The 72,089-nt window shown below is 39.6% G+C and overlaps 2 long non-coding RNA genes across 4 annotated transcripts; one reads left to right on the top strand and one right to left on the bottom strand.

Annotated features, from left to right (window-relative positions):
* Positions 1–13,345: 13,345 nt before the first annotated feature.
* On the bottom strand, positions 13,346–38,746 carry LOC105477095 (uncharacterized). Of its 2 annotated transcripts, none has more exons than XR_984472.2 (3): positions 38,647–38,746; positions 22,070–22,273; positions 13,346–14,181 (listed from the first exon to the last, which is right to left on the bottom strand). It is a non-coding gene; the product is annotated as an uncharacterized lncRNA (long non-coding RNA). The 2 variants fall into 2 exon arrangements; XR_984473.2 differs by having other exon boundaries at positions 38,579–38,656.
* Positions 38,747–39,815: 1,069 nt separating this feature from the next.
* LOC105477094 (uncharacterized) lies at positions 39,816–51,496 on the top strand. 2 transcript variants are annotated; one of them, XR_984471.2, is made up of 4 exons: positions 39,816–40,060; positions 41,131–41,436; positions 47,907–48,070; positions 50,586–51,496. It is a non-coding gene; the product is annotated as an uncharacterized lncRNA (long non-coding RNA). The 2 variants fall into 2 exon arrangements; XR_984470.2 differs by lacking the exon at positions 39,816–40,060 and having other exon boundaries at positions 40,978–41,436.
* The last annotated feature ends 20,593 nt before the right edge of the window (positions 51,497–72,089 follow it).

Below are 72,089 nucleotides of genomic sequence, written 5' to 3'. Positions count from 1 at the left end.
ACAGACATGTGAGTCTGTCTCTGACACCACTCCCCATCAGTGTGATTGCAAAGCTCAAATCCTGAGCCCCAACACTGAGGGCCACATCTGACCCCATAGTAGGTTCATTATGCAAATGCCCCCTCTCAAAAGTTTCTTTGGTTTCTCTTGATGCTACACCTCTGTCTGTTGGAAATTCAATATGCCTTCAAACCCCCATATCAATGTTATGAAGTTTTCTAGGACTCCAGTAGAAAGTTACCACAAGTGTGTTTCTCAGTCACAGCTTTACACCTTCAGTACAATGAGCTGCAGTTTTCAGTAGGGATGAGCATAGTCATGCACATTTATTCCCATGGGTGCGTCTTGGTGTTTAGATTCATGTGTGCCCCTATTTGAAAGACAAAAAGAAGTATAAAATATGAAATTGCAGCAAAATTCAGAGTGTGGAATTTGTATTTATCAGAATGTGATAAATGTCAGGCTAATAAGCCTCACAAGGGAACAAACAGTTTCCTTGAGCATTGCTGCGAGGGCTATTATGAACAGACACTGCCAGGCTGTGTGTGAAGCACAGAGCAAAATCCCCCTGCCTCTTCTTAGGCTGAGCATCTCTAGTGATTTAAAATTCAGACATCGTGACACCAGTGACAAAGGGATCGCTAGAAAGAAGTCCTCAGTGCATTTGAGATATTTCCAATTCATTGTAAAGAAGAAAATGAATAGATGGCAATTAAAACCAAACTTTATATATCCCAGCTATTGTGTGAAGTATGTACGGAATTGTGACCAGAGAAAAGACAAAAATAACCCCAGCTTGAATTATGTTATGTATTTTAAGAAAAGGATGTGTTTTGAAGTAATTGACATTTCAAAGCTTAGCAGGAATAATTAGTCTTGATGTCACCTTTATTTAAATCAATTTTAGTACAAATCAGAAATTAAAATGTTAACCAACTAGTTTGATTGTCTGTTTTGAGTTAAGCAGTAAGTATTTAAGTGAAGTCTGAAGATCGAGCACTGTGCTGGTGGGTGAGTGGGTGGTGTATAAGGCTGGTCCCTGCCTGCAAATTCTTAGTCTAGTAAAATAGATAAGGTTTACCAACAAGAAAGAGCTGGAATAAGCAACTTTTTAATCCAGTATCAGGTTACATTAGTGATTCTCAGTTAGGGGCCATCAAGACTTCCAGGGGACATTTGGCAAAATCTGGAGACATTTTCTGGTGTTTCAGCTGAGGGTATGCTGCCGGCATCTAGTGGGTAGAGACCAGGCTTGCTGCTAAACATCATACAATGCACACGACAGAATTATCCACATCCACTTAACTGGCATCAAATGGCAGTTGGGTTGGGGCCGCATGCACGTACCCTACACTACTCCAGCATTTGTTTGTACCAGAGAAACTCAGCTCAAAACATGTGTGGGCTGTAGTGGGTTGGTAAAGTCCCCAAAGAGTTGGGGCTTGAAGCTGAGAAGACCAAAACTGTCCATGCTTGTGGGGCCAGAAAGCCCCCTTTTTTGACCACCAGAAATCCCAGTTGCTGCCTGACTGACAGCACTCAGCCTTCGACTGAGCCTCCTCTTCCTGTTGTGTACTGCCAGGTACATATCAAGGCTTGATTAATATTTAATTAAGCATTTATTATGCGCCAGGCCTGTATAACCACTTTACAGGTTTTAAATCATTTAGTACTTCTAACAATTTTTAAAGCAGATTCTATTGTTATCCCCATTTTAAAGATGAGACAACTGTGGCCCAGGAGACTAAGCAGCTTTTTCTTGTGTCACACAACTGGTAGATGCAGAGTTGTTTAAATGCGGGTAGTTTAACCTCAACGACTATGCTATACCACTTCTCTGTCAGATGACTTTTTACCTTGACTAGCAGCAGTGATCCAATTTCTTTCAGATTCCTTTCATAATAAAGTGTGCACCCACAGAAACTCATACTCAGAAGTACGCAGATGAGCATCACATGCACCCGGAAAATCCTGAGAGTAGATGTGTACACCCTCCTGTCTTCTGGCTCCAGGAATCCCCCTTGTCATCTCAAGGGAAATTGTCGACTGGAGGGAAGGCTCTTCTCTCTTTATACCTGAGCTGAATTCTTGACAGGAAGAACTGAACTATTATATTCAAAATCATAGAGCTTGAAATATATAGTTGATAGAGCAAATTTCAGATTGTTAAAATAAATTACCTACTACTCTATAGTGGAGTTATTTTTAAGCAGTTATATGTGGAATGTGTCCACATCACATTGTTCATTAAAAACCAAAACCATTGTACACCAGTGCGTATAATATAATCTTATTTTTATTAGAGTAAAATTATGCTATTATATGTATAAAAATAAGTCAAAAAGAATCCATGCCAATCTGTCAACAGCAATGGTAGAATTGCAACTTTAGGAGGTGAATTAAAAGAAATTAAAGAACATAAAAAGTAAGAAACTTCTTTCCTGAGTCCCAGAGGAAAGTTGACTGAGATCCCATAATCTAAGGGTAGAGATCATTTCCTTGAGACCATGCTCAAAGTCAGTCCAGGGTAGAACTGGGGAGTGCAGAAAAATGTGTCTCCATGGAGCTCAGTTTTCACACTGCCTGTTTTGCTACTGACAATACTTCCTCCACCCAGCACCAAACCCTTCCCATCACATTGCAGCAATAAGAAAGAGGGTATAGCAATTCCATCCCCTCTTACATCTGTCTCAAAGAAACTAGTATCATTCTTTTTTACCTTGTGGTATATTTGAATTAATGAAGTTTCCTCTTCCAAGAATGTTTTCAGGTTTAAACTCTACCTCTCATTGTAGCATGAAGGAATTACAAAGATAGCAAGTAGATAAAAAATGTACTTCACAGGAACATCCAACCTCCTATAGGTAATGTTGTTCCTATATTACCCTTTTTATTCAGGTAGATTCAGTTAAAAACACACACATTTATTTTCTTTATATACCTAACACCAAACAGTATTCAGGTTACCAAAGGGAATATAGAGATATGATATTCTAGGTTCTGCCATTAAGCAGTTTTTTGTTTGTTTGTTTGTTTGTTTTTGAGATGGAGTCTCACTCTGTCACCCAGGCTGGAATGCAGTGGTGCAATCTCAGCTCACTGCAACCTCTGCCTCCCAGATTCCAGTGAATCTCCTGCCTCAGACTCCCAAATAGCTGGGATTACATGCACATGCCACAACACCCTGCTAATTTTTATATTTTTAGTAGAGATGGGGTTTCACCATGTTGGCCAGGTTGGTCTCGAACTCCTGACCTCAGGTGATCTGCCTGCCTTGGCCTCCCAAAGTGCTGGGATTACAGGCGTGAGCCTCTGTGCCTGGCCTCATTAAGCAGTTTTTAAAAGTTAGTTGGTGAATAGAGCAAATGCGTAAATAAGCTACTCTAGGTGCTATAGTCAAGGGGAGGAGAAGAAGAGATGTCAGAGGAAGGAGGGTTTATACCTGCTTCAGAGAGTCAGTGTTGGCTTCATGACGAAAGAGGCATTGGAGGTGGACTTTGATGGAGGGTAGAATTTTAACATGTGGGGACTAGCTGGTAAGGCCAACAGTGGCAGCAAGCAGGAAGCCTCTGAAGCAGGATAGCATGGGGCATATTCTAGATAAAACCCAGGGAGCAAGATGGCTGTGGCACATGGTATTGTACAAGAAGAGTAGGAGACTAGTTTGAGAAGGGTCTGTAGCATGGTTATTTACCGGGGTGTCAGAGAAATGCCTACCTAAAACTGAGTACCCTTATATAACATTTGCTTCAAGCAACAGAGGAGGATATATTGCCTGAATAGCATCCCTCTATAACAGATATTTATTTTAAGCCATAACTAACTGATAGGAGGGAAGGAAGGAAGGAAGGAAAAATATGAAGAAGGAAGCCAAGAAGGAAGGAGGAGGGAAGGAGGGGAGGGGGAGAGAAAAGAAGAAATGGAAATTGTAGATACTGAAAATGAAGAAGGAATTAAAAACTAGAGTATTTGAGGGAAGTAACTGGTGGAGGTATTGAATTTAGTAAACTTAAAGTTTGACACCCTCAATAAATTAACATAAAATTCTGACACAGCCTGGTAATACTTCCGGGGCACCAAGCAAAAGTAAATTCAAAAACTCTCCAAAAGGACACACCATCTAACCAGGTACAGACAAATCCCTGCTGACAAAGAGCTTACAACTCAAAACTGTAAAAATGAGCAAACAATCCTAGGTGAGGGTGAGTAAAAAGGCACAGGAAACTGTAGGATTAGAACCCCAAGAACAGCAGATAAAAAATATTTGATAGACAGTATAAAATAAGTACATTTAAATGATTAAAGACCAAAAAAGAAAGGAAAAGAAAATATACAAAAAAGATGCTATGGAATAAAAAAGTAAATGTTGATAAAGAACCAAATGGAAGTTTCAGAACTAAAAATGTTAATCCTTGACATTAAAAACCAAATAAATTAAACAACAGGATTAGATGCTGCTAAAGAGAAAATTAGTGAACTAGAAGATAGAACAGAATCTATTTTCTGGACTACCATAACAGAGAGATAAAGAAGTGGAAAATATGATAGAGAGGTTATGAGACTTAGAGGAAAGCATACATCTATGATGGGTTCTAGAAAGGGATAATAGGGTTATTGGAGGAATAGCAATATTTGAAGAATTAATGGCTGTGAATTCTCTTGTGTAAATGATAAAGACAAATCATCAGATTCAAATGCACATAGATGACATGTCCTAGATGCCTCTCTCTCAACTCTAGAATGAACCAGAATGAAGCATCAGGGTTTATTCTGCAAGTTTGACCATGGTATAAGAAAATGATTCAATAGTAAGTGATGGTATCTGTAGATGAACTGGCTTCTGCCCTTCAGGATTTCCACTTTGTCAGCTTTGATACAGCCTTTTCTCTTCTCCACTCCCTGTGCTTGAGCTTTGGTGTCATTTGTTTGTTTGTTTTTCCACCAGACCTGGACTTTGGAGATATGTGGATTCAAGCCTTCTCTTTATGATTAAAGTCTCATGTCTTTAATTTCAACTGAGACTATATAAGAATTGACAAAGGAAAAACAATTAAAAACACACTTATACTCCCCGTATTACCAAATCACACAATGCAAAAACAATTTTTTTAATTCAAATTTAGGTGAAGGACAGTTTCAAAGGACTTGTCTGGTACAGCTTTTGGGCACTCCATCTTCAAATAATTTTATTCTTTCCTCCACTTTTAAAGTAGGTTCTAAATATCCTTATATTACAAATTGTGGAAACCATCCTGGTTTGAAGGTCACAAAAGTTCAGGGCTTAGCTCTGTCACTGTTCTGACCTTGGGAAATCTCCTGACCTAATAACAAGTATGTTATGGTTTAATTATGTCACCCAAAAAGCATGTGTTGAAAACTTAATCCTCAGTGCAACCAGTGTTGAGAGGTGGGACCTTTAAGAGGTGACTAGGTCATGACGGGTCTTCGCTCATGAATGGATTAATGCTGTTATCAATAGAGTGTGTTCCTGATAAAAGGGTGAGTTTGACTACCTTTCCTTTTCTTGCTCTCTTGCTCTTTCACACTCTCTTGCCCTTTTATTTTCCTCCATGGAATGATGTGGCATGATAGCCCTTGCCAGATGCTGGTGCCGTGCTCTTGAACTTCCCAGCCTCTAGAGCTGTGAGCCAAATAAACATCCATTAATTGTAAATTACCCAGGCCATGGTATTCTGCTACAGATGCACAAAGTAGACTAAGACGAATGACAATCTGCTCTGAATGCATGCCGTGAATCAGGCACCATGCCAGATGCCTCATATGCATGCTCTCACTTAATCCTTACAAGAGCACCATGAGGTAGGTTCTCTTAGTAACTCCATTTATAGCTGAAGCCATTGAAGTCACCTGCCCATAGCCAAGTGGTTAGAAGAAGGAGAGGTCCTCTGACTGCAGAGCCCAGGTCCTTTAACTGCAAACTCCTTTGGAAATTTCAACCACTTTGGCCTCCAGTCTCATTGGTCACTGGTCTTCTGTTTTCTCCTATCTCAAATGAGGCCACTATTACGTTAACATTCTATAATATGCTTGTGTGTGTGTGCCTGTGAGTGTGTGCGAAATTTAAGTTCCAGTGAAGATAATAAGGAATTTGCATCTGCCTCTAGGGAAAAGAAACAAAGATAATATTCTACCATACTTGGAGATAATGGCTGATCATTTATACATAAACATGGTTATCAAAATTAAAAAATAAAAGCTGTTATTGTGCAGATTTTATTATTTCTACAAATTATCAAAATATTAGTATCTATTTAAAAAGTCAGTCAGCTTAGTAAATAACCCTTACCAATCCAATCAGTTTGAAATTCTACATTAGAAAATTAAGATGTTAGTCCACAAAGAGCTTCCAACTCAGGGATATTGGGCCTCCCTGCAAAGAAAGAATGTTAAAAACATGTACTTAGCAGCTTGCAATCTGAATCCTCTCCTTCTCACAAGTCTCACCCTCAGTTGACCAACCTAGTCTATGGGATATGTAAGCTTCCTCTTCCAAAGTCCTTGGAGTCTATGTAGCGGTTTCCTTTCACTGAACACTCGTCCTTTACTGCCTGTTTTGTTAATTGAGAGTCATATGAATGAAGAAATCAACTCTTTGTATTTGCCACTGTTTTAAACTTACTTTCTTGCATATAGCATCAATCATCTTTGAATAGGAGTGATATCTACATGTGCATAAATATAGGATAAATACAGTTGCATGCTCCACATAAATATGTGTACATTTTCTTAGCATTTGTTTGGGTTCAAGAAACAGAAATCTACTGTACTTAATTTAAGACCAGAGGGATTTGTTATAATGATACAGGGATATCACATAGAACCTCAGTGCAGGAAGTACAGCCAGTCCTCTGAAGACTGAACTGGGACCGGGAAAATCATCAGGAGCTAAGCAACTACTTTCTCAGTCTCTTTTTTCTCTCTGGGGCCACGTGATCTACCATCTGCTCCATTCTCTTGCTTTTCTCAGCAGACGGTCTCTCTCTGCACCATGTCACCATGTTTTCATGGGCCAGGGAGAACCATGACCTCTAATCTCTTGTCTCATAGTTCCTATTCTTAAGAGAAAGAATCTGAATGGCCCAGGTCATGGGTCAGGTGTGCAGCCCTGGTCCCCCATCAACTGTAGCCAAAGAGGAGTAAAATCTCATGACAAGACAAGGCAGGAGAGGCCCAGACCTTCAGCAGTGGCAAGGAGTTGGTAGGGGTGCAGTTGTGAAGACAGGAATATATCTTTTAAAATCTCTTAAAAACAGTATTGATCATATACAGAGAGAGAGAGAGAGAGAGTGTGTGTGTGTGTGTGTAAAATGAACAAGTGAGCTAGTTAATACTTGAAAATTTTGCTTGTAAGTTTTATGCTAAAGAAAAATGAGAAATGAGGTTTTTTTTCTAATGGAAAAATAAAAGTGAAATTACGTTGTTGGAGGCTTGTAAGGACAGAGAGATGAAAATAGGATATAAAATTCAATAGAAAAGCACTTTTCTGAAAATGTTATTTAAGAAAGAATATTCTGACATCTACATGCAGGGTAGGCAGGCTCTGGAAACAACAGTGGGCAGGCAGCCCATTTGGAGTTTGAATTTTATAATCTTCTCTTCATAATACAGAACCAGACCACAAAGGTTTAAAGAGCGTGGGCTAAGTGCCCCTCACTCAGCAGACAGCATCTAGTTGTAGATATTTAAAGATTAAAAGCAGAGGCAGTTAGTCAACTGTGTAATATTTACTGATTTGAGCAGCTCTACCATATAGACATCTTACACATAAATTTAACTATTATTATTGTGTTGCCCTTTTCCAAGAAAGGGTAAACTAGATTTGTAGGAGCACTTAACACATGTAAATCCCCCACTCTTTAAATCAAAGCGCCTTGTATTAAAGAGCTACATAAATTTTACAAGTATTCTGTCCTTTCGAGATCATAGCTCTATTCTTTCCTGTAGCACAATTAAAGCAATGCCTCTTTGTAAGCCAGTTCCATGAACCCTGATGGAAGATATTTCACAAAAGACACTGCTTTTGCTAAGTGCATAATTGCACCAAGGATATAAGGATGTGCAGAGGTTCCAGGCTAGGGAATTCTGAAGGCTCTATCAGCAAAGAGCTCACTGTTTCATTGACCACCGCAAACTTCTTTGAACTTTATTTACTCATTTAATGTGCTTCCCCACTTTTCTTAAGACTGGCTTTAAAAAATGATTTAAAGCATGACTTCCTTCAAACAGCTAATAGTCCATGAAACAGCTTAGTACTTACAAAATAATGCTCAAATTGATAGCGGTGGAATCTGAAGTGCTGTATTTTTCCACTGATAAGGTACAACCTAGCCAGAGATAGTGTGATTTTTATCTATCTCATCAACAGTATGTTTTCCCAAACTTTGTTCCAAAGGAAGCAAAGGTTGTGTTTTAAATTGAAAGTAGTCAGTGCCAAATGATTTGAGGGATCAGCTGGGATGATTAAAAATGTATTTTGTGCAAGAGGTTAATAACAATTATTTTGACCAAATTCTTGGAAAATCATGTAGTGATTGCATACATTTCTATCAGAAAAAGAACAAGTAAGAGATTTAACAGTCTTATCTAATCAGGCTTAGATAGTATTTATGAGAAAAGTTGGTTTGGGTTTGGCAAAGTCAGGTTTGAAATTCAACTGTTTCTAGACTCAATGATTTCAACTTGTGCTATGTGATATCTATGTCTCCCAAGAGACTAGATATTATAAAATCATGAGCTTTGAAGTATGTTTCCTAAATAATATTCCATAACAGAATTTTTGTTGAGTACACAGTGTTTCATCATATGGTTTTCTGTCTTATTATTATTATTTATTTGGCTCGTCCCTGATTGTTAGACACTTTTATATTTGCTAATCTTTCCCTTATTGTAAATAATTCTGTAGTGGACATCCTTGTAGATAAGTAATGTCCTTTAAACTTGTGCCTCTGGCTCCACTCCCTCTCAGCTCCAGTCATTCTATTCCATGCCCCTGACTTATTAATCATGAAGATAATTCTTCTGGAAACAACATTTTATTGAAAACAGGATGGTCAGATATTCTGGCTGTGCCCAGAGCCTCCACAATATAGTTTTAACCTCCTGTTTCTTCATGATCACCTGGTGATTTCCCAAGGTTCTGCTACTTAAGTTTGGCTACAACTACCAGCTGATTTTAACACTAGAATCTAAACCACTTTTTCTCAGAGGGAGAGGGATTGGTTGGGAGAAGGGAGTCCACAAGAGTCCTTCCAGGAGAGTTTTGGAAGAGAAGACCGTGGAAGAAAAATTGTTCTGTCTCAAGAGAGGGAACAGTGAGGCGGTCATATGTAAACCTTGGCAACTTAAGCAGCCATGTTTTCTGCCAGGTGAACACTGGAAGAGGAGAAAGTTTGCCTGCAGAGGGAGAAGAGTGAGCAAAGGTAGAGAAGAGTGTGTGTGTGTAGGTGGAAATACAGAGACAGAGACATTCTGATAAACATTCTAACAAAGATGAAAAGAAAGAAAAAGGAATCGAAGTGGCCCTTCCCTGAATGAATACTAGGAGAGAGCAGCAGCAGGGATATGGGAGGGGAAATTCAAGTCCTGGGAAGTAGTTGAATGAGAAAATTAGATCTCCTCACCTCTTTACTGCTGCCCTGCACACCAAGATCAGAGTTGGACTGAGGAGTGGACCACTTAAATAGCTACATAGTACACTAATGCATAAATGCATTCAAGGGCTCCTAGGAACATTTTACTGACACTGGAACATCCACAGGGAATCCAATGACACCAGAAATGTCGCAAGATGGAGCAAATTGCATTTCTAATACTCTTCTCAGGGAAACTCTGACATGCCGAGGGAAGGGATTCTTTGGCGAGCTGCTTGGAAAGCAGATGCGTTCCCCTATGAGACATGCTTGAGGTCAACAGACGGTCTTTAAATAACCTTCAAACGAGACTGGGTCATTTTAAAATCAGGGTTCTCATGGAGCTTGGGGCCAAAGCTGAATTTATTTGGGAAGGAAGATCTTTGATTGCTGCCAGCCACTGCCTTATTCTCTGCCCTTCCCTTCATGTAACGTCCTACTCTTGTTCTTCTCTGAGCAGATCTAGAGACCATCAGTTTGAAGGAGTGCAGAATTAAAAGCCTGTCTAGAGCCCCCCTCTTTTATCGTCTGGAGGGCACCCACATGTCTGGCCTTGAGTGATTGTTCCTTCTTCTGTATTTCTTCTTAGGCTCTTCTCTTATCTCCACATGATACTTTTTTCAAGGACTAGTTTACATTTTCTATATTTTAACCCAGTGGTTCCATCTAAGCCACCAGCGACACCAACCTTGAACCCTCTGCAGAAGAGCTAATGAGAACTAGAGAGGCAACAAATTGGTACTCTAGATGTGATTCCTGCAAATGCTAGTTGACACAAGGGCATCCATGCTATTAGCTGGCCATGGAAAGCAGGTATATCTTCTGTGGAGTAAGGTGTCATATGCACAGACAACATCTATGGCCACAGGACACTTTACTTCCTCTGGAAGACCCAGACCAGAAAGTTCGCACAAGACATCTACATTGTCACAATTAGGTACTATTCCTATTATTTAAATCAACTTCGAAATGGCCACTTGAGTTTTGACAAAAATCTGTTCTAGATTTTAGCAAATGCAGAGAATGAAAAGAAATTCTGTCACAGAGCCCAGTCTCTAAAGGCAGCAGGTGGGAGCCGGTTGAATGGTAGACACCCCCTAACTCTGGGCTGTGCCCATGCTGCCAACTCCTCAATATTATCATGAAGAGGGTGAAAAGAAGAAAATGCATTTGGCAGTTTAAATCAGATAATTATTTTTTTAAAGGTATGCTGAATATAATTCCCAGGTTTGATCCATCTGTTTAAACTTAAGTAAAAGAGCGTCACTCCTCAACTGACCATGCTACGTGATGAATATGCTCTTGAAATGAATGCTTTCAGATGGTTTCCTTTTATGAAACGTGCACAAAGATGTGTACTGTGGTGGCGGAGTTGGCCTTGTAAGACATCTGGCTACAACATGTGCCTCATTAAGTTACACCTGTAAGTGCGGGGTCATTTTTTATGCCAGTAATATTAATAATAAAGGGTTCATTGAATAGGATTATTAATGGTGCCAGGTGGAGGATGTAGTATTACTTACAGCCTGGTAGGGGATTGGCTAATGTCTCCTCCTGCCAACGTTTCTGGTTTCATGTTTATAGACAGAGCCCTCCAGATGATGGCTGGCAATGTAGCCATTGAGAAAATGAATTCTCCCTTTCCCATCAGCAAGAGAATGTACAGCAGTTGGTAGAGAATTTGAATGAATCTATGTTCTAATTTTGAATGTATAATCTTGTGGAAGAGCAAGATATTTACCAATTAATTCAAGAAATTAAAAAGTCACTTTCAAAGTTTCACTTTCCTCTAACTTAAATGGAAGCTTTTCAGCCCTAGCCATCTCCTATCACTTCTTATTTCAAGAGACATTCATCTCTGAATTTTTCCTTTGTGGTCACAAACTGCAAATCAAAAGGAAAAAAACTAAGAAGAAATCTAAAACCTTTCCTTCCTTCTGTGGAATGTTTGCCTTTGCTGTTTTACAATGCATGACTTGTAACAGAAGGAAATGGAGGCTCAAGGTAGGGCACTTTTTAATGTGCATTATTACAGGTGTTAGCATGTCTGGTAAATTCAAAGTATTGTTTGATTTGGCAACCAGATCCCAAGACTTGGAATACTAACTCATGTTTTAGCTTCAGATTACATGCAACTAGAATAAATTTTTAAATTTAACAAGGCAGTTGTTGAATGTTAATTAAATTGCATTTGAGTAATAAAATCCAATTGATTGCTAAGAGTATGCTAAGGCATGATAGAAAAATTGCCTTTTACATATCTTTAGCCGTTCATAAATACACACATATATCTATTTGTGCAGAAACAATAAACTAATGAAACAGTTAAAAATCTATTTGCATCGCACTTTACAGTTTAGAACTGATCTTTTTTACATACATTATATTAACAGCTCTGTGAGGTAGGTGGTGGTGTTATCTTCATTTTGCAGAGAAGAAAACTGAAGTTCAGAGACTGATATTCTCAAGATACACACTTAGCAAGTGGCCTCTGCAAAACTGAAACCCTCCCTCATTGAATCTAAACTTTTATGTTGTTCCACTCTACCATCTGTTTCCCCTTTCCCAGCCAATTAACTCCCCTCAAGAAAAATCCTAAAATCCAGGAACGACTTCCACTGCCACCTCGTTTTAGTATAAAGACATTTACGTAATCTGGATGGATCTCATCGAGTTGATGATGAGTGGAGAAAGACAGCGACGAAGAATACATACGGTACAGTTTCATTTCTGGGAAGTTGATGTCAGTCAGAACTAACCCAAGGTGTCAGAAGTCAGAACAGTGGTTACCTCTGGGGAGAGGGTATTGACTAAGAGCATGAGGGTGCCTTCTGGGGTGTGGGAATACTCTGTGTATTGATATGACTGGTGATGACTCACATGTATGCATGTAAAAGCTTAGCAGAACACAAGATTTGTAAAATTTGCTGTAACTGTATCATACATCAATAAAAAATTAATTTTAAAAAGAGCTTATTGCATCAGATATGTACTAAATGTCCCTGAAAAGTGTCCCCTCATTTCTTTTATTTTGGAAAAAAGAATCATACCCTATTCTTGATTCCCTAGGCTTTCTCATGCCTCTACTATCTATTCTCATTGTGCCTAGCTATTTCTTCTATCATTAATCACAGTATTTTATAATTGTCTGAATACATGGCTGTCTGTTTCTCAATGGGCAGAGAGCACTTGTTCCTTGTGTCTGCATTCCCAGCATCTAGCGTAGTACCCGGCATGAAATACTTAATAAATGCTTCTCGAGAAGTGAAAAAATGAATGAATGGATGGGCCAAATGACTTTTCATTTTGTTGTTTTATAACTCAGACCTAGGATATGGGTTGTATTAGGATGTACTGTAAGATCAGGAAATCATACATCAGATGGAGCTTTCCAGAAGTCCTGGGTCATTGCCTTTCAAAGCCTGCTATAGTTAAGCCACCATCATCACACCACCAATCCAGAAATATAAATTCTGAAGAGACCATTTCCACTGTTGGGATCTGATTGCCTCCTTTCTAGACCTTTCTATTACATGGCTTCCCCGCTTCTGCCAAAGAGGAGCCCTCAACTCTAATCTTTTCTGTATTTATTCCTGCTTAGCTCCCAGCCCTCTGTCCAATGCTCTCCTAAATTTCTTTGTAGTGGAAAGTTTGTTCACACCCTGCCCAAAACATAGAGAAACCAGACTCCTGCATCCAGCACTCCAGCTTCATTTTTATTAGTCTCTTTCATCAGCCTTTTTTATTTATCTGAGTTCCAAGTTTAGAAAGGGCAAATGTCACCATTATCCCAATTTTGAATGATAGCCTCTCCTGTTGAAGTTTTCCAATTTCTGCTCTGCTTTTTGTTTGCTTCTTAGGTTTATGGTTTTCCTTATGTCGAGACTGGCCTTTAACATAACTGTGAAGAAAGGAGCTTGTCCTGGGTACATTCTTTCTTTTCCTTTTCTCCGTTTTATTCTGTGAGTTGCAGATTATGTCAAAAGCACTCCAAATGAGCCTGCCCAATTCCAGGAGAATACTTGGGTTAGGTGGTGCTCTAGTAATAGAATAGTTGGACTGTGCATTTTATCTTCTCGGCTCAAGCCTGCTCAGTTGACTTGTGTGCTATCGTCATCTCTACAACTTGCTCTTCACTTGGAGTGAAAATTCTCTAGAGTATGTTTCTTTTGAGGGTCTGGTATGAAGGCTCTGTTGCTGTTTTGGAGCAAATAAACAGCCATCAACAAGTACTAGCATTCACCTGTCTAGTAAATGCTTCCGAATATGGTGATTCTCCAAGGCCATGCCTCCTAAAACACTGTGCTTTTGTTCTGCTCTGATAGTCTTCAAGAAGTTGCTTGGGTTGTATATATATTCAGCACTTTACAAGGTTTGTGCTCTTTGTGCTCTGGGCAGAAATACCAGGCAGTCAAATGCAGAAATCATCAATGCCCTGGAGGGTCAGAGAAGTGATGGGATTTGAGGACTGAGGATAAACCTCTCTGCTTTTCTTTTTCCATTTATACTCTTTAATGACTTATCTGGGCATCTACAATGGGGATAAAGAAGGAGATAAAAAAGCAAGTAGGAGGTAAATTAGCACATAAAAGAGAAGGAAGATATACTCCAAATATAAATGCCACAATTTTGTGTGGTGCTCATTCCAGAGTCTGGTTAGCCAGAGAGCATATTGGGGTTGTTCCCTCCACTCCATTTAAGCAACACCCTCAATATTGGTCCCACACACCTGAGCTAGGGCACCCTGTGAAGACTGAAGACACACAGTGTCATAATCAAGTGCGAGATTGAGAGTCGAGGGGATCGTATTCAAGTTCTGACAACTCCTTCCTGAAAAGATTGAGCGTCCTCTGTAAGCCCCAACTTTCTCATCAGTAAAATTAGAATAATAATTTACAAGTCACCACAAACCTGTTTTTAAGTGTCAGTTGAGGTGTTATTTTAAAAAAGGCCAATAAATGGAAAAACATTGCATATATCTTCAAATATTAATTGTGATTATCCTGCCTCTTGCTGGCTGCTTACAGTAACATGAAAAATTACTGAGAATTTTCCTTTCACTGGTCAGGCCTATGTGAGGATGATTCCAAGCCAGGAAATTATTCTGCATAGCTAAATGTGGTTGAATGTGTAGGCTGGTGGGGTTATCAGAGGTGGGGGCTTGGGGGTTACAGACAGTGGTATTAAATGAGGTAGTCTAGTATTTTCTCTACTCTGGGGCTAAGGGGTTTCCTTGCCAGTCATTAGGCATAGATCTATTTTCTAGACACTGGGATATTTAGTCACTCTGTGATTTTTCAAAATTGATGGCAGCTAATTCTTAAAATAACACTTTAATGGGTTAACAGCCAATGAAGGAGAGCTATGTTGATTAAACCTCCCTTACAAACATGTTTGATGGTTATGAGAGTAAGGCACTGGGTAGATTGCCTTTAGGGTATTGTTAAATCTAAAACGTGTGAAACGTTGTCTGAAAGAGAACCCAGTGTATTCTCCCTGCTCTGTGCTCCTCCAGCCCTGACTTGAAATGAGACATGGCTTGATTGTTATGGTGGCTGCACGTTGTCTTTCAGCACATCTTCTACCCTGACGATGGAGGCAGCAGGAACCCCCAGAATGTCAAACCAGGAAACCAAATCCAGCTTGAAGCCATTCTGTTATCAAAGTGATGCTTTCTTGCTCACGAGAGTGCCTCCAGGCCAGCAACACAGATCTTAAGCAGAGGTGAAACCCCATCCTCCCAACTTCTGCTCCTCCCATGGGATCAGTGCACAGCCGAATAGGGTGAGTATGAGAGGATAAAGATGGCACAAGGAAAAGAGAGTAGCGTCTGGTAGGTGCTCCCGGATAAGCACTAGAGGAGACCCTATGACTTGGGGGGGCCTGATGAGCCTGACTTGCTTCTTCCCTTTGGAAAGTACAACAAAGAGGAACAGGGAAGAGAAAGGTTAAATATATATATATTTAATATATATAATATATATATAATATATATATAATATAAATATATATATATCAGAAAATCCATTTGTGGATGGATTTTTTAAAAATATTAGGAAGTGAGTCAAAGATGATCTTAGGAACAGAGATTACTTCCTTCTTTTAGCTACATGTTCTAAAAGTCAGGGGGCGGAAGAAAAGGGAAGGAACATTTATTATGTGCCAACTCGGTGCCAGACATTCTGCTTGCACTTTTAACTTTACCTCATTTAAACTTCCTAGGAATCGTAGTAGGTTTTTTAATCCCCCTGTTTCCAAATGAAGAAACCAAAGTCCGTGGAGTTTCAGTTACCTAAAGTCACATGTGCTGCAGCCAGGTCCTACCAGATGTGCCTGCCTGCAAGGCACTCTACCACATTGCCCCTCCGTGCCTATGACTTCCCTGGTATTTCCAAAGGTCTAGAAATAGGTCTAGCAACATATGCTTTGACATGTTGTTCCTTAGGATTTTCAGGGACTAAAAAAGGGCAAACCAAACATTCATAAATGCAAATTATTTATGTAGATAAACCAAATGCATTTTTGTGAAAATCAATTAAAATTCTACAAGGCAATAATTTTCTGAACAGTAATGTGTAACTAACAACTGCAGCTTCAGTTACCTAAAAAACCTGATCATATAAATTAAAGCCTAGCCCTCAAATTTAGCTGACTTCTAACAGCTTCAAGGTGGCCCCAGAATTTACAAATCGAGTGACCAGATTTCAGAGACCTCTTCAGGTTCAAACAAGACTTACACTCAGAGTTAACATATAACTTATGCCTGGAGATGGAATCTCATTTGGGGTGGGAGATGGGAAATGTGTGTGCACAAAAATTATATTTCATTCTGGGTTTACCCTAGAGGCAATTTTTGGAGTTAGACTACCTTAATATAGTTGGAAGAAATTTAACTCTACTCCTGCACAAGTCCCAGCTTTGCCTAATACCGTCTTCAAGTGTAACCTAGCCCAAAGGTGGCAGATACCCAGATAAGAAGATGGCACTCAAAGGATGTTTGGGAAATGAATGAGGGAATGGCTACTAAATTGAGAAAAATGAAAATCTTTTTACTCCACATGCTCTGGAGATGGGAACACTTCCCACCCGTTCCTCCCTGGTAGATGTGCAATGCCTTGTAAACTATGAGCGTGCTGTGTACAGGTATCCCTAGAAAGCGATAGGGCCTGAAACCTATAAACCAGGCCCAGCAGTCTCTTCCTTGAGGTTTTTCATCCTTGCTAGATAGGACAGACTTTTCCAAAGCTGCAGAAAATATAATCTGCCTTCACAGAGGTATAGGAGTGACTAAGTGAGATGTTATAGGTGCAGGTATTTGTCTTTAACATTCAACACACACGAGCCATCAGAGTGATGATGGTGATGATGATGGTGATAATAGGAGTATGGCATTTTGCAAAGCACTCCCAAGTATGTGATTTCATTGTTTTGGGTTGCTCCCTGTGAGGTAGATGATAGGTGATAAGGGTTTATTGCAGGAGTTCTCTTTAGACGGGTAAGAACTAAAATAGAAAATGATTCTTTTGTCCAAGGCCATACAACTAATCAGAGGCTAAAGTTGCATTATTGTCTTCAAATTCTTAGTCTGGTCTTTCCCAGTGTCTCACCACCACTACCACCACCACACACAAACACACACACTACATACACACATTACACACACCACAAACCCACACATACATTACTCACACATCAGTGACAACAGAAACAACTCACAATACCTTATGACCACTGAGAAGTTTGCAATTTCTTAACATGCCCTCAGTTGAGGGAAACTAAATATACAAGCTGCCAATGGCTAGACCATACATAAAATTAGAACTGTTATCCACAACCCGGAGCAAGCTCTCCAGGAAACCAACTTTCTATCTACTGTAAACAACCTAGAAAGCCAGCCTGCTAGAAGTCAGACTTGCAGGAAGCCAGATGGCTGTCTCCAGTGACAATCTAGGAAGCTATACAATAACCTCTGTAGCAGTCAGCTCCAAGTGGCCAGAATTTGTTTAATAACTGGCAGCTTTCCTAATTTTTGTCCCTGTTTCCAACTTAGGACCAATAGGAGGAAGCCAAATATGCATCTCTAATTAATCACATAGCACACCCCACTTCTAGTTAGCCTGCTTCCAACTTTTCCATTTCAACAGGCTCTAATCAGGGAATACCTGACGCTTTCCCTGTTTTCCACTCTAAAGCTTTCCCATTCCTGCCTGCCTTTAAATCTCTGCCAAAATTCAGGTGCTTGTGGCTGACCCCCTTGCTGTAGCACGCTCTCAATAAAGAGCCTTTGCTGCTTTTCTCTTTCTGTTGCTTTTCTCTTTTTGTTGCCACTTCCACAGTTGCATCATCCCATCTTCAGGTGGAGCAGCTCCTTTGATACAGGAAAGACTGAAGACATAGATTGCACATTGCAGATGAGGAAACTGAGATCCATGGAGGTCAGTGATTCTCCTTGGGTAGAACGTGGTATAGTCAGGAGCCCACCCCAGAATCACGGGTGTCCTGACTCCTGCCCATCATTTTCCCCACTACTCTCTGCTGCCTCCCAGCTGAGCTTTTAAGGAGGTGGGAGGAGGAGTCGATGACAAATTAGAGTATGAATAGTGATTCTGCGCGAAGATAACGCTCTGGTTCCATTCACCACATTTCTAAAATGTGGTGAAAAGACCTCTTTGTTGGAGAGAACAGAACCCCAAAAGAGCAATCCCCCCCCACTTCCCCTGGCAGAGAAAACGTAGAAGTGTCTCTTGGGGTTTATACCTCTTCTAGGCCTGCAAGCCACAGCTGGTCCTCTACCCTCCAACCAATTTTCAAGAGCAAAATATTTCTTTCCTGTTTGCTTGTTTGTTTATTTGACTCTTAAAAAGACAAAAAACTAGCAAACAGGAATGAAAAAGAAATCCTAAATTCCTGCTTTTAGGTTAGCCCTGAAATGCATTAATCTCTTTCACTTGATGTAGCTCACTTTCATTCTTCCATTTTAATATCTTGGGGGAAGAGAAACCCAAATAACCAATAACAGTTTACAGCTTTGATGCAGAGCACTAAAGTTGTTTTTCTATGAATATAGATTATTACATTTTTTTGCAAATCAAGTAAACAGATGCATAAAAATGCATTATTTCAGGAGCATAAGAAAACCTGCAATAAGTATAGTGCTTTTAATTTGTTTTTATGATTACTTGTAATTAATTAGCATCAAAAGTAAATTATCAACATTTGGAATTGTACTATCAGATGTGAGCAGGGTACTCCATGAATGATTGACTGGTTCACCTTTATATCAAGGTAGGGAAAAGAATGATCTTTTCTTTGACTTTTTTTAAAACTATGCTTAAACGAAAATGCCAAAAATCAGTAGCAGCACAGAGGAAGAAATTTTAAAACAACTGATAAGGAAGGCCCAGTTTGCCAAATGAAAAATGATGTCAAGGGCTAAAAATGATACACATTTCCAGCCTCATAACAGGATTAGGATTGTCTAAGAATGAAAATTTCTTTTTTAGAAAATACGAATAAAAATGGAATAGCTCTGCTAAGTGAAGGAGTTTCATACGCTCTCTCCAAACCATCACTTTCAACCATAAAAAGGAAGACATTTTACAGGTGTTGGTATTTTTTTTTTTAACCAACTCTTATTGTTTGTCACCATCCCTTTTCCTTTTAGGATTAATGATGAAATTATTTGCTGTAGCTTTGGTCAACTTAAAACTAACCAATAGGTTCGAAGGAGTGATACACTTGACCTCTTTCTGCATCCTGTGACATTTGCTGCCCCAGCTCACCCTGCCCTGAGCTGGTTCTTCCTGAACGAGTGCCAACAAGAAAGAAAAATGGATATTTAGTAAGCAAGCTGCTTTTTTTTTTTTTTTTTTTTTATCTGAGAAGAATATGTGCAGGGATTTAGAGGACTCACCCACGTCTATTTTATTAACAAGAACGTACTTGAACTGAGAATTCAATCTCTGCAATACAAATAGAATTCACCAACAGAAGGGAAGGGAGAGGAAAAAAATAAGATTAAAAACCCACAGTCTTCCTTCTTTTTTAGCAGCCCTCCTAAGACGTAGAGGTTTTCACAATGGGATTACGGAGCTTCCAACAAAATCAAATAAAATAAATAGATTCAGTTCTAACAAGTTTCATTCCATGGCAGACCCTCAAAAGACACACATTTTTTAAATTATTATTTTGGGGAAGTTATCTGAAATGAAACTCTGGCTGTATTTTTCTAAATAATCCACTGGGAAGAATAAAAAGCATTCCACGTTTGTAGGGAGCTGGGGATAGATTTACACTTATGGATACTTCAATATTGATAAGAGAATATAAAGTAAATTGCTTCCCAATGAAGACACAGTCAAAGACTCAGAGACATCCTTGATTATCTTGTCCTCTTCCTCTAGGAATTCTAGTCCAGGTAACTATTCTACTGGTGACCTATGCTGGTTACTAAGGAACAATATCAGAGTTAACAGTCCCCAAAGGCAAAGTGTTAAATCAAACCAAGGATATCTGCATTGTAGTTATTGTACTAGAAAAGTTCTCTACTAAATCCCCCTAAAATAACAAATATTAATCAAAGTTCAAGCTACATCAACAGCATTCTTGCTTAATTGTTGAAATTAATAGTTTGTCACAAGCATTGAATTGCTCTAGTCTTTCTCATCCACCATTGCTGAAAGTCAGAATTGGAGAACACTGAAGAATACATAAAATTCCTAACCAGATTATTTTTACGCTGAGATCTTCCATTCTGTGTTACCAACAGTGAATACACTTTCCCTTTTCCCCAAGCTTGCTACCTGCCAAATCTGTCTTTGGGAGGTGACACCACCCTTTCACAAATACAATGTTCAGGGACACATACTGAGAAGATATTGGTTCTTTTTCAGTGATTGGAGGAAAGTGGAAAGGTTATTCAAGAAAAAAAAAAAGGAGAAAAAACAATGCCATGACTTGTTGAGGAAGTGTGTCCACGTCCAGGCAACATTCACTGAAGTCACCAAAAAGGGGGAAAGCCCCTGCTTTACTTCCTATCGTTATTTCTATTTTAGAATGTTGGCTCCCGCTGAGAGCACATCTAGGCATTACATTATAAAGCTCTTCTCCTACGGATCCAGTGGAGCCATTTAGCTCATTGGTCACTGGATGCACATCTCTTTTTAGCTATTAGTCCTTTACTATTACTTCTTATACAAATATGTGTGTGGGAGAGGAAGGTGATGGTGGAGTGAATAACTCAAGTCTTGACCTCCTAGGTCCATCTGAATGTCAGACTCCAATGATGGTTCAAATTTCCTAGCTACAAGGCAATGTCCAAGTATTCAGTCTACTTCAAGTCCTTTATGATACTTCAGTAGTAGGGTATGTTTGCGTGAGGACCAAGACAGACCAAATTATCCTTGTTTTATAGTGACTAAAATTAGAATAAGATTCCAGAAAGTCTAGCAGGGATATCCCTGGAGAATATTATTAAAAAGGCAAATTGTATTTATCACTCCATACTCTTCTACTGGGCTCTCCCCTTCAAATGCTCTGTGCCCTAAGGAAGCCGGATCTGAGCTCCAGGATTCTGGCTTTTCCTCTCTGAGGAATTCACTCAAGTCTGTAACTCTTAAAATATTCTTCCTCTGCAAAATGGCTCCATCCTTTTCTATACCCTCTGGATTCGGCACTAAAATTTCCAGGTTTACCTAAGATTTTTACTAGATCAACTTAAGGCAATAATAGATCATTTTTGTATTGCTGTGTTGCCCGCATGGGTAGCTGATATGCATTCTAGCAGGAGCTTTCTAACTATATTTTAATTAAAAACAGTGGTCCTCAAAGGTGTTAATTCTAATTCAGAAAGGGAGATATTTGGGGGTAGACGAAGTCTTTCAGTGCCTCCTCAACTACAGTGGGACAAGTCAGTGATTACATACTCTGAATCTACAAAGTCTTGCCCTACAGGTTGATGCTCTATTAATGTAAGTTGCATGATTTCTCAGATAATTGCTTTTATCCACAACTTGATATTTGCCATAGAGCCATGGTCTCAAGAATTGCTTTGAGGAACTGTCTTGCTTAAAACCAACATTGCTTCAAATCTACATATTTTATAAAGCATAAAAGCATACGAGTCATATTTTACCCATTTTCGATTTATGAAGTGCCTGGAGGCGCTTTTTACCATAAAGATTTTTGCAATAAAGATACACAAGTTTCCTTCTCCTGCTTTAGAATAAATGACTGGTGCCTAAGACTTTCTTCCAAATAATTTTGCATAAGCACTTTATAATCCTTTTTAAAAGTTCCTTTTTACAAAATTTCTAAGTTACACTTCTCCTTCTTAATAGTATATGAACCTCAATATGAACATTTGAATATTTTTTTCCTTGCTCTTCAATTTTCATACTTCAATTGGTAATTTCCTGTACCTTTCTGCTTTCTCCTCTTTTTTCTCCTTTACTTCCTCTGATGACTTCTGAAAGACATCGATGATAATCTTTCCCATCTCTTTAAACAGTGTTGTTTCCTTGGTGTTAAACTGTAGATAGTTGAGGTTTCACAACTTGCTTGTCATCCCATTCCTTGCTTTAAGGAATACTAGAGACAGAATGGTGATAGAGCTTAGGGTTCCACTGGGGAGAAAAACGAAGAACATTTTAGAAAGAGCGTGTGATCTGTTAAAATATATAGCACTGAAAATAAATATTTTGAGGGTTAGGAACATTAATGTCTTTCAATACTAGATACACAAACTGTCAAAGAAAATTTATGGTTCTTTCAACCCTGATCCTTATAGTTTCGTTGATCCTTATAGTTTCGATTGATTGGGGTTATAGATGGCTTCCTTGACAAAATCCTAAAATCATGTCTATCAAACAAACCACAACAAAAAAACAATCTAGTAAGGGAATATCACAAGGTACGAATGGATTCAAAGGGCTTTAGCTTCAAAATGCAACTTGATGTGATGGTAAAGGAACTTCCAAGAATTTTAAGGGTGGTTTCCTTGGAGTAATATTAACCAGTTGCTAGAGGCAAGCTGACTGGGTCAGATTTGCACCAGAAGTCATAAAATTTGTTCAGGGCTCAGCATGCTATCCGCTGAAGGGTAAGAACCTTTTTCTTCCATTATCCTCAAGAGTAACCTCTGGCATTAAAATTCAGACTAGTCATTTACTCATGGTACAATTTTTTTTAGTTATTTCTGATTTAGATAAAGACCTTAATGATATATTTCCATGTTTTTACTGGTATGTTCTTAATTTTGTTTTCCTTTGTTCTAAAGACTAAACCTTCAGTTTCTTTTGTTTTAGTCATTTCAACATTAATGAATACTCTATCATCTGGATTAATGACACTATTTAATTGTCTAAGATAGGAATCCTGGACTCATTCTTGCTTAAAATTAATTCATTAAATCTTATAATCTTTTTCTCCCACCAGTTAAACTTCTTGTTTATTCTTCATTAAGCAATATCTGAATAGGACTAATCCATTGGATGCTGTATGTCATCTACAAATTCTGCCCACTGACACCTTCATGATTTGAGAGTTCTGTCTTCTGGGGCTACAGGGTGATGCCATCAAAATCCCTCTTCTGTTGATTTAGGCACATCCAGTTCCATGCTCATTAACTGTAGAAGTCAATCCTCATTAGTCAGTTGATTATCTGCTCTTGCCCTTGCAAAGAAATTGGCGAGCCATGATCATCTAGACCAGTCCTATTCAAGTGGTGTTGGATAATTGGCGACCATAGAATCATTCAATTCTAAATTTCAAAAATAGATAACTGCATTTTGCTTTCATTCTGAGGATTCACTGGAACATAATAGACACCATAGCAATCAAAAGCTATCTTTTAGACAGGATGAAGAACTAAAGGCAAATATTCTAATTTGATAATCATCCTTATGGCCTTTAACAATATTTAGTCACAAAAGATTTGTTTTAAGAGACTAATTTTCTCATTTTTTGTGATGGTGGTGGCATTATTCAGCAACTGGACAATTTACCCTTGGTAAGTGTAAGAGCAGGCTGGTGAAAGTGATTTTAGTTAATGTCAGTAGGGCATTATAAATTAAAGGTTTATTACTCTTAATCCTAACCTGACTCCTTTAAAGGAGACACTTGGATTGTTGGTACAAATACAGAGGAAAGAGAGCTGGGCGTGGTGGCTCACACCTGTAATCCCAGCACTTTGGGAGGCCTAGGCGGGTGGATCACAAGGTCATGAGATCGAGACCATCCTGGCCAACACAGTGAAACCCCGTCTCTACTAAAAATACAAAAAATTAGCAGAGCCTGGTGGCAGGCGCCTGTAGTTCCAGTTGCTTGGGAAGCTGAGGCAGGAGAATGGCATGAACCACTGCACTCCAGCCTGGGCGACAGAACGAGACTCCATCTCAAAAAATAAAATAAAATAAAATAAAATAAAATAAAATAAAATAAAGCAAAGAACACAAGTTTTGTGTCTGTGATATATGTAGATTCAAATCAAGATTGTGCCCCTAACTCCCTGAATTAGTTTCACCTATAAAAGTGAATATTCACACCTGTGTCTCAGAGTTAAACATCACAGGTGCATGATAGGAGATCAAGGATAACTTTCATTATCATCATTGTGATTTCTCCTTCTGTATAGTTCCACCAATAAGAAGCCTAGGACTTCATCAGCAGACTAATGTGTACTTGAAATCTCTTGAACCCAGGATCCAAAAGACTCACACTGTCAAGGTGATGTAGGGGTTTGCTGATTCATAATCATCATAAGACCTGAAAGGGATAGTTTAATTTTCATAGGCTATTTTTCTAGGGGTAGCTATTGGCTCACATTATTAGATAATCATAGTTCAATACTGTTCAGTTGCTACCTATCAGAGTCATTCTTTCATATACATATGTTGTATTTCTTACTATGTGCCAGACACTGTTTTAGCCATTGAGAAACATTAAGAAGCAGTATACTTTCATGTTAAATGAACACTTTTCTATAGAAGTTACTGTTTATTCTTTTTTGGTTATTATCCCTTCTTTATTTACCATTTTCAGGAATAAAGATGTGAGGGTAACAAGTAACAATTTTTCATGAAATTTGCATTTTCTTCAAGTTTAACTGTTTTAAAAACTGTGATGGAAAGAGTTCAGGAGGATTCAACCAGAGGCAAGAGCTCTCTGAACACATAATGACCTCCATGATTCAAACACACAAGTCTATCTGTCTCCCAAGAGAAATGTTTAGACAGATTAGATTGAAATGTGCCTGGAATGTACCTTATGTAGACAAATGGTAAGACTGATTTTCCCTTTTTTCTTGATTGGTAAGGCCTAGAGAAGTTATTGATAGAACTTCCTCTCAAAGGAAGTAATACTTTTAAATAGACATACCTCGCAGCAAATCCTGAACCTTGCTACTGAGGCACACAACAACTGCAGATTTGGACACCTCTCTTGTTCAATGCTTGGCTCTGAGTGAGCAACTTCTCTGATGTTATAGGCCCATGGTTTTAAAGAAAATTAGAATAATGAGTCACAGGAAGAGGAAGAAAATTTAATCCAGTGTTCTCTAAGTCCTCCTCTAAGAACTATACCCTAATCTTGCATAAAGATTTACTTCTAATTAACTTGCCAGTTAAGAGACATTCTCTCTTTTTGGCAAAACATTGACCAAACGATCAGCTGGATATCCTGTCTAGACTTGACTCCAGCTTATACCCTCAAAAAAGGTCTGTCCAGATCCTCCTGACCTAACATGTGCCTGAGGAACAGAAAGACTTTAGCACAATTGCAGTTCTGTTGACCATTGTCGGTAAAGGAGCTAATCAAGAAAATCAGGAGACTCATTAAAACTTTCTGCTGTATATTCATAGGCTGATTCATTTAAGAGAATTTTTTGGAGCAGTAATAGGTAGATGAAAGGCTCTAGAAATATGCAGATGACTCAGGTCTCACAACCCTGGGAGTCAGACATGCATGCACAAATTCATAATGTGAAATAGCATGTCTAACGGAACAACATTCATTAGTTAAGTTCAAAGGAAAGACTCCGATTTCACTTGGAAGAATGAGGGAAGACTTTTTATTTGCTGTTTTTCATTGTGAGCCTAGGAGTTGTCCCACGAACCTGGGACTCTGAGCCCTTACCTAGGGATGTGAAGTCTGCATGGTACACACAGGTACCTGGGACTGGTAGAGCAGAAGAGGGGAACATGGGAGTTTTCTGAGGCTCATTCCATGCTCCACACCCTTAACCATGTGCCTGGCAGGAAGGGCTGTCCACCTGAGGAAAAGGCCGTGGAACCATGCAGCCCTAGGGTTTCTAAGTTGGCTCTCCCTTCTGGGCAACTTTTTAAAAATTAAGTTTTGGGGAACATGTGCAGGTTTTTTACATAAGTAAACGTGTGCCATGGTGTTCTGCTGCACCTATCAACCTGTCACTTAGGTATTAAGCCCAACATGCATCAGCTCTTTTCCCTAATGCTCTCCCACCCCTGCTCTCCCCCAATAGGCCCCAGTAAGTGTTGTTCCCTTCCTTGCGTCCATGCGTTCTCATTATTCGGCTCTCACTTGTAAGTGAGAACATGTGGTGTTTAGTTTTCTGTTCCTGCATTAGTTTGCTGAGGATAATGGCTTCTAGTTAAAGAAAATGTACATATATACCATGGGATACTATGCAGTCATAAAAAGTAATGAGATCATGTCCTTTGTAGGGACATGGACGAAGCTGGGCAACTTTTTCTAATTCACACAAAGGTACACCGATGCCCTCCTGGAGTTGTAGTATCTGTTACAAAGAGGGATGATCTGAAAGCCTACTCTTGCTTTTGGGAGAAGCCAAATCGAAAGCCAACAGACTGCTCACATGAATTTTCCATCTAGAAGTTCCAGAGAAAGAATCCAGATACCAGGCCCTGAAACTGAAGCCAGATAGGACCATACAGATTTAAAACTGAGGATAGAAGGCAGAAGGGGTAAATTCTCTGAACTGATTGCTGAGCTATGATGACTATAAGGGGTGTAGGTGCCCTAGTCTGTGGGTGGGACGGGAGGTATCAGACAGCCAGCTCAGTGGGGTCAGGTGTCAAAGAGGGCTAAATTGGACTGTGCAATGGAGGAAGAAAATGAGGAGAGAGGGCCGGGCGCGGTGGCTCAAGCCTGTAATCCCAGCACTTTGGGAGGCCAAGACGGGCGGATCACGAGGTCGGGAGATCGAGACCATCCTGGTTAACACGGTGAAACCCCGTCTCTACTAAAAAATACAAAAAACTAGCCGGGCGAGGTGGCGGGCGCCTGTAGTCCCAGCTACTCGGGAGGCTGAGGCAGGAGAATGGCGTAAACCCGGGAGGCGGAGCTTGCAGTGAGCTGAGATCCGGCCACTGCACTCCAGCCTGGGTGACAGAGCGAGACTCCGTCTCAAAAAAAAAAAAAAAAAAAGAAAAGAAAATGAGGAGAGAGAATTTCAGGCAGAGGGTTCAGCTCTGCAAAAACTCCATGGGATGGAAGGCTATGGCTTGATGAGTCCACAAGCTGGGACACAGGGCACATGGTTGGGTGGGTCAGGAGCTCGGGAGTGAAGATGAAGAGGGAGAGAATGTCAGCTCCTCAAGACAATGCCCATCATGGTGTTCAAATCTCTCAAATGATTATCAGGATTATTATTTTCTCTTAGAGTGAGATATTTGTTTCCTATGTCCTTCCTTTTACTAAATAATTGAATATGTGCAACAAACCAGTTTCCCTTTTTGCTTTGGTTGTTATAATGCTCTGGGCTCTCTGGTAGACAGACCACAACGTGACTTGCCATGTTTCATTATCATTAGGTTGGTGCAAAAGTCATTGCGGTTTTTGCCATTACTTTCAATGGATCTTGTATTATTGCCCTTGACCTAATGTGATTCCAAGGCATCCATTTTCCTGTGTGTTAAATCACCACTAATCCCTTTTAAAAAGTTGTCAAAATATGAGTGATACATAGAAATAATACATAATAATATCTTCTAGTTGACAACCAAACAGCAAATGGTTCTTGAACACCTCTGATAACTGACTCTATTACTTGGAGAAGTCAGAAGCACAAGATTTAGTTTCAACATTCAATTACCAGCTTGTAACCTACCTGAGAATACGCCATGTGCAGATAACGTGATAAGTAGTAGTACAAGGCATTATATGCAGGGTTAATATTTAATTTATTTCTACTGCCACAAGTTTACTTGTAATTAAAATATTTTAGTTCGTTTCCTTTGGGTGGTATATAACCTGTGCCTGAAGCTGGCTGAGTACCCGGCTTGCCACTCAGATCCCTTCAAGCTCTCCCTGGAACACCCATCTCCATTCCCTACAATCCAGCAACTGAGGGGTTAATGCAGGGCACAGCAGGAACCTCTGCTCCCAGGACCAGGACCACCATTTGCTCTGATGAGATGATGTCTACTATGCCCAGACTTTTATTAAACATTTTGAACATCACTCTTGAGTAAATGTTAGGTGCTAAGTGATCTGTCTTCTTGTTGCCATTGCAATAAATAATAAGGGCTACTATTAGCTAATCACTTACTGTGTTCCAATTTAACATTTATTTTTAGCCATTACGATAATCTTTACTAATCTCATTTTACAACTGAAGCAACAAGCTCATGGAGTAGAAATCACTCCATCCAGAGAGGGCACCTAGTAAGCAGAGAATCCAAGTTCCCAACCCTGCTCAGTAGGACAGACTCCATGTTTGGGAGATGGCTTTGTTATCCTGCCTGGGACAGCAGAGAAGCAGCATGGAAAAGAGGGAGGAGATGGCTTCAAGGGTTTGGCTCAGCATTGTGACTAGAAGGACAGGGGACCTAAGGCATGTTAGGTAGGTAGTTGAATCTGGCTTACACTCTCTTAACATGTGTTTCTGAGTTCTTCCTTTTTCAGTTGCCCTTAGTCTATCATAAATAAGAATTCAGGAAGTTGCATCCACTTTTTTTAGGTCACTAATATACTTCATAGTAAGTTCAGCTACAGCAGAATAAATTGGGGCTTCTTGGCCCCAATAGGCACCATCTGGTTTATGAAACAACAGTGTATGCCCTCTGGATCATTTTCCCTTAGGAAATTCCTCCTTATCTGCTTCCTGGCTGCTAACTTAAGGATAATTTTCATACTTTCTATTCTAATAATTTTGTGCTGTGGGTTTCCAGTTTATTTTGTTTATATTAAGAAAGGGAAAATAACGTCTTGTAAAATATACACAGGTTTAGTCTGGCAACAGAAAAACATTCTGAGGGCAAGAGAAAGTGAGTATTTTACAGCTAAGGGAAGAATTGAGCAACTCAGATTACAATTGAAAGCTGATTAATGGGAGACTCATATTGGAAGCAAAGAGGTTTGAAACAGAAGGAAGAATCAAAGAGAAAATAGATGCTTTTGTTACCTATGCTTGTTTTTAATTCTCGCCTCTCCTAAAAGAAGTGATGAGCAGGCTGTAATCTGTAGGCATAACGTTAAAGCTGAGAAAGCATCAGGGAAGGGTAGGAATGGTGGGTTATGAACTCTATAAGACTCCAGATTGAAGGGTTGAAATGACAAAGATACTCACCAGTGTTATTCAATCCTGTGGTTTCATAAGGGTCTCTGGTAATTCTGAACATACTTTCCCTACCCCAGCACCCAGGTAAAAGGTCAGTCTATGGCCTTATGAAAATGTTATCATTCACTGCCTCTGGTGGCCACAGTTTGTTCTCTTTCTCACTCAGATGTGAAAACCCCTGACGCCCTACCATCCTCCGTCTCTTGTTGCCACCCACCAGCCCTTATGTCAGTCCAGAGGCACAAACAGCATCATTAAAGGGGAGGAAAAAAAAAATCCAGTACAGATTGGCTGGCTCCCTGGCCTGGGCTGGTTTAGGCAGCTCTTGGCTTAGACACCCTGCCTTCCAAACACAATCTGTTTTTCAAGATTCCTGGGGAATTTCAGGTCCAAGAGAAGGTTTGGTGTTAAGTTCCCCAAACTCAGTCTCCTTCCTCTCTTTCCACTTCACTAAGGCATAGGGGAGACCCACTTGCCCAGACTCAGTTTTCGGCTTGTAGGACTAAGCTGTGTTCTTGGCTCTAGAAGCTTCTGTCCTCTCCAGGCTCTGTGTTGTTTCCTTTCTTTCATAACTTTGCTCCACCAATGGGCCAAGCATGGCTCCATTCTGATCTACCCCCGGAGGCTTTTGGAAATGGAAAAATGCAAAAGATGCTGAGAGGCCACATTTAAAGAAGACAGCCACTCTCAATAGGATATAGAGTCAGAAGTTCCAGAATGCAGGCAGAAACTATTCCTTTTTAGGCCACACGATAACACTAAGTTCTTTCTAGTGTGGATCCTGCAATTGGCAAAGTGCCAGAAAGTGCTTTAAAAAAACGTAGATGCAATATAGTTTTTGAAGCACTCTGAAAAGTATTTACCTAAATGAGAAGCATCTCTCCCTTTTTATTGTGTGGCACCATCCTATATGAAGAAGAACCTTACAGCTTTCTGTCTAGTTGGGTAGAAATCGTGTTTAAAAGTAATACATTAGTTTCCTCTGAGGCAGGAGAATCTCTTGGACCCGAGATGGGAAGGTTGCAGTTAGCCAAGATCATGCCATTGCACTCCAGCCTCAGCAACAAGAGTGAAACTCTGTCTCAAAAAAATAAAAATAAAAAAAGTTTCTTGTTCTGTGGTTTCCATTACCCATAGTCAACTGTAGTCCAAGAATATTATCAGTATAAGTAAGTAAATCAATAAGATATTTGTGAGAGACCACATTCATATAACTTTATATTGCAGTGTAATGTTATTTTATTAGTAGTAGTTGTTTTCAATATCTTATTGTGCCTAATTCATAAATTAGACTTTACAATAGGAATGTATATATAGGAAAAACATAGTATATTTAGAGTTCAGTACTATTCACAGTTTCAGGCATCCACTGAAGATGTATGCCCCACAGAGAAGGAATGATTACTGTGTATACCTTTTTTTTTTTGACAGTCTCGCTCAGTTGCTCAGGCTGGAGTGCAGTGGCACAGTCTCGGCTCACTTCAACCTCCGCCTCCCAGGTTCAAGCAATTCTTCTGCCTCAGCCTCCCAAGTAGTTGGGACTACAGGTGTGCACCACCATACCTGGCTAATTTTTATATTTTTAGTAGAAATGGGGTTTCACCATGCTGGCCAGTCTTGTCTCGAACTCCTGACCTCATGATCTGCCTGCCTCAACCTCCCAAGTGCTGGGATTACAGATGTGAGCCACTACACCCAGCCTATACCTCTTTTTTAGATCAGTGTTTTTGAATATGTTTCTAATATCTCATTGGGCAGCCCTAGAAACATCATTTTCTGAGTTCTTCTGTAATAGAGGGATGCCCTCAGAGGATAAAACAGACCCTTTGGCCCCCACCCTAAATTATCCAAGGATGCTGGTCTTTTTCAATGCTCTTGTGGCTTCTCTCATTGCCAGATTCCTTTAATACATTGTTCTGCTTCTTAAACACAGTTCTCAAGGTAAGGGTAGCACCATTTTTTTTTAACCTTAATAAACTTGCTTTCTTTACAAGTCAAGATCTTGTAAAACAGTTCTCTTCAATTTTAAGAATGATGGCTGTATTCAGAATGGTTGAGATTTCCAGAAGTTGGATCTTGAGACAAGCAGTGATTTTCATTATTATCATTCTGGCTTCCAAAAATGATGCTACAGCCACTTTCTAAAGTAATATAGCTATAACAAAATATAAATATAATTTGTGAATATTAGCTGCTTGTTCGTTATTGTGCCAGTTATTTTTCATTTGATTAATTGCTTCTAATGATTATCCAATACTTAAATTAGTTCATTTGGTCTTCACCACAGTCCTTTGAGATACGCATCCTTTCATCTCCTTTTAACAGATGAGGTAGCTAGAGCTTACAAGGGTCGAGATCATTAAGTAATGCAGTTGGTAAGTGACGGAGATTTCACTCAAATTCAGGTCAGCTGGACCTCAGTGGCTGTGGTCCTAACTACTTGCATAGAATAGATGGCTGGATCAAAACTATGGTTAGTTTAAAAAAAAAAGAAAAAAGAAAAAAACCAGCTAAAGATTAATTATCAGAGAAAGAATCATCAACTTTTTATCAGATACTCAGTAATGACTTAAAAATCCATTAGGAACAATTGACCTAAATGGATTTATCAAGAACTCTAGTCCAGGAAAAGCAAATTGGTTTCAATTCCCCTATGGGGCAATCCTGACCATAGGGTAGGGGTCATCTGGAGTGCTGTGATGAGAAAGATTCTGAAGTAATTGCTAGATCAATAGGAAAAAAAGCATGCATTAGAAATATCTGCTATGACCTTATTTGGGTGATGGTTTGAACAATCGATTTTATAAAATCATGAGACATCAGTGATTTGAACACTGAATATTAGATGATATTAAAGAATTGTTAATTTTTAAATGTGATTGTGATATTGTAATTACATTTTGTGAAAGATCAAAAATCAGCACCCTAACATCACAACTAAAAGAACTAGAGAAGCAAGAGCAAACAAATTCAAAAGCCAGCAGAATACAAGAAATAACTAAGATCAGAGCAAAACTGAAGGAGAAAGAGACACGAAAAACCCTTCAAAAAATCAATGAATCCAGGAGTTGGTGTTCTGAAAAGATTAACAAAATAGACCACTAGCCAGACTAATAAAGAAGAAAACAGAGAAGAATCACATAGATACAATAAAATATGATAAAGGGGAGATCACCACTGATCCCACAGAAATGCAAACTATCATCAGAGAATACTATAAACATCTCTACTCAAATAAACTAGAAAATCTAGAAGAAATGGATAAATTCCTGGACACATACACCCTCCCAAGACTAAACCAAGAAGAGGTCGAATCCCTAAATAGACCAATACCAAGTTCTGAAATTGAGGCAGTAATCAATAGCCTACCAACCAAAAAAAGCCCAAGACCAGATGGATTCACACCCGAATTGTACCAGAGGTCCGAAGAGGAGCTGGTACCATTCCTTCTGAAACTGTTCCAAACAATAGAAAAAGAGGGACTACTCCCTAACTCATTTTATGAGGCCACCATTATCCTGATACCAAAACCTGGGCAGAGACACAACAAAAAAGAGAAAATTTCAGGCCAATATCCCTGATGAACATCAATGCGAAAATCCTCAATAAAATACTGGCAAACTGAATCCAGTAGCTCATTAAAAAGCTTATCCACCATGATAAAGTCTGCTTCATCTCTGGGATGCAAGTCTGGTTCAACATACACAAATCCACAAATGTAATCCATCACATAAACAAAACCAGCGACAAAAACCACATGATTATCTCAATAGATGCAGAAAAAAACCTTCAATAAAATTCAACACCCATTCATGCTAAAAACACTCAATAAACTAGGTATTTATGGAACGTATCTCAAAATAATAAGAGCTATTTATGACAGGCACACAGACAATATCATACTGAATCGGCAAAATCTGGAAGTATTCCCTTTGAGAACTGGCACAAGGCAAGAATGCCCTCTCTCACCACTCCTATTCAGCATAGTATTGGAAGTTCTGGCCAGGGCAATCAGGCAAGAGAAAGAAAAAAAAAAAGGTATTCAAATAGGAAGAGAGAAAGTCAAGTTGTCTCTGTTTGCAGATTATATGATTGTATATTTAGAAAACCCCATCGTCTCAGCCCAAAAATTCCTTCAGCTGATAAGTAACTTCAGCAAAGTCTCAGGATATAAAATCAATGTGCAAAAATCACAAGGATTCCTATACACCAATAATAGACCAATAATAGACAAACACAAAGCCAAATCATGAGTGAACTCCCACTCACAATTGCTACAAAGAGAATAAAATACCTAGCAATACAACTTACAAGGGATGTGAAGGACCCCTTCAAGGAGAGCTACAAACCACTGCTTAAGGAAATAAGAGAGGACACAAACAAATAAAAAAACATTCCATGCTCATGGATAGGAAGAATCAATATCATGAAAATGGCCATATTGCCCAAAGTAATGTACAGATTCAATGCTATTCCCATCAAGCTACCATTGACTTTCTTCACAGAATTAGAAAAAAACTACTTTAAATTTCTTATGGAATCAAAAAAGAGCTTGTATAGTCAAGACAATCCTAAGCAAAAAGAACAAAGCTGGAGGCATTGTGCTACCGGACTTCACACTATACTACAAGGCTACAGTAAATAGCATGGTACTGGTGCCAAAACAGATATATAGACCAATGGAACAGAACAGAGGCCTCAGAAATAACACCACACATTCGCCACCATCTGATCTTTGACAAACCTAACAAAAACAGGAAATGGGGAAAGGATTCCCTATTTAATAAATGGTGTTGGGAAAATTAGCTAGCCATATGCAGAAAACTGAAACTGGTCTCCTTCCTTACACCTTATACAAAAATTAACACAAGATGGATTAAAGACTTAAATGTAAGATCTAAAACCATAAAAACCCTAGAAGAAAACGTAGGCAATACCATTCAGGACACAGGCAAGGGCAAAGACTTCATGACTAAAACACCAAAAGCAATTGCAACAAAAGCCAAACTTGACAAATGGAATCTAAACAAACTAAAGAGCTTCTGCACAGCAAAAGAAACTATCATCAGAGTGAACAGCCAACCTACAGAATGGGAGAAAATTTTTGCAATCTATCCATCTGACCAAGGGCTAATACCCAGAATCTACAAAGAACTTCCACAAATTTACAAGAAAAAAACATTCAGCCCCATCAAAAAGTGGGCAAAGGATATGAACAGACATTTTTCAAAAGAAGACATGTATGTGGCCAACAAACATATGAAAAAAAGCTCATCATCACTGATCATTAGAGAAATGCAAATCAAAACCACAATGAGATACTATCTCATGCCAGTTGGAATGGTGATTATTAAAAAGTCAAGAAACAACAGATGCTGGAGACGATGTGGAGAAATAGGAACACTTTTACACTGTTGGTGGAAGTGTAAATTACTTCAACCATTGTGGAAGACAGTGTGGTGACTCCTCAAGGATATAGAACCAGAAATACCATTTGACACAGCAATCCCATTATTGGGCATATACCCAAAAGATTATAAATCATTCTACTATAAAGACACATACACACAAATATTTATTGCAGCACTATTCACAACAGCAAAGACTTGGAATCAACCCAAATGCCCATCAATGATAGACTGGATAAAGAAAATATGGCATATATACACCATGGAATACTATGCAGCCATAAAAAGAATGAGCTCATGTTCTTTGTGGGGACATGGACAAAGCTGGAAACCATCATTCTCAGAAAACTAACACAGGAACAGAAAACCAAACACTACGTGTTCTCACTCATAAGTGGGAGTTGAACAATGAGAACGTATGGGCACAGGGATGGCAACATCACTCACCCACACACCAGGAACTGTCAGGGGGTGGGGGGCAAGCGGTGGGATAGCATTAGGAGAAATACCTAATGTGGATGACAGGTTGATGGGTGCAGCAAACCGCCACGGCACATGTGTACCTATGTAACAAACCTGCATATTCTGCACATGTATCCCAGAACTTAAAGTATAATAAAAAAGGGGGAAATCAAAAATACGTTTAAAGGAAAATTAAAAACTATATATATCTACTATGGTTTTGGGCAAAGAGGTAAATTTGGAAGGGCAGTGAAGATGGAGAGGTGGTGTCTTACTGCTTGCTAAGAGCTACCTCTATTTTAACCTAATCATAGAGCTTACAAGTCAAGTCAAGACTCAAAGTAGAAAGCGGCTTGCTCAAAATCACATGGCTAGAAAATAGATGTGTTTAGTTAGTGTCTGGGCCTTTAAGCCTAACAGATCTTCCACAACACCCACTGACACACTCACAGTTGTAATGGCTTACAGTGAGAGCATAAAGCATATTGAAACACTTATGCTTCTCTGGGTCCAAGGTGTCCTCAAGAATTATGTAAACAATTTAATATTAACTAATCACAAGGGTCTTTTAAAGAACAGTTTAATTGTATTTTAACTACAGTTTTGTGAATTGTAGTTTAATTTTGAGATAACCATAGATGCACATATGGTTCTAAGAAACATTGCAGAGAGAACCTGTGTACCTTTTACTCCATTTCCCATAATGGTAACACCTTGCATAACTATAGTAGAATATCACAACCAGGAAATTAGCTTTGATATAGTCCACTGATCTTATATGGATTTCACTAGTTTTACATGTACTAATATGTATGATTGTGTGTATGTCTTTAGTTCTATGCCATTTTATCATGCATGTATATTCCTACAATCACCTCCATAGTCAAGATACAGAATAGTTCACCACAAGAGTCCTCACTAAGTGGTGCCTTAACACATTATTTCATTGAACATGAACTACATCATCAGAGAAATTATTGCTGACCTCCAAATACTTTATTTCCTACCTGGATATGGATTTGAGTAATGAAGAGAATCAGGCTAACCAAAACCAGAATCTGAATAAAAGAAGATGAAAGTAAATTGGTCTAGGTGTATGAATGGCAAAGGAACCTATTTTAAAAAGTCAAGAATATTTTTAGGATGGTATTTTATAAAGATGCATTTAATAATAAACTCCAACTTTCACACCTTCAAATAATCAGATTTTATTTTACTTTTTCCTTGAGCAGGTAATTTAACTTCTCTGAGATGGGGTTTTTCATCTGTAAAATGTGGATAATCATACCTACTTATGGGGCAACTTTTGAAGATGAAATAAAGTAATATGTTTAAAAGGCACTTTAAAAATGGTAAAATACTACTACTACTAAAAGGGTTATAATGATTTCCATGAAGAGGAAAGCAAGGGATAAAAAATTAAGCCGACATCAAGAATGATTTTTGAAGAAAACCTTCCAGGATATACTGTATGGTCAATATTAGTTTATCCCATCTACTATACGTTCTACTCCTCAGGCCTACAAAATGGCCATGGATGCTGTTCATGATAATTCATGCAAAATTCCTAAACATCTTGTATCTCATCCAAGGAAGAGTCCCCTGAAAGTTTTTAAAACTTGGAGATTGGTCCAATTTATGAATGAATGTGCTGACACCCAGAGCTATAAAGTGACTTTTGAGCCTAGTATTGGTATTTTTCTTTATTTAAAATCTCTGACATAATGTCCCAAATATATAGTAATTGTGAGTTTTAGCTTTAATATTTAATTGACCAAGATACAAAAAAATTGGTGCCCCACAAAATTAAGAACATGGTAAAGTGTGGAAGTACTGGAATCATGAACCAAAATTATGAGTCTCAGAACTGGCCTAGCTCTTTTATAAAGCCAACTCACTTAGCACTAGTCTCATGAGGGGCAAATAGGATTAGCCCTTGCAATTCCTTGGCTGTATACATTTCTATGTTGCTACTACTTTTAATGGTAAAACCACAATTACTTTTGTACCAACCTGATACTAAGTATTTAAACTCTCCTTAGTTGATCTTACACATCATCAACTCCCAGGAAAGTGGAACACTGAATCAAATACACTTCTTGTTCATAAAGGTCTACTTTTAGGAAATTCACTGGTCATAGAATCATTTTGGTTTCTACCCATGTAATGGAGTTTCATCTTTTAAAACAACTATTATGAATCACTCTCTTCTCAAAAACCTTCCCTCACCTCCAAACAGAAACCACTCTGGAAGGAGCAGATCTTAGTGAATTTTTGGAAGCAGTGGCCTTGTCTGATAGACTCTGTTTAAACACCACTTTTAGCATTAAATGCCAAATCCTCAGCTCTATGCACTGCCTCATTAGTTATTAATGAGGCAACATATTTGTTCAAAATTTATGGTTGTTGATTTGCTCCCATCACTGTATGAAATATTAACATAGCATTTGTACTTGCAACCATTTGCAGACATTAGATTGTGTATTTGCATATTCATGAACACTCATAAATGTTTAAGGAGACAGCACAGGAAGCATGGGCACTGTCAGACAGACAGTAAAAAGGCATATTTACAGCGTTAATAAGTATTTGAGTTTATAGGCCAAAATGATGAGCAACAAATTAAGTGAAATTCTGGTTTGCCTATTGCAGAGACCTAGGGATTTTGCTGTTTTTTAAAGCTTTGTAAACTTGAAATTCATTTCATAGATGCTGAATAAATGCTTATTGTTTAGTCACAAAATGTATGGAGTCTGTGCAAAGAACTTCCTAAGAGTATCAGGCTCTTGGAGATTTCATTTCACTCTCTCTGATATGCAGTTTTCTGCCTTGGGGAAAAGCCCATCCCTCTTGGTACAAGAGGTACCAACCTCTTGTTGTACAACCCTTTCTGTATAGAAAGGTACAACCCTTTCTGCCTTGGGGCTCCCTTCTATCAAAGTAATGTGGGAAGGCAAATGTGTCATATACTTAAACAGAATTATTTTCTGTTTTGATTCCACAGAGGAACTTGGACAAAAGATATGTCTGGTGTGACAACACCAGCCAATGTACTTGACTCAGTCTGTCAATTTATACAAACTAAGGCCTGGAAATGAAAAGGTTAAAGCATGGAGCACTAATGGGCAATATGAGGGAGAGGCATAAACCATCCAACTAATAAACCTTTGATTTACCAATAATCCATGTATAAAAATGTCTGCCAACATCCCACCAAACCCATTCCACTATAAGAAATCTCACCCCTTGCCACATTCCTAAGAGTCATGGTGAAAAATCTAGACCCTTTTGGAAGTTTCATGGGCAAATAATGGATAAAGTATTACATTAAATCCCTACCTCACACTATATACAAAAATAAATTCCAAATATATTAAGATAACTGATGATGGAAGGAAAAGCGTTATAGCTTATTATGTAAAACAAATACAGGAAAATAATCTTCCTGACCTCAGGGCAGTGAGAAAGAAAGAATTATACCATCCTATGGGCAGTATCACTACCTGTACCATGCCATTGTTAGATCTCTCAAATATCATCTCTGGGTGAATGAATGTTTGAGATAGCTCACCATATCCTTGTACCAGCAGGAGAGGGAGGTCATGGATTGGAACATGGGTTGTAGTTGGCTTCTGTTGCCATGGCCTAATTGTTCTGCTGGTCACTTCTTGCCCCCCAGGCATCACTGCTGAAATCTGCAGCTGGTAGATCTATGGTCTTTTCCTTCTTGGCACAGCAAGGATTTTCTGTTCTTGTCTGGTGACACACTGTGCTTCAACTTTTGCTCATTCTGTTCATCTATGAGGTCTGAAAATTGTTTTCATTTATTTTTTAGCCCAGGCAACCTCCTCAACAGGCCATGGCAACAAGGCCACTTCACCATCCCTGGAGTGATTCCTCAGTAATTCACCACCAGAAGCACCATCACCTTCCTTCTGTGTCCCTCCACAAAACAAGTTAGGACTTCTAGATATTTTTGAAGGCATATTGAACTAGATGGTGTTCTAGGGCACTAATTTCAAGCTGTCCTTCTCCTAACCATGGCACCATAGCAGCAATTTTATTCTGATGCACAGATTTGCATAGAGAGGGTAAGAGATTATTCCATGAAGCGATCCCTTCTCAGAATGTTAAGTAAGAAATGGAAAAACTTTCTGTACTCTCAGAATTTTCATAATTTCCCTTGGGGTAGAAGGGCAGGTGCAGAAGGTGAGTCCAACATGTTTGTATCTTGTCTCATCTCTCTCTGACTCCCTTCCCTTCCATACAATCATCTTGTGCTAACAGGGATGGGCTTTTCCTTCCTCTTTTCTGTGCAGCAATATCCTCTCTTACATCATATTCTCTTTCCAGAAATACATTGACTCTGCTTCTTTCACTAGGGCTATGGTGGCAGAAAGGATACAGGGAAAAAACACACTGACTTTCTGAGAAGAGAATAAAATCTAACCTCCTATGCACACAGCCTTTGATGAGTCAGAAACAACACACATTACACACAGACATACACACACACACAGATACACAGAGAAAGATACACACATACATGCTAACTTCTACTAATGGGAAGAAATTTATTTATTAACTCAGCATACATTTGTTGTGACTCCCCTGTAAGCACAGTGACTCACATGCAAACACAGTGGTGCACAAACAGGAAGCTATTTTTAAAAATAAAGCTATATTCTACACTTCAAGGAAAGAAATAAGTAATAAACAAAATAAATAATACTTAATATATCAAGTTATTATAAAATGCTAAAAAGAAATAAGGCCAGGTAAGGCCATAGAGAATGATAGATTAATGGAAAAATGCTTTATTGGATGTGGTAACCAGGGAAGGCCTTTATCATAAGATAACATTTAAGCAGGGAACTGAACAAAGTTAAGGAAACAGCCACATGGACATGTGGTGGAAGATCGTTTGAAGGAGGGGAAGAGCAAGTTAAAGGTCCTGAGGCAAGAGCATACTGGGCATGTTCAAGGTTGGTCATGAAAGCCACTACAGTGGGAGTGCAGGGGATGAGAGGGAAGGGAGTGGGAGGTAAGATCAGAGGAATGGTGATAGGTCAGATCATAAGCTTAGATCACAAATTTGGATCTGCATGATTTGGGAAGCCGCTGAAGAATTTCTAGCAGAAAGATTATAGGATTTCATTTAGATTTTCAAGGAAGCCATCTGGCTACTATGTTGGGAACAAATTTAGGTGGCACAAGTGTGGAAACTGAGAGACCAGCTAGGAGGTGACTACAATATTCCAGATGGGACAGGCTCAGACTGAGGAATTAGCTGGGAAGGAGAGAAAAATAGTCACATTCCAGTGGGAATGTGAGATTTACATATGGAGTGTAAGAAAAAGAGTCACAGTTACTTGATAGTCTGGGACCTGAGCATCCAGAATTATATTGATATGAAGTCAACACTGGGAGGAGCAATTTGGGGGTGGAGATCAGAGTTCAGTTTTGGGCAGGTTCAGGATGCAGATCTCAACTGAGGGGAGGCCAAACAGACAGCTGCATTCTAGAGTTCAAGGAGTAGGTCCAGACCAGATCAGCAACTATGACAGTCACTAGCATACAGATGACATTTAAGGCCGTGTACTAGGTGGGATCTCCCAGGGTGGGATTTTAGACAGAAGAGAAAACAGGGTGGACCTTGATCTCTGGAGTACTCTGATGTTTGGAGGTCATGAGTCTGAGAAGAAGCTAGCAAAGGAGACAGAGCGGTTACTGTGGCAGAAGGAAAAGAGAATGTTGAAATAAAGAAGTGTCCAAGGAGGAGAGACTGTTGAGTACAGCCTGTCAGTGGAGTGGGAGGAGGAAGAAGAATTGGCTGTTGGCCCTGCAATGTGGGAGCCATTGGTGCCTGGAGAGGTCAGAGTCCCCTGGGCCTTACCATGGTGGCTCACAGGAGAAAGAAGAGGGGGAAAAAGTTTTGAGAGTAAGTGAATTTTGATAGAGATAACTTTGAGCTTTACTCTTTAGTTCAGTAAGATGGGTTCCTTGGGAGGACAGAACAACATGAAGAAACCATCTTCTCTTCCTCCCTGAAAAGGGCCTGCTCTGAACAATTGTGTTCAGGGAGTACAAGTCCCTCAGCTTCTGCAGCAACAGGAAATGGGCTCTGTCCGAGCCACTGGACTCCGCTGACATGCTGAACAAGTGGAACTCATCTTTTTGGAATCAATGCCTTGGGTACGTCCTGCTCCCAGCTCCTTCTCCAGCACCCGCAACCCGTCGACTGACATTTCAGAAACACAGCCCAAGCTAAAATGGGCAGCCTGTCCATGGAAGAGATGGGACAGAGGGAGACTGTGTCCTGTTCACACAGTTTGGTGGAAAGTGAAGACTGAAGGGGCTAGTAAGTAGCATAACTAATAAAGTTCCTATTTATCTAAACTCACATTCCACAGAGCTTCAAAGATCTTAGAGACATGAGCTCATTCCTTCCTCTCACTCTGAGGTAGTGAGTCAGGTTCCTTGAGTTCTATTTTACGTATGAATAAAATAATGTGATGAACCAAGAATCCTGGCAACCTCAGGACCATGGATTTTTCAGCATTTTCAGAGCACTCTCTGTGGCTGAGAAGCTCACGAGGGCATAGGAATCCCATTAGTGTATGTTTGAATGGGGGAGACAAGATAAGAATGTTTAACCAAGCAATCTAAGTCCAAATATGGAAATGGGAGACCGGATTGAGCTTTTCATAATGGGTCAGTACTGGGTTTTGTGAGGACTTAGCCCCTTGGCCTCCCATTCTGACTCCACCTGGGGCAATTTAATTTCTCTCTGCTTCAGCTTCTTTCACTGGACAACGGAGATCAAAATAGAAAGAACCACCTGAGGATACGGTGACATAGTACACATAGGAGACTTAGAGTAGAGCTTGGTGCAGGGATGGGCATGGTGGCTTACGCGTATAGTCCCAGCACTTTGGGAGGCTGAGGTGGGTGGATTGCTTGAGACCAGCCTAGCCAACATGGTGAAATCCTGTATCTACTGAAAATACAAAAATTTGCCAGGTGTGGTGGTGCACGCCTGTAGTCCCGGCTACTTGGGAGGCTGAGGCAGGAGAATCGCTTGAACCCGGGAGGTGGAGGTTGCAGTGAGCAGAGATCATGCCACCACACTCCAGCCTGGGTGACAGAGTGAGATCCTCATTAAAGATATTTGTTAAAATACTTTTATTATTCTTTATAAATATTGTTATTATTATTTAAAGAGGATAAGAGAATATCAGTAAAAGAATGAAAATGTCCCTGGCTTATTCAAGCTAGGGAAGAAAAGAATTTTATCTAGAAATTTGGTAACACCAAATAGAAAACTGTTGCTTTAGTTATGGTAACTCTAGCTACTTTAAGAAGTAAAGCCCAAAATTTCAGTGGCTTAACACACTAGAAGATGATTTCTTGATCACGTAGTAGCACTGGGCAGGTGACTAGATTGACAGCCCTCTTCCACATAGTGGTTCAGGGACCCAGCCTGGTGCCATTTTCAGTATGAAGCTTTCAAGGCAACTCTGGATGTCATTTCTATTGCAGAAGGGAGAAAATGCATGGAGGAGCACGAGTAGAGTAGGCATATGTGAGGGAGAAAGCTAATATACATCAAGCCTAGAAATGAAACATTATTTCCTCTTTCGTTCCATTGAGTAGAATTCTCTTGGAATGCGTATCTCAACCAAGGGGGATAGATATCAAATAAGCTGTTGAATATAAGAGTCTAGGATCCAGAGAATAGGTACAGACTAGAGCTGCAAATGAGAGAGCAAAACCCTGCCAACAGGAGGTGGGATGCTAGAAAATATAAACCCTGAGTCAGCAGCCACTTCCCAGCCACATGTCTATGCCGTGGAAACAGAAGTGCAAGTGTTAAGATCCCACACATTCTGGGTGTACTTAATCAGAGGAAGGTAGGTTTTTTGGTAAGAAAATTCTTTATTGGCACCCCTTCTCGGTCTTTTGGCTAAGATCAAGTAGAGAAAATTCCTTTTTGGGGTTCTTGGATATGAAAATTAGGGCTTCAACCTGATATGGATTGGGACTTAAATCAAAGTTAATTTGCAAAACAAAGTAATAAGGAACTAGCTTCTTGCACTGGCCAACTGAGGCAAAAGGGAGTTGGGGGCCTGGGAGTGGGGAGAGATGGAGAGAGAGCTGGTGAGACTGAAGCAGGGCAGCTCTGGTGGCCTACTGAAAATAATGGCCTTCGGAGCTTGTGAATGGAAGGGACAGTCTAGGGACTTCACGCTGCTGACTTGTAGTGGCTGTGCTCTTCTCACACAGTAGTCTTTCTCTCTCCTCCCCAAGGGTAAATCTGGGCCCTGGGTGACCTGGCCTTTGTATAATTTGGGAGGCCCTCTGTAAGAAAAGAGTACAAAATTGCAAATATTAAATTTAGTCACAAAAGTGAATATTTATTTAGAATGAGAAAAAGAATCACAACAAATTACACATTTTAAAAGTGACAAATTCCACAGACAAATTCCACATCATGAAATCCAGACAAATGACACAATATTTGTATTAAGTAATGGACTGAATCACTTCTATATTACGTTTTTTTCTACATCATTTGGCTCATCCACCTCAATTTCCATTTCTAGGGTTTTATAATACAATTTTTATAGAGAGAATTAAAGGATAATTTAATCATTCCTCTAGGATAATTGATTAAAATGCATTTTTATTGTTGGTAATTTTAAAACATTTTTGTCAGATTCACAACTAGTTATTGAAAACATCATGTATAGTTTTAGGATCATTTTCAAATTTAGAAAAATTTTCACCAAGTTTCTTGTATGAGCTGTTTTCGACATAATTCCTATCTGTAGAACTACTACATGCTTATTCCCTACAAGCACAAGGATTGTATTATCGTCTATTCTGCACAAAACCCGTTGAGAAAAGAAAAAAAAATTACAGTGCATTTATAATTGTAGGTGCTGAAAAATTGAGTACAGTTCTGACAGATCACTTCTGTTTTAATCAGTCATCAGTGAGAACTGAATCCTCCACTTCCAATTACACACATCTGGTCATTCGAAGATATCACACAAACTAGCTTCTGGCTTCGTACTCTTTATTGTTTTTCTTTTGTTGACCATATCCTTGCAGCATCGGGTGCTATGGGATACATGCATTTCACAGTACAACCTCGAACTCTCCCTCCCTCCATGAGCAATAGGAGAACTCCTGGGAGCCAGTCTAACACTAGGACTTCCAGCAATCTTGAAACTAAATCCAGAGGTCCCTGTGAACTACATACACTAAATTCCTCCAAATACAAACCAAGCTTCCCACCCCAACTCCCTTTAGCTGAAAGGGTGCTCACAGGTACTCCAACACCTCCTCAAGTGTGTTGGAAGTGGGCCAAGTGGAAAGGGTCAATAAACTTCATCAATTGCTAAGAAGATATCATATTGTAATGTTATTAATAATTCAATTATTAAAATGTATTAGTGTTATTTCATTTAAAATATGACTATGGGTGGGGCACAGTGGCTCATACCTGTAATCCCAACACTTCGGGAGGCCGAGGCAGGCGGATCACGAGGTCAGGAGATCGAGACCATCCTGGCTAACACAGGTGAAACCCTGTCTCTACTGAAAATACAAAAAATTAGCCAGGCGCGGTGGCGGGCGCCTGTAGTCCCAGTTTCTTGGGAGGTTGAAGCAGGAGAATGGCATGAACCTGGGAGGCAGAGCTTGCAGTGAGCTGAGATCGCGCCACTGCACTCCAGCCTGGGTGACAGAGCAAGACTCCGTCTCTAACAACAACAACAACAAAAATATGACTATGGGTGTATCTTGCCTTGACAGAGCTAAGCAGGTGAGGGGTCCCCAGAGCACAAGCGTCATTGGCTTCCTGGTAAATCACTTCTGGTTAACTCCACACTCTCAAACGAAGGGGCATTCAACACACAGCTTTAGTTAGCACTTTCTCGTTGTGTTAGTTCCCCAGGGCTGCTGTAATAAGTTGCCATAAACTGGGGGGCTTAAAATGACAGAAATCAGTTCTTATTGTTTTGCAAGCTAGAAGTCCAAAACCAAGATATCCTCAGGGTACTGCTCCTTTTGATGACTCTAGGGAAGAATCCTGGCTTGACTCTTCCAGCTTCTGGTGGCTCCTGGCAATCACTGGCATTCCTGGGTTTGTAGCTGCCTCACTGCAATCTCTGCCTTTGCCTTCATATGGCCTCCTTCTCTGTGTTTCCGTGTGTCCTTTGCTGTCTTATTTAAGGAAACCCAGAGTGAATTTAGGCTCACCCTAATCCAGTATGATCTCATCTCAATCCTTACCTTAATTACACCTGTAGAGATGCTATTTCCAAATAGTGTCAAATTCTGAGGTTTGGGGTGTACACAGTTTTTTTTGCGGGGGGGGGTGGTGCATTATTCAATCTATTCTAGCTGGGAAGTGAGATGGGAGAAGTGACCTCGGTGGCAGGCTAGGGAAAGTCAAAGCTGCACACACAGAAGGGAACACTCCCAGAGATCAAAACTGAGGATTGAGGCCCAGAAGCGACCCTAGAGCATTAAGCACACCTTACAAGTCTTGGGCATGGTGCTGAACTTCCCAGTCACTGGCAGGGGTATTGACATTGAAGCCTGGAGGACTTGATAGCCTATGGGTGACTGGCACCCTGGGCTACCATTCAGTTGCATGGGTGTGTATATTACAAGTCCTATCTGAAATCTGGATCTGTCCACACTTATCACATCTTTTCTGTTGAACCAGATCAACTTGCCACCTCCAGAATTTACAGACATGATTAACAAGACCTTTTGTACATCTGAACAAGCTGCACAAAAGACCATCGTCTTTGCTTAGGCCTGTCTGGTCTTGGGTCCATTCTTCTCCTGTCTTCTAGGGAGGGGTGGGAAGGCTGATCTTTAAAGACTTGGTGATGTGTTTAGGCTTTGTGTTCCCACCCAAATCTCATCTTGAATTGTAATCCCCATAATCCCCACGTGACAAGGGAGGTAACTGAACAATAGGGACGGTTTCTCCCATGCTGTACTTGTGATAGTGAGTGAGTTCTCCCAAGATCTGATGGTTTCATAAGGGGTTCTTCTCCCTTTGCCCAGCACTTCTCCTTCCTGCCACCTTGGGAAGAAGGTGTCTTGCTTCCCCCTCACCTTCTTTCATGATTGTAAGTTTCCTGAGGCCTCTCCAGCCAGGCTGAACTGTAGTCAATTAAACCTCTTTACTCAGTCTTGAGCAGTTCTTTATAGCAGTATGAAAACGGACTCTATATCCAGGCTCCATGTCAGAGAGCTCCCAGCTTCCAGTGGGAAGCGCTGGTGGGGAATTATAAGGTGGGAGGGAGAAAGGGAGAAGTCAGAAGTCAGAGTATGTCCCTACCACTCCCCAACTTCCTGTAGTGACTCTGATCACAGATGGATCTCCTTCTTGACCCCAGGTCCACAGACAGGCCTATCTGGCCAAGCTCCACTGATAGGTCCAGCCCCTGGGCTCTTTTCTCCTCTAGCCATGGGGTGGTAGGGGTTTCCTGCTGTTGTTAATCACTCATTCCCCACCAGCACTCCTGGGCTCTTCTGTCACTCCAGTAACCAATTCTCAGCATTAAAATCCCTCAAATTTTATTTATTTATTTATTTATTTATTTATTTATTTATTTTTGAGATGGAGTCTCACTCTGTAACCCAGGCTGGAGGGCAGTGGCGTGATCTCTGCTCACTGCAAGCTCCGCCTCCCATGTTCTTGCCATTCTCCTGCCTCAGCCTCCCGATTAGCTGGGACTACAGGTGCCCACCACCACACCCAGCTAATTTTTTTGTATTTTTAGTACAGACAAGGTTTCACCATGTTAGCCAGGATGGTCTCAATCTCCTGACCTTGTGATCCGCCTGCTTTGGCATCCCAAAGTGCTGGGTAAAATCCCTCAGTTGCACTGACATTGGATCCTGTTTCCCTGGCTGAAGCCTAACTAATAGAACTACAAATGTTAAAAGAGAGAATGAAATTTTAATCAATATAAATCATTTTATGGGTTACATTAATAAACAGTTTAAGTCAGTATATTAGTTTATGTTGACAGATATATACTAACAAATATATACATACATGTATGTATATATGTATGCATAGATGCATGCATGCCTGCATGTATCTATGTATACATGCATGTATGTATGCCTTTGAAGAAAAAAAGGAGGAAGCAGGTTAACTACCAATGAGAAATAACTGCTGATTTCGCTTTTGAGAACTCAGTAACTTGTCATATTGATTTCATAAAGGTTAACAATTATGATTTATGAAGAAAACACTTGATTGCTAATCAATCATCCACCATAAAGGATGGTAGCTGATTGGGACTGTGCAGGTCAATGTAGCACCAAGAGCATCCTTTTTGTGACAAGTGACCATGGGGCTGGGTGCTAAAGGTGGAGTTAGTCAGAGTTACTCCGAGGTAAAAACTCAGGGCTTTTAAGTACCAAATTCTTCTTTTCATGTATCATCAAAATATACTGCAGTTGAAAAAATTTCCTCTCATTGACTCTTGTGTGTCACATCTTGGTCTAGTTGTCACTCCTCAGTAAACTGCTATTCCGCATACTTATGGTTTGCAGCATTTACCCTGACAAAACCATGTGGAAGGTCCAGCTCCTCATCAGTGTCCTGGCCTGTCTCCTGCTATCTCCCTGGGGTTTTTCCAGAGCCTTCCTTTCTTTCCTCCTTTTCTAGGCTTCTGTCTGCTGCCTTGGCCTTGATCTTCCACCTATAGGGAAAGATCTCGTCCATATTGTTAACATGACTTAATGCCTCCTTTCCCAGAACTATTGACATGCTTTTTCTGTTTCCAGACAAACAACAACAAAGCAAACAAGCAAGCAAAAGAACTCCAAAGGAAAGGAGATCTAAAAGGAAAATCCCAAATGCCTTGGCATCTGGGTAGGGAGACATTTTGCAGCAAGAAGTCTCTATCATTCCTGAGTCACCATTCACAGGAAAGAGCTCAGCCCCTTCGGTAAAAGAACCTAACCCTTCCCAAACTGAAATGTTAATAACTTCAGCATTTAGAAAACACAGTGTGGTATAGACACTGATATCTCACACCAGCTAAGGATTCATCATTCCTGACACCAGATGGTATTTGAGACATGGGATTCCCCCACCTTGCTCCTTTAGTACTATTCTCTCTTACAAACAAAAAGCTTTTTAAATGGTGAGTAATTTGTAAAACATAAATTGGATCATAAATGGATATTTATTTTTACATAAATCTTGGCAAACTGAGGCAGCTACTTTACAGAGGTGATTAAAATTTAAAAGGCAGCATTGCAAGAGGAAGATAATAAAGGGTTGTTATTGACAATGACCATATTTACAATAAAATGCTAAATTTATTTTAATAAATACTAATTTTATATTTATGAACAGTCATTCATAGACAAGACAATAAAAACTTTCATTCCTGCTTACTGGATTTTTCCGTACAGCATGTAAATCAAATCCTTCATTCAACACTGCATTCATACTTCGAGCTTGCTATGTTTTATCAGAGTAGTCAAGTCTGTTGTTTCTTAAATCTGTTTTCTTTATAATAAATGACTTTATTGATTTGGCTAGCACTCAGCTCCAAATAGAGCAGAATAATGCTAATAGTCCAAGACAGAGAGGAAAATGAGAGAGTATTTTATCAGCATGTTTCAGAATCACAGGTAAAAACCATGGTGGTTAGCAATTTCTTTGTCCTGTGACTACTTAAAAAGACCTTGAATAGGCGGGTGTTAATAGGAGAATATAAGTCACCACATTTTCTTCAAGTTCTGACTTTGGGTGACTTCTTTTATAATTTAGCAAGTTTTTTACTCGATTATTGTTAATAACCTTAACTGATGACAAAGGGAAAGTTTTCCTTTAGGAAAAATTGTTGTGTGGTTGGAAATGTTCCAAAGTTCTGTCCCATTCTTTCTTAAAATAAGGCCTATCTTAATTTTAATCCCAGAGACAATCTTGTCATCATAGGTTTTAAGAGTTTTTTAAAAAAACTCACTAGTTTGAACCAATGAAAAAGTCAATATACCCTGAGATATTATGCCTAGTGTTTCATGTATTCAGTCAAGAATTATTTATTGAGCACTCATTATGCACCAGTATAACTATATAACGACATAGCTCTGCCCTAGTTTCTACAGTTAGGACAAGTTGTCAGGAAGGTGGCCTGTCCCTAGGAAATAGCGGAGGGCAAAGCCAAGTCAGAAAGTATTTACTGAAGTGCTTAATAGACAATGCAAAAGAATATTTATATCTGTAGACATAAAGAATGGGTAGGAATAATTAGGACACCAGAAAGCAAACTCTTTCTGATGAGAAGTGGGTAAAGGCAATGGAACTCTGATGCACTTGACCAGAGCTCCCGTTTTAACAACTTCTAATTATCAGAACACAGTTGGATCTTAAAGTTAACTGTGTAAACTGAGTGAGAATCATGTGGTCCTTAGGGATGAACCTAGGATGCCTAACTCCTGTCTTGTGCTTTCTCTAGCATCAAAAAAACACAGTCTATGAACTGTCACAACCAAATATGAGATAGTACCAATAAATCATGAATTCCTTACCTCAACTTACCTGTTTTCATGGCTAAACAATGACTAAACCTTAGATCTGTCCACACTTCAAGAAGACACTACGAATATGTCCTTGAAATCAAGCTCAAAGAAGGTTTTGTTTTTGAAAAGGCACCATGAATCCAAAGTGTATTAGGCTGTGGCTCCCAATGACTCACACCTCCCAGTAGTCAAGCCCTGTGTGGTCCCCTCCCACATGGACTCTGAGTTTGGCCAATAGGGTATTAGTAAATACCATGTCTACAGAAAATGGGTAAGTGTTTGCTCATCACCACTTGCCCTCTTGGAATGCTGATTGTTGGAATCCAGCTGCCAAATAAGGAGGCCCAAGCTAGTCATGCTCCTGTGGACAGAGGGAGGGGGGGAGAGAGAGAGAGAGAAAAGAGAATGAGTATGAGAGAGAGGTTCCAACATTCTAGTCATCTTCTCCAAGGCCGGATGTATGAGCAGAGTTATCTGGGATATTCCAACTCCAGAAACCTTCTGACTACAACCATATAAGGGACACTGCCTTAAGACCAGCAGAAGAATCACCTTGCTGAGCTTTAGCCAGCTCACAGGGTCATGAGAAAAGGCTATTATTTTGAGTCATCAAAAATTTTTTTTTAATCACCAAGATTTGGGGTAGTTGTCACATAGTAACAAATACCTGAAACATCAAGGGACCTCGAATAAATGTGAAGATGAAGAGGAAGAAGAAGGAAGAGGAGAAGAAAAAAGAGGAAGAGAAGGGGGAGGAAATGAAAATAGGAGAAGGAACAAACAAAATTTAGTTCCATACATCTAAAGGATTACACCAAACAAACAAGTAAACATGGCTTGCTGAGAGATTTTCAGATCTTAACAATTTCCTTGGTTTATATTTAACTTTTAAAATTAATTATATTGTCACTGTCCACTATGTCTTTACAGATAGCAGATTCCAGAATCAGCCTCCCAGTGGAAAATTCACCCATGCAGATGATCAACTGTGAAATCTGTGTGCAACTTTGTGAAAGAACATCAAATTTAGAATCAACGGCAGGGCTTTTGGACGTAACTATTCCATCTCAAGGCCCATATTAACTGAAAATTGCTCTGGTGGAGTTATAAGCTGACATCTGCAAAGATTTTTCAGCAACGACTGTTATCTAACACCTGCCTCTCCAATTAAAGATACTGACCTTTTTGAAGTTTTAAGGAAGGGTGATTTTTAAATTTGTTTCTCTTTGGTTATTTTAAAGTTGATCTTTATATCGTCCTTGGACATCCAACCCTAAATCACATAGTACACTCTCTCAATTTAATCACATTGAGATGAGTCAAGTAGTCAAGGAAGCGTTGTCAGAAATAGCTTACAAAGAAAGGCCTGGGGTAATGAAGTGTAGGCGAACTAAGAAGCTATCTGAAAGTTGTGCTCCCCTTGGCTTGGTTGCAAATCCTCCACAGTTTCTCTTCTTAATAGAGAACTAACAATGCCTCATGCCTGTATTTCTCGGGGGATTCTGGGAGTTGGAAGAGGCCAACTTTTCCTACCTGCAGTTTGAAGATTAAGGACTTAGAGATTTGTTGAGAGGCTGCTTCCAAGAGGTTACTGATACACTGAGGACAGGAACTACTGACTGCTCTGAATGGGGAAAAACACGTCCAGTTTGGGGTGATCTTGTTTTGCAATGGCAGCTGTCAGCCATAACACGGTGGGAAATAATGGTAAATAAACCTCCTGTGATTGGCAAGAATATGAAAAAATAATTGCGAATTGTGAATTTTTAGGTCTACTTGCGCAAAGACATATTTAAAAAAACATCAAATCATTAGACAACCTGCTTTTGAATAAAATCTAAATGAACCAAACTCTTTAGCAAATGTCCATTTTGAAAATTTAGCTTTTTGGTTAACTGTATCTTTATGAGTTGTATTAGCTTCCTATTCTGCTGTAACAAATCACCACAAAGTGAATGCCTTAAAAGAACACGAACTTAATATCTTAAAGTCTGAAGATCAAAGTCCAGAATGGATCTTACAGGGCTAAAATCAAGGTGCTAGCAGGACTGGTTTCTTCAAGAAACTCTAGAAGATAATCTGTTTCTTGCTTTGTCCAGTTTCCAAAGGCCACTGGCATTCCTTGGTTTGTGGCCCCATCACTCCTATCTCTGCTTCCTGTCATTATATTACCTTGTCTTCTGACTCTGACACCTCCTTTATCCCTTTTATAAGGACTCTCGTGATTACATCAGGCCCAACTGACTAATCCAGAAGAATCTCCCCACTCAAAATCCTTAACATATTTGCAAAGTTCCATTTGTCATGTAAAATAGCACTCATGATTCTAGGGTTTAGGATGTGGGACATCTTTAGGGAGCCCTTATTCAGCCTATGAAACAAGTCAATGCTTCCTTTTTTAGCCATGTGTTTCTAAAGCTTTCTGATTAAATAATTCAAGTTTCCGACTCATGAATTAAGTACTATGCTGAAAAATACGGAGTCTTTTGTGTCATCCAAGGATTTCCATTGCCCAGAGTGATTAATTTGAACAGTGAGTTTTCACTGTGGAGTATTAAAGATGCAAATGGTGCAAAGCTGTGCCTTAACCAGGAAGGAAAAGCCTGCAATGGCAGGGACAACCTCAGAAGAGAGTGGCCCACAGCAGAGAGCTGCCTAGTGCTATCTTCCAGTGGGAAGGAAGACTTGGGGCCCAGAAAGCAGGGCTGGGCTTGTCTGGGAGGGGTGTCATCATGGGGAGATTCACTCTTGTAAAATTTCCTCTCAATTCCACCAAAGCACTTTCTAAGACAGACTGCATCCAGAGTAATCACAAGATGTTAGGTGAGGCTTTAAAGATTGTCATGTCTAGGCCTCTCACTTTGCTGATGAGGAAACTCAGATCTGGAGAAGTGAGGAGACTTTCTCAGAGTTTCTAAGCAGGACTGGCAGAACCAGGACTGGAACCCAGCTCTCCCAACTTGCCACACCATGTTCTTTGCATTCCACAGTGTTACCATCTACATAAAAGATGAACATTTCATTCAGCCAAGACCCAGGGAATCAAGGTTCTTATATTTTGACCTTTGATTATGAAAGGGTAAAGATTCAAATTTCCTATGCCATTTCCTTTAAGTACATGCTGCAGTTTACCTAAAACTGTTCTGTTCACAGCCTGAAAGCAAGGGTCGGTGGTATGGGCAGTATCTCTTCACTTCAGACTTATGAGGGTGGGAAGATGGACACCTTCACTGTCCCATTTTTGTTTTCTCTTGTAGTTATTGCAGCTCAAGGGAACAAGGAAATGCTGGCCATTTGACTTGGAGGATTCAGCAGTCAAACGTGCTTTGATCAGTGTGATACATTATCTCCAGACATGCAGTTTCACACAATCATCAAATTAATTATCAGGGCTTCCAGCTTTTCCTGTTGAATCTTCACCTAAACCTTAGTGGCTCAATCCCTGCAGGTTGCAATGTCCAGCTCTTCAGCAGTGAGTAAAGATTATCTGGTGGAGAAAGAAGGAAAAATGTAGTTAGTATTCTAATAGATAGAGCATTTACTTCGTCTGGCCTGGTTCACCTAAACATACTTGTTGTCAGAAAACTCATCACTCCCCTAACTAATCTATATATCTATTTGCCAGGCACCTTTTGTACAGCACGCTTAAATCCCAAGAGTTTTTGTGATGGGGACACTTTTTAAGGACTCTGTCAAGAATTGGAGAGGGGTCTTAATGCTTCCAAAGTTAGCAGCCCATTGTTGGAGAAGGTTGAAGAGTCCCATCCCACCCTCCTGACTTCCATATACATTCTGACAGTGACATTATTCATGCCAAGGTGAGGGCAGTGGCCACACCCCCCCGGCCATGGCAGTAGAGAGTGGCATTAACTTTGAACCTCACCCTCCCAGCTCAGAGCCAGGGCTACCCTGAAGGCTGTATCTCAGAAGGCTGCACAAAGCAGCAGGTGTTTAAAGAAGCAAAGAGGGAAAGCATGTTGTTAGGAAAAATTGTCCCCAAGCCCTGAATTGGCCTTTTATCACCATAACTCTGGCTTTAAAACCCCTGTAATGTGTAGCTTTCAAAAAGGGGGAGCTAAGTTTAGTGGCTGATGCCCTGCCAAGAGCTTTATAATGCATAGAATAAAAAAAGATGAAACATTTCTCCAGCTACATTGCTTTCCCTCCCCACCCTGATTCCCTTCCCTGGGGGAAGAATCATAAACACAGACAGCAGAATGACGCCCCTTTATTATTCCTCTGAGCTCTTTCTCTGCAGATGACCTATAGAAGTGATTTAACATAGAACTGTTGGAGTTCCCACACTTCCGCCTGCTCCTCCGGCCGAGGCTGGTTGATTTCTTTGGGGTGTTCTAACTATGACCTGCTCCATTAAGTAGCAAACAAAGTCCAGCTGGATATATCAAGCTCAGCTGGACTCTTTGCTTTCACACAACCTGCTTGATTAGGAGAATCGCTGTGCCCTTGTCACACGGCGCCTCGTGCAGTCTGCAAAGATTGGGCTGCCATTGATTTCTGCATAATATGGATTCACACTGCCTTTCCACAGCAGCGTGGCTTTCGCACCCCACAATAACCGGGCAAGGATTGTTTTTTCTTTCCAATCTTCTGCTGTTTCAGACTTACACTGGGGTTTAGTTCTAAAAATTTGTCACTCCTGGAGGTAATGTGTGGCTTATTAACCAGCACTTTACAACGCATTAATTGCGGTTTGATTTAGACATTTCCCATTTGGTGACTTAGTTACAATTGTACAAACATGTCATGCTCTAAGTCAATAATGTGGGAGGAGAAAGAGAGGGAAACAACTGTGAATGTCTTGTTCTTCTCATGGGAAGGACCAGGGCAGTTGTTACAGTAACATGATGCTATTTGTTTACTGGGAAGGGGTGTTTAGCTCCTTTTCTTAGAGTTGTTATTCACCCTGGACCAGTTGTCTTCAGTAGCCTTACCTTTCATTTCTATGCCTATTTCCTTGTTAGAGAAAAACCCACAAAGCTCGAAACTTAGTTCAGCAAGGTACAGAAGTTCTATTAAACATGCCAAGATATTTCACATAATATGCAAATCAAGGGGACAAAAGATGGCATTTTGGTAGCCAACTCTTACCTTGATTCCATTATGATTTTAACTTAAGGCACCTTTCTTATATGATTAAGGAAGAATGAGTCAGAGTCATTTCAGAGTTATGTACATAGTGATTACTAGTGCATATAATGAAAAATTGAAAAATAACATATGGGAATATCCACTGTAGAAATCCAACAATGAAGATGTAATAAATAAATTATGGCTCATTCACACTCTGGAACAATATTCAGTCATTAAAATGATTTAAAATTATATTTTATTAGATATATTATTTAGGAAGAAAAGTTGCAAAACAAGTTTATATTATAATGCCATCCTTTCACTGAAAAAAAAAAAAATACTCTAAAGCCAAATGTGGTGGTACACAGCTGTAGTCCCAGCTATTCAGAAGGCTGAGGCAGAAGGGTTACATCAGCCAGGAGTTCAAGTCCAGCCTGAGCAACATAGCAGGACCCTATCTGTAAAAAATAAAAATAAAAACAAATAAAATAAAGTAAAATAAAATAAGAACTCTAAACATGCATGTCTTCCAGAAATATGTATCATAATAGTTTTAGGAAACTGTATTCCAAAATGTTGCCAGATGTTATCTCTGAGTGAAGAAACTATTAATATTACTTTTAGTAGCTTGAACTGTATAAAATTGCTAAAACTCTACCACTTTGCCCTCAAAAATATCATTGTCACATAGTTAAATGTAATTTGTTTCATTGTACTCCTTCGCATTTTATTTTTTTACATCAGTTTTTACTCTTATAATAAGGAAAGTTTCAGGATATCAGGACTCTTTGGTTTAAAATGGCAGAAATCCAACTCAAACTTATTTAAATGAGAAAAGAATGTATGGGCTGTCATAATGAGAAATCTGAAGGATAGACCTTCAGGTACAGCTGGATCTAGGGACTTATTAATGTTACCAGTGATTAAGGACTGATTAATGTCATCAGTAACTTATTTCCGGAAACTTTTTCTGTCCCTTCTTTTGGCTCCACTTTCTCTATGTTGGCTTCATTCCCCCAAAAGCCTCTCTCCATATGGCTGCGAAGATGTCCCCCCTGCAGTTCTAGCCTTATAAGTGCTTTAGGGTGTAAGAACTCAGAAGGAGCAGGGCTCTCTCATTTCTATCCGTATTGATCAATCCAAAATATTCTGACCTGACCTCTTTGAGTCATGTGCTCGCTTCTGTGGGAGTTGTCAATAGCAGACATCAATAAAATTTTGTTTAATGAATAAAAATGCCTAATAATTGAAAAACTAAGAAGAAGATGTCCTGAGTCCGCTGGAGATTGTCAGGGCTTAACATGCCTGTGCAAGATGATGCTGTTTAGCAGGAATTCACCTGAAACTGTTGATCTGTCAACTTACAATATTTATCTGACTAGTTTTGTCCACTACCTATCTTCTCTTGAGGAAAGTGGTACCACCAATACTAGAAATTATATTTTGTTATTGTTAATGTTTTAGTGTATACTTTTTGCATTTAAAGATGTGATCTAGCTAGCAATTTAATAATTACGCAATACTACTAAATAATAATATTTACACAGAGAGGTACCAAAATAGATAATCAAATCCCCACAGTCTATAACAAATCTACATATTCTGAATAATACAGCTTATTTTAGTCATTAAAAAAAATTATAACACTGTTTAGGCCAGAATGATAATAAAGTTACCAAAACAACAGATTCGAATTGTGCTTTTTCTTTTATTTCCCCATCCATATTTTGAGAGGTCTAGGTGAAAGGAAGGTAGGTATCAGAGAAAAAGAGAGAGAAAAACAGAGGGAGAAAGGAAAAAAAGAAGGAATGAAGGAAAGGAGAGAGAAAAGGAACAAGGGGTGGAGGGAGGGAGAGATGAAGAGAAGCAAAATGAAACTACAATAAGAGAACAAGATGATTCTATGTAATTAAATAAGTAAACCTCACTCATCAAGATTTCCCTGGATTGATACATTGCACATTGTTTACAGAGGCTGTCTAAATATCTACATACCTTCAGAAGTTTTTCTAGAAAAAGCAGTTGATATACTAGATTTAGAAGACTGAAAGGAATCTAACGTGTTGGAATGAATAGCATGACTAAGGCTGGAACTATCCAGGAAGTAAACTAGTTAAACCAAATGAGAGGTACTGAGCAGGGACCAATGGGAAAATGAGGCAAAAGTGTGGGAGGATAAACAGCCTGTCTTGAAGACCATAAGTGGGAATTGTGAGCTCAAGAAGTCTTTTAAGGAATAAAGTAATGGCATCATAGATTACTTCTTTAGAGGCAGTCAGAATTAACTGTACATAGGGAAATCATCAAAAAATTGAGTAAAAACTCGATCGTTGTATGTTCTCACTCATAAGTGGGAGCTAAGCTACTATGATGCAAATTCATAAGAATGACACAATGCACTTTGGGGCCTCAGGGGAAAGGGTGGGAAGGAGGTGAGGGATAAAAGACTACAAATTGGGTGCAGTGTATACTGCTTGGGTGATGGGTGCACCAAAAATCTCACAAACCACTAAAGAATTTACTCATGGCCGGGCGCGGTGGCTCACGCCTGTAATCCCAGCACTTTGGGAGGCCGAGGAGGGAGGGTCACCTGAGGTCAGGAGTTCGAGACCAGCCTGGCCAACATGGTGAAGCACCGTCTCTTCTAAAAATATAAAAATTAGCCAGGAGCGATAGCAGGTGCCTGTAATCCCAGCTACTCAGGAGGCTGAGACAGGAGAATTTCTTGAACCTGGGAGGCAGAGACTGCAGTGAGCCGAGATCATAGCATTGCACTCCAGCCTGGGTGATAAGAGCGAGACTCCATCTCAAAAAAAATCAAAAGAAAAGAAAAGAAAAAAAACAACGTATGTAACCAAACCAAACACTACCTGCTCCCCAATAACCTATGGGAAAAAAAATATTTTTAAAAGTTGACTATGATGGCAGGGGTGGGGACATGTAGTAAGTAGTATGGGCAAAGGTGAAAGGACCAGACAGTTTAAAATAGGACAGATATTTAACTTTGTAAACTGAATCTTAAGGAAAATACATATTGCAAAGTAATACAGAAACATAACTGGACTGTTTCAAAACCTGGAGCACAATGAACCAGTAGTTCAACCAGTTTTCTCTTTCTGATTGTAAGTTGCTTGGTGTTTCACAGGAAGACAATGGGCACCTGGCAGGAAATGTTGAAGAGGCAACACCATGTTTGCATCATTCCCTTCTGAACATACACTGAAATGAAGACTGACTTAAAGACGTGGTGACACGTTAGTGCCATTTGCCTCCTGATGATGTAAATTCTCCCTCGGAGCTTTACCCTAGTTTGCCAATAGGAGCCACTTTGATTGTGAGTTCTGTCCTTTCCTCTTGGTTTCTGACAGCTGTAGGGTGTATGGGACTTGATATAAACCCTTGTGCCTTCTCATATTTTGAGTGAATAAGTACAGAAATAAATAGGAGGCAATGTAAAAACCTGAGGTGAAAGAATAACTGGGAAATTTAATAAAAAAGAAATGACACGTTCCATTTGAGACTGAAATTGCTTTATCAGAACAAAATTCGATAACATTTGAAGCCCACAGCCTTCAATGCTAACAATGCCCAACTTTCTTAGATAGGAGGAAATCTGCTATCTATTCTGAGCTGGAGTGTTAAAAGAGTTCCATTCACTGAAAAACAAAGCAAAACCAACCAAAACAACTACTCAACTACTCGTCATAAGGCAACAAATCATTTGATGTCAACAAACTTTAAAAGGAGTGTTTTTTGTCTGTCTTAAACTTCATTAAATTATTTTTTACATCACAAACCTGAATGCTGTTCATTGAGCAAGCATTCTGATCATCCCTTTTAGATTCCCTGGTTTGCAGCTAAATCAATATTTTCTTGAAATGAAAATATAACTTGAATTCTCCAGAGATCAAAAGTATTTTGAGGAAAAATACCTGTTGTAATTGCAACCCACTAGTCTGATGCCAAAATCAATGGTAGTAACTTTTCTCAGGGCAGGATTCCATTTAGCATGGAGTTACCCTGTCTACTTTCCAAGAGTAGATGAGGCTCGTTTAATCCATGTTCAAGGCCAGCTACTATGCAAGGAACAACAAGATTTTACATTAGGCATTTATAGTTTACTAAGTTCTTCACACTCTTGCTCTCATTTATTCAGTAAAATAATGCTATAAATGCCTTGAAAGAGGAAAACATGGCATAATCTTTTGAACAGAACCACAGCAGAGCCCAGCGCATGGATGACATTCAAAAAATATTTGCTGACTCAATCAAGCAAATATTACTAGCCCCATTTTAGAGGTGAGGATATTAAGATCTAGAGAAAATAAGGAGCGTGTCCAAGATCTTATAACAAGTGAAAGGCAGAACCAAGAATCATCCAGCTCTTCTGACTTCAAATTTTAGTCTTTTCTTAGTAGAATATGCTGCTCCAAGATTTCCTACTCCATTGATTTTGCTGGCTAAGACAAGATGCAAAGATTCATATTCATTTCTATAGAAATGGGTAATATGGTAAACTAACCAGTCTTTTTGAAGACTGTGAGGTTGTATTAATGAAAAATGTAAAATAGTCAATTGCCATAGATTCACCTACATTTGACCAAACCACATACCATTTAATTTTAGACTTATCTGATAAGAGTACAATTGATGTTAAGAGTTGATTAATAAGATGAGATGCTTACAGGGTGTTTGAGAAACACTTTTCTTGAGGAGATGATGGCTGTTATTGGGGTCCTGACCCATAGAGTACCACTTTCCAGCTTTGCAGGAGTAATAAATCCATATTGTTTGGTTTCAGGAAGCTCTATCTCTGCTATAAAATATGCTGCATCATATTTTTAAGGTTTGTTTTAAAACATTCTGCAATGTCTATAAAAACTTCCCAACTTAGGTAACAACAAGAAAAAGACTCTCAGACAGGGTTTCTTAAAGATGAGTGCCTGGGCCAGTAGTGTCACCTTGGAATTTGTTACAAATACAGATTCTGTTTGTGGCCACAATCAAACCTACTGAATCACAGACTCTGGGATGCGGAGCCCAAGCCCCTGGGTAATACTGATGTACTTTCAAGTTTAAGAACCACTGTTCTCCAATACAAACTACAACTTTTTGGATCCAAGGCTGAAAAAAAAAAAAAGGTTAAAAAAAAAAAAACCTTCCTAGGAAAAAAAAAAATCCAAATGGAGAGTGAAAGAAGAAGTGGGGTAATATTGTTCTCAGAGGGAATTACTAAGTGCCCCCAGAGGTTAAATTCCAGGGCTTACATTTCTCGCTAAATATTTCTTTGAGGGCCTAATAAAATATCTCTTTAATGAGTCCTTTCGAGATTCAACATTTAGTACGTAGTGTTGTGCTAATACTATCTTAAGTGATGTATCTGTATCACTAATGTCAGGTGAAATTTTTTCTTTTCCAAAAGTTGTCCCTGTTAAAATTTAAAACAACCGTATTTACACATCTAGCACGTTTTAACATTTTGAGTCATATGGTGGCAAAAATGGATCTTTCAGAAATTGCTATAATTTGATAGAGCTTTAGTAACTGTATTAATTTCTGATGGGAAAATTACAAACGTAAATAAATTAGAATAGACCACTTTACTATTCAGGAGAAATTCTTTACATTCAAACAGTAACTTTATAATGTCAAAATAACCAGTAGGTATTAATCAGTATCTGGACTATGTAAATATTTGCTTGTTTCCATAGTGATTGGCAAGCCCAGATACAGAAGAAAAAAAAAAAAACCCACACATGTTATCGCTTCCTAATAATATGATCATAAAAACACGACTCAGGCCAGACTGAGAGAAGAATAAACAGTATTAATTAAAAGATTTATAAAATAGAGGAGGAGGTGACAAGTGAAGTACTGAGCGCAAAAATTCACAAAGGAGGTAAAATATATCTTTCTCAGTTCTGAAAGAAACTTGAGCAACCCTTAATTATCTTTCAAAATGCTATTTAGAATTTTCCAAAAATAAAACATCTGACAACTGCTCAAAGCACACCGCACCCCCACCCACAAAACATACACTTTTAAAGTGGATATACAGCCATGGCTGTGAAGCGTGTTTGAAAAAAAGTGAGACTGTTGGCATTTCACTTGAAATCAACTGAGAAGTTCTTTACTAAAGAAGTGAGAAGCTCAAAGCTGTTTTCCAAAGCTTTAGGGGAGTACGGCATATTATGAAGCAGGAGCATTTGGTCAAAGAGTAAATTAGTAGTGTGGTTCACACATTGCACAAGAAATCTACACAGGAACCACAGTTGTCTTAAATAATCAGTCCTGTTAACAGGCCTTTGGTTATGAAATTTCTTCACAAAGCAGTCACCAGCGCAAAGGTTGTTTTTAGAAACACTTTGTTCTTCTGATATCTGCTGGGATAAAGCAGCACCTTATTTTCCCCTGGAATGATTTCTAAAAATAAAAACAAACACAAAAAGCACAAACACACCATCAAGTAGGAAGGGAGAAATGAACATGCCACATACAGTTATTTCAATAGGTGCTTAAACAGACGCTCAAGGGGAAAATGCTGACACAAGTTCATAAATGGAGAAAAGTCCACAAGGAGAACTATTCTGAAAGATTCTTTTCTGAGCACTTGGCAAGACCAAACCTAAAGTATTGTATTAGGTTGGTGCAAAAGTAATTGCGGAGTTTGCCATTGAAAGATGATAGTAAGAGAAGTTGAAACAATCACACAGTTATTAGATACTATCTTATGCTATATACATGCAAATATACAAATTGACAAAATATTTAAATGTCATAAAAACAAACTATATAACACATAAAAAAAAGTTCCTATTCAAGGTAGTGAAGAATTCCTAAGAAAATTCCAATACCAAGGAGCCTTAAAGGAAGTTACGAGCGGATTTGACCCTGTAAATCCATATAAATCTTTGTACAGAAAACTTGAGAAGCAAAGTAAAGACAAGCAGAAGACTGGAACAAAATATGTGCAAATTTTATAACAGACAAAGGTTTTCTATCCTTAATATATAAAGAACTCTTGTAAATAAATATGGAAAATGCAAATCAGGAAAGGAAAAACAGTTTAATCTTCTTAAAGATTAAGAATATCCAGTATTGGCTAGGATGTGAAGACATGGGTTCATTTATAGATTGTTGATACCAATGAGAAGCATTTTTAAAGAACACTTTTGTACCATCTTTCACAATTTAAAATGTACACTGTATTTGGTAGTAATTGGAAACAGGAAACAAACACTGATTAAAAAAGGAATGTCTAGAGTTTATGGTTTATTTATGCAAAGTAAGTCTTAGTTCAGAGTTATCAAGAATCAGAATACTAAATCATTTTTAAAACTCTGAGATATATTATTAACAAAGCACAGCAAACTATTGTAGAAATTACTTCTTAAGAAGAGAATGTGTTTAAGGAATGGAGGGAAGAAGTTAAGGAAACTTCTGATTTTTAGTGTGTTTACTTTGCAATTTTTTAAAAAAAATTTTAAACTGTGATAAAATATACATAGCATGAAATTCACCACTGTAACCATTTTAAAGCATGCAGTTCTGTGGCACTAGGTATACTTTATTCTCATTATTGTGCAACCATCATCATCATCTATCTCCAGAATTTGTTTCATCTTCCCAAACTGAAACTCCATACCCATTAAACACTAACTCCCCATTTCCCCTCCTCTAGCCCCTGGCTACCACCATTCTATTCTTTGTCTCTACAAATTTGATTTCCCTAGGTACTTCACAGAACTGGAATCATACAATATTTTCTTTCGTTCCAGGCTTTTTCATTTAGCATACTATCTTCAAAGTTCATCCATATTGTGGTATGTGTCAGAATTTCCCTTCTTTTTGAGATGGTTTGGCAGTGTCCCCACCCAAATCTCATCCTGTATTGTAGCTCCCATAATTCCCATGTGTCATGGGAGGGACCCAGTGGGAGGTAATTGAATCATGGGGGTGGGTCTTTCCCATGCTGTTCTCATGACAGTGACTAAGTCTCATGAGATCTGATGTTTTTATAAAGGGCAGTTCCCCTGCACATGCTCTCTTTCCTGCAGCTATGTAAGACGTGCCTTGCTCCTCCTTCACCTTCCACTGTGATTGTGAGGCCTCCCCAGCCATGTGGAACTGTGAGTCCATTAAACCTCTTTCCTTTATAAATTACCTAATCTCAGGTATGTCTTTATTAGCAGCGTGAAAACAGACTAATACACTTTTTAAGACTGAATAATACTTCACTCTATGCATTCTACAATCAATTTTTAGCAATAAATAGAAACTGCTTCTATAATGCCCACAAATAAAAGTAAAAATAAAAAAACTTAAAACTGTGCCTACAAAGGTATACTTGTGCAAATGCTTGCATCAAAATATTTTTTGGCAACAACAAAAATAAATTCCAAGGAAATTAAGTTTTGATTGGAGATATATTTCTCCCATCGGAAAATATTTACTTCCTTGTTTTCACTTACCTGAGTTTGGACTGAACTATACTATTTGGTGTGGATTAAGAATTAAGGGAGGGAGGAGAGAGAAAGAGAGGAGGAGGTGTCAGGAAGACCCCTCAAAAAGGTAACATTGACCCCCAGCCTTGAAGGATGATAGGCATAGCTAGGTGAAGAGTGAGGAGAAAAGGAGAGCATCTCTGGCCAAGGGAAGAGTTTAGGCAAAGGTCCTGAGGTCAGAAAGAGGATATAGATTAGAGAATTTTGGAAAGGCTTTGTCCAGCTGAGCAAACACGAGAGTGGAACAAACTAGTAAGGGACCACACGAAGTGTGGGTTTGTAAGCCATGCGAGTAATCAGGTTGAATTCTCTGGGCAAGGGGATGTCAGGGCCATGATTTGAATGAACTGATGTGATCCAACTTGCAAGCCAAAAAGAATGACTGTGGCTGCTGTATGGAGCAGGGATTCAATAGGACCACAATAAAAGAAGGAAGAGGTCTCTCAGGGGTCCTGTGAGAGAGACAGGACTGTGAATTTAGGGGGTAACAGTGAAGGTTAAGGAACATCTGAGAGACATTTTTGAGGTGATAAATACTCATGTCCTTCCCCTCATGTCCTTATAATAAATCTCTGCTTTTTTTTAAATCAAGATGTTTATTCTGTTATTTACCACAAAAAGATTCTTAACTAATGATCAGTCTATGCTTTTTCAGTCATCCAAGCCTTGGACTGTGTTGCTCCCACTGCTTGGAATACTAATGTCCCTTTTGAGGTGGAAATTTTCCCAATAAGTCCCATTTACCTTTCCCAGAATTGATCACTGCCTCTGTTAATTCACCATCACACTCTACATGCACCTCTGTTTATTGCATTATATTCCTAAGTCGGTCTGCTTAGCCCCTTGCAATGCCTGGTACAGATGTTTACTCAATACATGTTTGAATGAAATAAGGATGCAAAGCTATAGGAAGAGAGGGAAGGGGGAAAGAAGGCAGGAAGGTAGAAGAAAATTGGCTTTTCCTGGTCACTCCAGCTTTGGTGGGCACCAAAAATGTTAGTGGGAAGAAATTGGAGATCCCTCTTTACCTGACTGGTTTCATCTGCAGATGTCATTGTTTAATCAAGAAGATAGGGCATATCAGGGACTCACTCCTCTTGAGGATCCTCTCCATTCCTGGGGACTCGGCTGCTTCTCAGACATGGACATGATGCAGGTATGTCTTCACGGAATGACAAGTCCCTGTCACCTCCTCCATGGATCGTTATTCCTTACTGAGAAGTTATGGGCTCCAACTGAATCCTCAGACTAGCCTGGAGTCCTTATTCCTTTCCAAGTACAGTCTGTGTCTGCCCCCAGCTTGAAAGGCCTTGCAGGGCACCCTATTTGTACCCAAGGCTATTCATGAGAGGCACTAGGTGGGCGAGGGGTTCTCAGTGATGAGTGTCATTTACCACGCAAGGCCCGCCCTGAATGAGCGTGGAGCCTCAGCAGCAGCAGGTAGGGAGTGCACATGCCTCCAAGGGCCACTCAAGTGAGATTAGGAGAAAGGTAAGTTGAAATCTGCAGTCTCACTCACAGAGTGGCATAAACACAAAAAAACCTTCCAAATGCAACCATAACTAGGGTCAGACTATTGGCATAAACAAGCCAGGCTCTTTCCATCAGGGTTAGACCACAAGCATCCAGCTACTTGGCATCATAGGAGCTCAAATATTTGGACACCAACTGGATTTTTCTCCTTTTGATTGATGTTCTATAGTCAAGGTCATTGCCTATTTTCTCTTCCAAAAGTCAGGAGAAACAAGAGAAGATTAACTGCCCCTGCAGAAATCTGCAGTAAAGGGAATCTCTCTGTGCCACTTGGTCAAAGTGTCAAACTTAATATAATGAATTTTATATTATAAACATAGAATTTATTTGTTCTTTTAAGGAGCTCCCCATGGGGTATATTCTTTCTGCTCTGTCATCCTTCGTAATTAAAAGGCCACATATATCCAGTGAACAGAGGCCCACACTAAGACATAAACTTGTGTTTTCAAGCTAATGCTGACTCTTAAGGTCCAGCTTGAAGGCTACAATTCCCCATTTCTCCTAGCATGAGAGGAGAACCAAAGGATTACAAGCCACGCTGTTGCACAAGTTTACAACTAGACCCTACAGCTGAGAGTTTTCAGAGAAAAATTACTTTAACAAATATTTCTGAGAACCAAGAAATAAATTCATTTTCTTTTTCCCTAAAAGAACTAGAACAAAATTGGGAGGGGTATGGCCAGGCAGAGAAAATTTCACATCAAAAAAATTCTGCAAAGTAACCACATAGTTTGGGTGTTTTGTGGAGGGCAGGAAAAGAAAAATAGAAAATTCTCTCTCTCCGGAACTTGCCCTCTAAAACAAACAAGAAAAATATTGATACAGACTCACAACAAAAAGACACACAGACAACTGCACAAACATTCAAAAAATAATTAAACAAGAGACCAAAATATTGACAGAAATGGTCCCTCAGACTTGTACAATTTGTTTCTACTTCAAATTTATTTTTCTCACCTTGCTTTTAGGCCAAAGAGATGTGTGGCTGAGAAAGTGCAGAGAATGGCAGAACAAAGAATGGCTGGAGATAGCAGCGACCCCAGGTCAAGGAAAGGGTGGATGCAGGCCCCTCGTGGAGGGACGCTGCAGAAATGCACACAGCCCCACTGCCAGAGAAGAACTGAGTAGGAATCCTGGCTCTGCCACTAATTTCTAAAGCTTGAGTTTCAGTGCCTTTAATCTGCGTAATGGGAGTACTAACAGGCCACTCTGGTTATTTCACAAGATGTTAGATGATAAAAGGAGGCAATAGGTGAGAACATGCTTTAAGCAACCATGTAAAGACATGTGTGGGAGGTTTACCTTTGGAGCTGGAAGGAAGGCCTGTTCTTTAAGCACTAGCTGTTCTATCTACACAAAGCTGCAGGGTTTTAACATTGTTTTATGTTATGTTCACAATAAGCCCAAACACATCCAGAAGGGAAAGAGCCCAGTCGTATTTAAAAAAAATTAAAAAGCATAAGGCTGTAAAAATTGCTGAAACCTTGCTCAGCAAAGAAGCTATTTATTCAAAGTAAATGACTCACTGACGAGAAAGGAGGAAGGAGCTTCGGAGAAGATTAGCTAGCCATGAATATAACCCTCCCAGGCTCTCTCCCCACCTTTTCCCCTAAAAGATATTCTAGCAGGAAGGTGGAGTCACTAAGAATGTGAAAGGGGTAGGGGGTGGTAATCCAGGGGACTGGAAAAGCTTGAGAAATCCCCTAAAGAGAGAATATTGCCTGGTGCATCGAAGACAGGCATCTCTTTTCTTGGGGAAAAAGGGAAACAGAATGCTATGTTCCTTTGGAAAAAGTTAGAAGTCGAGGGGAGAGATCACAGCCACAATGGCAGGAGTTTTGGGGTCCAGTGACTACTATTTATATCTTCCCTGTTACACATTAGCTGTGTGACTCTGGGTAACTAGTTCAACTTCTCGGAGCCTCTGGGAACTTGGGGGAAGTAACATAATGTCTCTCCCAGGGCTTCAGTGAAGGGTAAATGAGACATCATCTGTAATGTTTATCACACATAGTAGATACTCAAATGGCTTTTTTTTTTTTTTTCCAGAAGAGGACTGCAGGATCAGGAATTTCTGTGTATGCATGAATTTTTCATTGATAACCATTGGTGAAGCATAGCTTCTTATTTTAAGTGCACATAAATATTTCAAAGGTTGTTCAGTCAGACTTATACAAAAATATAATTATACCTATAAGTATAATTGCTAGACAAGAGTCAGTTTGGGGAGCAAGTCAATTAAAACAGTATTATTTGGCAAATTGAGTTATTCTCTATCATCAAACGTCCCAGGAAAATAGTCTGACTTTTTAAACCATGAAAATAGACTTTACACCAAAACATATAATGCTGCCAGTGAAGAATTTGAGAACTTTGGACTCACATGGAAATATTGGATTCATTTGTACAGATGAAACACCTGCAAAAAAGAAAAATAAGGGTGGGAGATTGGAGGGAATGTTACAACAATTTAAATCAAAAGAGAAAGCTCCTGGGTCCTACTCCCAACTCATCATCCACTGTGACAGTTTGTGCTTTGATCTTTTTATGTATTGTTTCTGACTCTGGGTTTGAACCACCAAAGGAAGCACCTGGCTTTTATTTTAGTGGCTTCATTTAAAAGACGATGATCCACATGTTGGCCTGAATTTGCCCAAAAGGCCAGAAATGTCAAGATGGCTCTGGGGTCCATAGAGTGTCTCCTTAGTGAGCCTTGATAGGCCAATCCGACTGAACTGCATGGAAAAGCAGCTTCACGAAATTTCATTCATCAATATTAGTTGGGCAATTACTGTATGCCATGGACGGCTCTAAGTACTGAAACTCTGCTTCCCCTCCAACTGGCTCTCCAAAGGCAGCAATAAAAACTTAGTACATGATTCATATATATGACTGCGAATCTCTTTCAAATACACCTACTTTAAGTGACTACACACACAAACATAATTGGCAATTTCATTGATTCTAAGGAAGACAACAATGAGAAATGAAGGTAAAATGTGAAATTCAGTTGCCACGCTATTCAATGGAATTCTCAGTACCTACACGCTCTTAAACAAATCACTAAGGCTTATACTTTTTTCCTATAGTTTCAATTTCAGAATATTCAGATGTTTTTCCATATCTGTAAGAAACTGCATTCTTATGTGCTTCAGTGTATTATTCTGTGTTTCATGCTGCTAATAAAGACATACCCAAGACTGGGTAATTTATAAAGAAAAAGAGGTTTAATGGACTCACTATTCCACATGACTGGGGAGGCCTCACAATCGTGGCAGAAGGTGAAAGTCATGTCTTGCATGGTGGCAGGCAAGAGAGAATGAAACCCAAGTGAAAGGGGAAACCCCTTATGAAAAAACCCATTAGGTTTCTTGAGACTTATTCACTACCATGAGAACAGTGTGGGGGAAACTGCCCCCGTGATTCAATTATCTCCCACCAGGTCGCTTCCACAACATGTGGGAATTATGGGGGCTACGATTCAAGATGAGATTTGAGTGGGGACACAGCCAAACCATATAATATGGAGAGTGTGAAAAGTTCTATGTTTTAGAGCCCTTGATTCTGATAAAGCAGCTCAGCAAATTGCTTCAATAAGATGTTTGACCAAACTCTGTGGCCACATTTTATTAAATAAAATTCCTAAGTCTCAATTCTTCCCAAATAGACAAGGGATCCCAAATACAAATGACACGGGTTGGTTACCTTCACACAGCACATTGTTACCTGGTGCACCCCATTCATCACATGGCCACCGGCCTCATGGGCTGGCACCAGTGCAGCCCCCAGGGCCGTGTGCACAGAAGTCCCCATGCTTGTGATTTACTACTCTCCAGTTGCTGCCCTGAGATTTTTAATAACCTTGTCTCTGAATACATGTTTTGTAAGTGGAGTAAAATTAAGGGAGGAGACCACTCCTCATATTGTCTTATGTCCAATTTCTGCCTTCAAAGAAAGAAGTAAAAACTAAAAGGCAGAAATGAAATCCGCAAGCAGACAGCCTGGTGCCACACCTTGGGCCTGGTAGTTAAAGATCGACCCCTGGCCTAATCAGTTATGTTATCTATAGATTACAAAACATTGCATAGAAAAGCACTGTGAACATCCCTGTCCTGTTCTGTTCCATTCTAATTATCAGTGCATGCAGCCCCCAGTCACATACCCCCTGCTTGCTCAATCAATCACGAGCCTCTCACACGCACCCCCTTAGAGTTGTGAGCCCTTAAAAGTGACATGAATTGCTCACTCATGGAGTTCGGTTGTTGGAGACGTGAGTCTTGCCGAAGCTCCCCGCCAAATAAAGCCCTTCCTTCTTTAACTCAGGGCCTGACGGGTTTCGCCTGTGGCTTGTCCTGCTACAAAATAAGATGGTGGTGCCTGGGTTTGGGGAGGGGGGAAGGAAATGGGGAACTTGGAGCCTTGGCTCATTCGAGGCCCACCTCCTACAGTCTCCCTGCATTGGCCAGGACAGGCCCTCACCTGCCAGGTGCCCCCCACTCCTGGTGCATCCAGCCCCACTTGGCCTCACTCTCCCCAATCCCTGCATGTGAGATTGTGGCTCCCTTCCAACCACTTCTGCCACTCTCGGGAGGCCTAGGAGGGTGAGGGTGGGGCATGACAGGGCCACAGCATATTCTCTGGGCAACTGAGCAGGGATGAGCATTTTGCTCACCCCCAATCAGGGGACCTGGTGCATCCCTGGGCTTGGAGGTTGCCATTTGCCATAGGTTGGGGAAGCAAGTCTATGGGAAAGGCAGATTCCTGGTTTCACTTTCCATCCCTGCTGGGGCCCAGCATGTAAATCTAGCCACTGGCAGGAGATGGAATCCAACATTTCTCAAGCCTGAGTGCCCTCAGTTTCCCTCACTTGCAAGGCAGGAGCTCCCAGGTACCTCTGGGAACCATACTCACCCTAAGAGTATCCCAGCAGGAGGGGGTGCTCCCTCAGGCCACTTGGTACTTTGGGTGCTTCTCTTCCTTCTTCCAACATTTCTAAATCTGGCTTGTTTCTGCCCACTTTTTTGGGGGGACTGGGTCTTGCTTTGTCACTCAGACTGGAGTACAGTGGCATGATCATGGCTTAGTGCAGACTTGACCTCTCAGCCTTGACCTGTTAGGCTCAGGTGATCCTCCTGCTTCAGCCTCCTGAGTAGGTGGGATCACAGGCACACGCCACCATACCCGGCTAATTTTTAAATTATTTGTAGAGACAGGGTCTCCCTACATTGCCCAGGCTGGTCTCAAACTCCTGACCTCAAGCGATCCTCCCACCTTGGCCCCACAAAGTGCTGGAATCACAGGTGTGAGCCACCATGCCCAGCCTGTTTTTGCCTTTTCTGGCCAGCTTTAGGCACCCTTCAGAGACAAGCCACGGAAAAAAAAAAAATTGAAAAAGTTCAGTGATCTCACATAGGAGTTAAATGCTCTGACATTTGCATTTACAACTGGGATTGCACAATATAAGGACAATCAATAAAATCTATATGACAAGCTGAGAGACAGAAGGAAAAAGAAAGGAAAAAGCTTTATATCTTATTACCTTTAATGGCACTTTTTTCTTACTTTTTAAACAAAGTTCCTCATGTTTTCATCTATCACTAGATCCTGCAAATTGTATAGCTGGTGCTGCTACCACTGCCCCGCCCCGGTGAAATCTGTGGATGAAGAGTTAGATAACAGACATTGCCTAAAACAATCACTTCTCAGTTATTTGCTAAATTTTTGTGAGGACTCACATCTCTTCTCATGAAGATTCCTGTTTCCTTCCATTTCCAGACAATTACTTACATTACTTATAGAGCCCAGGGCCAGGTCTTTTTCCCTTCCATTTTTCTATCTCATATGAACAATTTTATATGTGAACTTTTCCTCTTTCCAATGTTTCTATGTAGTTGCAACATAATTACTCATAGAAAATGATGACATACTTTTCCTTAATAAAATGTGTACTCTGCAACTTAAAAAAACTTATAAATGTTAACACTTTCAAAATTATCAACCAAATAGTTTAGTCTAACAATGATCAAAGAAACAGAGTTACTTAAGAAGAAATAAAATTCAAAATATCTTAAATTTTTTACTTGGGCTTTTCCTATTCAATGAAGAGGCTCTCAGAAATTCTTGAAATTTCATATCTTCCTTCCATCTACTTCTCTCTTGCACCAAATTCATCTGCTAGTAAGTGATAGAGATCTGAACCCAAGTAGTTAATTCAAAAGTCATGCTCTTTGCCACTGTACTTACGTCAATGTTTCTCAAATTTTAGTGTGTAGCATCCAGAATCCAGAATCACTTGGATGTCTCATAAAGACAGATTAGTAGGCCCCGCTCTCAGTGTCAGATGCATTAGGTGTGAGATTTTTGCATTTCTAACAAGTTCCCAGGTAATGCTGATGCTGCCAGGCTGAGACCACACTTTGAGAACCAGTGACTATGCAGTAGTTTAAATGCTGATATTAGGTGAATTGCAGGAAGAAACTTCCTCTCCTGGGTGGCCTGTCTTGCACAAAGGGTACTTATCCTTGTGATCTTACTTGCACAAAAGAAAGATACCTACCTGCAAGTAATTTTCTGTAAATCTTCAAGCATATTTCAGAGCTGATTTAAAATCTCATCTGAGGCTGCATTTCACAGATCATGAGGAGCAAAAGCTGTCAACTCCGCCATAGGGAGTGACTTTGGACCATTGCTCCTTTCATGAGTGGCTAAATTTGCCCAGTGCTGCCAAGACCAGGCTTCCTAAATATATCAGTTACCTGTCAAGCTGAAGTGCTATATGTGAAGGTGTAGAAAGCAGCCTATGCATTCTTTACCCATTTACCTACCCATTCTTTACCCTTAATCCAATCAAAAGATGACCCACTCTTATAATCAAATCAATCCAGTCAAAAGATGACCCATGTCATTGGGGATGACAATTTACTTTGAAATCCTTTGATATCATAGAAGTTATTGAGTAATATCAGTCTACTTGGAATCTCCAGTTATACAGAACAATCAGAGTTACCAATTGCACTTCCAGAACTTTCCTGCCTTTTTGCTCTGAGAGAAGTTAGTGTAGTAAATTCTTACTTTAAAGAATGCTCATTAAAAAATAATTTTAAAAGTTTTACAGGCAATTTGGAAAAGAAGAGGTAAATGACTCACAGTCTCACCACTCTAACAAAACCAACATTGGCATTCTGGTTTATTTCCTTCCAGTCTTATTCCTATTCATCTATTTAACATAGTCATAATTTGTAATTACATTTTCAATAACTCTCTTTTCACTTATGATTATAGAGCATAATAACCTATGTAATTACTT

Source organism: Macaca nemestrina, chromosome 19, assembly GCF_043159975.1.
Source record: "Macaca nemestrina isolate mMacNem1 chromosome 19, mMacNem.hap1, whole genome shotgun sequence".
NCBI classification, from domain to species: Eukaryota; Metazoa; Chordata; class Mammalia; order Primates; family Cercopithecidae; genus Macaca; species Macaca nemestrina.
Note: the sequence above shows the minus strand (reverse complement) of the source record. Positions and strands in the feature narration are given on the sequence as shown.